A 64605-nucleotide genomic window follows, 5' to 3' on the forward strand; every position below is an offset into this window, starting at 1 on the left:
ATGAGGGCCAATTAAATTGGCAGCTCTACGAGGCTGGCATATCCAAGGTCAAGGATCTTTTTATGAAGTAAAGGACGGATTTCTGCCCACCCAGGCTATTGTCGACGCTGTGCGAGAGGTCGACGACGAGCTGCCTGTCAGTAAGATCCGTCAGGATTACGAGCAGCTCAAACTCGGTCTCCCGGACAGTTGGCTGGAGAAGCTCCATCTACAAGACGGGGCAGCAGGCCCGGCCTGGCCAGAGCTGAGGGTGAAGTGGGGGGACCATGGGGTGGACCTCCTGGGGTGCACCACCAGCATGTTCTACAGGCTGATGATGGCGAAACGCTTCAGAGTGCCGGTCTCAGAGGTGTTCTGGGGTAAGATCTTCCCCCAGCTCGAGCCAGGGCGTACTTGACGGATCTGCTGGATGGCCTGTTTCGCTCTGTTCGAGGAGCTGTTCTTGACGGGGTGCCCTGGAAAGAGCTGTTCCTCTTTGGGTACCGCGGGTCTGAGAGGGGGGTTAACGCCATTTTAGTGAACCTCCTCCTCAGCCTAACGAGGACAGCTGTCTGGGAGAGGAGGAACCTCATGATGTACAATGGCCCGAAGCCAGACCTTGTCAGGCTGTACATTGCCAGGGTGAAGGACTGCTTCTCTCTCAGCCTGGCCTACTGCAGGGCTGAAAGGCGGATGGCCGACTTTCGCAGGATCTTCTTAAAAAATAACATCTTTGTGGACCTGCGGGAGGAAGGCCTGTACTTCTGGCTCTGAGATGTAGGTGTCTTTGAACAAAAGACACACACGGCTCCACCCTTTTCCACCCCTGAATAGCATTGGCGAGTTGAATAGCATTCAATTCACATCGAATAGCATTGGCCCCTGAATAGCCCCTGAATAGCATTGGCGAAGCTCAGCACTGGGCCACTGGGCACAATTTCCCACCGTTTCCATAGTGTAGTGGTTATCACGTTAGCCTCACATGTGAAATGTCCCCAGTTCAAAACAGAGCAGCTTTTTTTGTTGCCACGCACACTGTTTGGGGATTCGCCTAGCGCTGTGATCGAACAGACCCACTCACCTCTTAGTGTGGCGGGATCTGCACAGTGCATGTCGCAGCGCTTTCTGCTTTCACTTCAATGTGCTTCCTGATGTTGAGTCGTGTGCTGTGCAGAGGCTCTGAAAGTGAGAGCAATGAAAAAGTGCACAGCGCTGTGAAAGAAAACACAGAGAAGTGAAAGGCAGTCCTTTCTCTAAGACCGGGGTAAAGTTAGCTTGAAGTTCAAAAACGATTTTGGCACACCTGTAGTGCTTTTGCGAAATCTCTTAGAGTTACAAAAACACTTGCTTTGTGTATAAAATGCATTGTGAATGCTTTCTCAGCCTTCTCTTTGCCATTTTTATGACTTTTTTTTACCACGCTCAAATATTGTTTTGTCCATATCTTCACAATGGAAGCACAGAACGTCTTCAAACCAAATGCATTTTAAAGACCACAACTTGTGGAAATTTCCACATTCTCTGCATCAAACTTTCAGTGAGCTAATTTCGTTTTTCATCGATGCGTAATTACGCACTAACTGGAACCCGGGGGACCGCTGTGTGCACATGTTCACAATGCGAGAAATACTGTTCAATACGGCTTCATGCGAAAAACCCGTATATGACCATAGGAAGCAGAACAGCCCTGTCTCCAATTACCCAGACTGTAAGATGACAAGATGAGTTGATGGAAAGAGCACAAAAGTTCAGCTCATACAATAGGCAACGAAGGTCCCAGCGTCATCATCGCACTTGAAAGGACTGCCTTGCAGACCAAGGGCAGTGGGCGGTGCCCGGTAAGAGGGGCAGAGGCGGTAAGACATGATGCCGAGAAGCATGAAGCGAGGGGGATTAGCTCAAATGGTAGAGCGCTTGCTTAGCATGCGAGAGGTAGCGGGATCGATTCCCGCATCCTCCAGGTCTGAGTTTGGATCTCCAGAAGCCCGGTGCTTCTGCGACTTCTGACAGGTGCTCCTCCGTTGCGGAGAGAATGTCCTTTAGTTGTCAAGCGTTGAAGGGCCACACCTCCTTCCCAACCTCAGTCTGCACTGAGTGCGTCTCCAGCATTTTCTCGTCCAATTTGTCAGCTTAGCAAGTGAAAAGTATATCCGAGTGAAAACAGTGCTGATAATACTCTCACGAATTGTTAGAAGACGTGCTTTTGATCATCGATTGCTTAAGAATCACATTCGTTCGACTTGAGCCATCAAGCTCGTAGTTTTCCTTCAAATCTTGAAAGCTCTCAGTGAGAACATCATAGGCTGCAGGACGCCCCGTAACTTGATTACTTCAACAGAAAGAAGAGCAGACAGCTCCACAAATATGCGAGGCGCAGAGAGCGCAAGGCGAGCCGCACACGTTTCGGTGGCTGAGAGAGGGCAGTTTTTGCTTCTGCATTTCCCAAGTAAGGACGCATGACAACAAGCGATCGCGGTGCTCATCTACGACATAGTGGTGATGAGTTTTCAGTACGTGTTCTTTTGAACAAGCAATGAGGTTGCCGCCTTGGACAGCTGACTGCACGCTCTCATTGTGCCACGTGATGAGAATTCACCAGGCTCGTTCAGTCATTAGTCACATTCCATCGTTTGCCATAAGCAGACGCTGCGAAGTGATGTGGATATCAGTTCCCAGTCTTGTGGAAGAGGAGGAAAAGAGCACACGAGGTCTCGTCCGGGAGTTGAACCCGGGACCTCTTGCACCCTAAGCGAGAATCATACCACTAGACCAACGAGCCACAGCAGCACTTTCCATTTCAATCGGTCAGTGAGCTTGAGGATGGGGGAGAGGCGTCATTCGCTCGTCCAGTCAGACCTTCATCAATAAGTCAAGAAAGCCGCAATTACACGACTGCCTTGCAGACAAAGGGCAGTGGGAGGTTGCTGTTTTGAGACGGAGGCATTGGGTTGGTGGGCCGGGATCTATTCTTCTTAAGGAATTCTTCATCGTGAAAGATCGGTCCACGGGTCATCCAAAGAACTCAGGGAATCATGTGCTACTGAAGGGAGTGAAGTGCTGAAACACATGACATGCCCCCTTGATCTCACATGCACAATTCTGCTGCAATATACACAGCTACCGTCCACACCAGGCAGTGGGGCTTCAGCAGAATCTGCTACGCCACATGCAATTACATATCCAGCTGCACACATATACATGGCCCTTCTGTCCTTTTCAGGATCTCAAAAAAAAGCATAGCGTGGTTTTCCTGCCACATGATTGACCTCATCTCCCTCAGAATGTGCCCCGCCACATTCATTGCTGAAGCAGGACGGAGGCTAACGGACATGTCAGAACAGTGAGGTTCAACGATCTCTCCAAAATATTGTGGTTGTAGTGGAAGAGATATGTTTTAAATTGTACCTTGGTATTTCAAACTCTCTCTAGAATGTTATCCATTTCTATTTTATTTTGACAGGAACTGTTAAAAGGCTAATGACACTATATGAAAAGAGAAGAAAGAAAACACAACGTTTCAGCCGTGGAGCCTTCTTCAGGTGTGAGGGCTCCACGGCTGAAATGTTGTGTTTTCTTTCTTTTCTTTTAAGCATGGAATAGACCTATTACTTGTTCCTTTGCAGCCTACACATGGTGATGCAGCTCCCCACCTGAACTGCTAATGATACTAGATGCCTGGTAGTTTGTGGTACTTGGTTATTGTCTTATGTTTGCTCAAACTGCATATGTGTTGTAGCAGCGAGGCTTATTAATAAGAAAGAATTAAGTGTTCTGAGCCTTCCCAAATGAGGCCCCATCTCTGTTCATCTCTGTGGTGCAGCCACAGAGAAACTATTCATGCAGGCTGATTTAAGGTTTCCTTTGATAAGGGACAGCTGCCAAAGGGGGATGCACTTAGCTAAGCCTGGCTATCATGATCAATGGTCATCCATTGGCGCCTATCTGTCTAGGGAGTGCCAGATGGACATCTGGACTGCATTCCTAGGTGTCAGGAGTAAATGACTCATATCTCACCTTGATCAACCAATCAGGGACTGGTAGGGCCGAGTAACCCACGTGGGACTCTGATGCCCATGGAACATTCACCAATCAACGAGCTGAAGTTCCTCCAGGTAAAAACAAGAAACACAGACTTACTGTAGTAAGATTCAGGAGAATTCTGTGGACTTTTCTAAAGGGAATTCAAAGGAGAATTCCAGGGCAGGACGGCCCAGGAGCAGAAGGCTCCTAAGGGCAGGACATTCTCGCAGAGCGCCTCCTGACCATCCTGAGACTCAGCCCAGACAACCACGGAACGGCCAGTGTGTCCAAGTGCCAGAACTTTCCTTTGTTCTAAGAGTCTAGAGCGGAGGTTGCCAGAGAGTAACCAGAGGATCCACCCAAGGTTAGCACCAGTAGCAGGCCTCGTGAACAGGTTGGAACTGTGGACAGCTGAATCACTATTCAGAACTAGCGCTTCATCAGGAACGAACTGGTCTTCTTCCTGACTTGCTGGGACCCACAGTCATCCTCTTTCCTGTGCGCAAACTTTGCTAGTTAAAGCCAACACTAACTAGCCGGTCTGTGAGCATCAGCAGCGCACCGTCGCAAGCCGCACAGCACAGCCTGGCACCGAGCCAGAGAGCGCGGATTGGACAGCAACAGCCTGCAACTGTTTCTTTGAGTCCGCAGGATATCTGAATCCCCAGAGATTGGATGAGTATTCAACTTCACTGCATTACTGCTCGAGAATTCAATTGTTATCCCAACCAGTTGATATCAATTTAATTCCTAAGAGTTATGTACTTGTTTTGAGTATCTAATGTAGAAGTTAAAACCAAGTTCATTTACGAAACGGTCTAAATGAATGATATATTGAACGTATGTCCTTTTGATATGTGTAACACTTTGTAACTGATTGAATATATACCTTTTGTATTCTGATAACCCTCTCGATAAGATCTGTTAGGTTTATATGCATTTTCTATGTATTAATAAATGTATCCTCGTGTATTAGTACCTGTGTGTGTGCGTTGTTTGAGTTATGTCGCATGGTTGGATTCTAAAGCCATCAAAAGAATCAATTTTGTGATTTACTGCTACAATTAATAATTGTCCCAGTAAATGCCCAAACCCTACAGAACTGGTGCCTTCAGAGAGCACACTACAGTGTGATTGCATATTTTTGTGTATTTTCATATGTCAATATTTAATTCACTCACATTCCTGTATGCTTGGAAGGAAGGCAGATTGGATTTGGCACAGGACGCCTGCTCATATATGTTGATCTTTGTTGGGCTGGAAAAACAATGATAAAAAGTGTATGAAAAAAGCTCTCCCCAAAATTTCCCTTCTCTTGGCCATGGTTACACTGCCCTTTCTTTCCGTCTTTTGTCCTTCTACAAAGATTCCAGGGCTCTTTATCCACCATAATATCAGAAGCCAAAAATAACCATCTAATGTGTAAACAGCATTTGTAATGTTGGTAGCTGGAAGAGGTTAAGTATGTTTGCAAGACCTAGTTGATTACACCACAGACTTACCTTGTTTTTTTTTTCTCTTTTAAAGGCTGTGCTGGACTGTACCACTATCATAGAAGATTTTTTTCAAGACACATCGCAGTTCCATAGTAGAATTTATCAATAGTAGAATTCCATAGGACATTATTTATCAACATCTAACATTACCCAGTGTGAGACTCTGCCAGTAAACCTCAGAGCATTGAGTTCTCCACTGGTGAAGATGACTTTCTGAAGTCATGAAATCCACTGCTGGGATGCCTGAGAGACAGTGATTGAATCCTGTCTGGAATTAGGCTCTCTGTTAGTGTTGATCTGTGGGAATTATGTGGTAAAAAGGGAAAACTCCTTTACTTTAGTCACTTTGAAAGTTCAAATGTACAGATCTTCAGAAACCCCAGTCTGAAGGATGAAGCAGGTTCTGCTCAAGGAGTTGCCTACATTTTGCTCCATTCAATCCAAGCAGATAGTCCAACATTTGCCTTCTCTTGGCCATGATTACACTGCCCTTTCTTTCATCTTTGTACTTCTACAAAGATTTCAGGACTCTTAATCCACCATAATATCAGAAGCCAAAATTAACCTTCTAACATGTACAAATCATTTGCAATGAAAGGAGGTGGAAGGGTTTAAGAATGTTTGTAAGACCTGGTTGATTACCACACATAGACATACTTTGTTGTCAGTTTTTTTTTCTCTTTGAAAGGCTATAGGAGGGGTGTGATGGACTGTACCACTATCATAGAAGATGTTTTTCTTCTAAGGACACTTCTGTAGCGGCAAGGCGTATTTAAAATACAGGAATTAAGTTTGCTGCTCCCTTGCCAGTCCCTCTCTCCCTCATCTCAGTGCAGCTGGATACAGAGAGGCCATTCCATCTGGTTCACATTTAAGGTGTTTTTCTAGCTGATAGAGTTTCCTGATAAGGAACAGCTCCCAAGGCTGAGATTCACCAGCCACCCTAATAAGTGGTCATCTCTGGCGCCTTACTGTCTGGGAGATTCCATGGGAGAGGTTCATCCCAAGGTTTACAACCCTAAGGTCAGAGGTCACTGTTACTCATCCTCCACCTCAATCAGCCAATCAGGAACTGGTAGGGCAGGGTAACCCCCACGTGGGTCTCGAATGCCCGCGGAACTTTAAGCCACTGAACTACCGTAGTTCCTCCAGATAAAAAAGGCAGCACGATGCCCAGAAGGTGCCCCTCCAGGACATTCTCAGACTCAGCTCGGACAATCACGTGACGGCCAGTGTGTCCGAGTGCCAGGACTTAACTTTGTTTTAAGAGTCGAGAACGGAGGTTGCCCATGCATAACCAAAGGATCCGCCCGAGGTTAGCCCAGCAGCAAGCCCCGTGAACCGCGGGTACTCCACCTTCAAAGCTCGCCTGATCAACGAGTGAACTACGGTTGGAACTGTCGACAGCTGAATCTCAGGATTCAGGACTAGCGCTACATCGGGAACGAACTAGTCTTCTTCCCATCTAAAGAGTGTGACTGGCTTGGACCCGTAGTCACTTTCCATGTGCACAAGCTCTGCTAGTTTCAGCCAACACTAACTAGCCGGTCTTCAAAGAGCATTAATAATTAATAATTGTCACAGTAAATACACAAAACCCCTACACACGCATGGAAACCAATATTTACCTGCTAATCCAGAATGCAGCAGAGAACAGTTGGAGAGAAGGTTAGTATCTGTCGATACTGCATCACAGAAGTCAGTCTCTTCCCCCTCATTATGCAGGCTGACTTGTTCACGATGAACTGTCCTCCAGTGACAGTCAGCTGCAATCACTGACTCAGACATGGTGTTGATACACTGACGGCACTTTGGCTGATTTGGTTAACATGCTTTCCTCTTAAACAGGAGATGCTTAAATCCCAGCAGTGCTTTTCTTCCTGTCTTGTCTTACAAAATGTATCACTATGGATGATTACGTACAGCTTGATTTTGTTTAACGCAAGTTTTCATTTTCTTTCTGGAACAACTTGCTTTTCATGAAATTCATAAAGCTTGTGAAAGATGAAATACAAATCTTGCCTTGTATATCGCAGGCTGGTAAGAAAAAAGCATTATTTTCTTTTTTTTAAGCTTGCAAATGGAGAAAAGGGACACACGTGAGTCTCTGTTAATTAAAAGGTTAGTGGTTTGAGCCCACCCAGAAATGCACTTCTCATTATTGCAATGTAAACCTCATCTCTACTTATTCGGATTTCTTAGCAAAACCTTAACCCACTTGATATTTGCAAGAAATATGAATGTTTTTGTTAAACAATTAAGTATGTAAGTCAATATCACTGGGAATGGCCAATAATGACCAACATTCAAGGACATCATATTCAGCCAAGGACTTTGATCTTCGAACGCCTAGCAGAAGAATTCATTTATGCTCTCGATGCATCCTTAGTTAGAATATTTAAAATTACGACACAGATTTGTTGGAGAACTTGACAAGCAAAAAAGACAGTTGGACAGCATGATTATGCTAGGACTGTACATTTGTATTTTAATACTTTTGTATATTTATCTTAATTGTAATATACATGTAACCATAAATGCTGTTCTATGTAAATACATTTTGTTGTATTTTATCATATTTTAGCTGAGGGCACAAGGGGGTCTATTATACCTTCCGAAACTTCCAAGACAACTATAACAGAGGCTCATATTTTAATATAATTTGCTTTAAAAGAAAACCACAATTTGTACGATATCATCCCTCAATATCGACGTTCAAATGAAGGATTTAAAGAAGCAACAGCGATAGGAGAGTACATTGATTTTGGACCAATGTTTGAATCTGAACAATCCTTCCTCCTGGAAAGAAGAAAAAACAGGTATGTTTTGAGTCTCATGATGATGCTCTTCTGGATTAAAAAAAAAAAACAGTGCAAATTTGTTTCGGATGTATTTTGGATAAAATTATAACTGTCATCGAAGAGAAATTTGATCAGTTGAATGCAGTCGAAACTTTTGACATTTTATATTATGACAGGACGTACATTTAGGACTCAGTACCGATAACGCTGCTGATATTGATGGAGTAGAAATTAAGTGTATTGGCAATTTTATCTGAGGCAAGAAGTACTAGAACACCTCCTATAAAAATGTTAGGATTCAGAGCAAGAAATATTTTTCCACCTCACCCAATGGTATTGCATTAACGAGGCTGAAGCTGGCTTCTTATTCGCCAGCTTCTTCTTCTGCCTTAAATGCTGCTGCTGTGATGTTATGCCGCCTTTCGCCTGTAGATGGCTCTTTACAGTAATTTTTAAAAGTACTAATCAGGATGGATTACTGTATTTATCCTCAGTAAATGGGAATATGTAAGTAGTGACTATCCAAATATAATTTTTGTGTGAAACACATTTCAGAAAATTGTAAATCAATTTTCAAAACTCACAATAACACAAACACAATAAGTAAATAAGACAAAGGCAAAACATAAGTTCACAGGCACTTTCTGCATTTTTACCACGACCTTGCCTTCTGATCAAAAAAAGTCTTAAAATCTTGCATTTTACAAGAACTTTTTAATATAAATGGGACATTTAGAACATGGCATATCAGAATATATGGTTAACCGAGGATGAGCAACGGGTGATGGCACTTTCTGCTTCTTGCTATAAACCTACCCCCTGGTTATAAAAACATCTAAAAATTATGACACTGAGGTGTGAGAGACAATGGAACAGACTATCAAAATCCTGAGCTATAGGAAATTTTACAGTACCATTTTTTCAAATATGACCCTGTGAACATGGCATGTCCCTCCTTCCTCATTACCAAAACATCTCAATGTTCCAACACTATGTACATTGGTAATTACAACACTTCACTGTTGCATTTCTGAGTTGTGACATTGTGAACATGGCATGTTAAAGTATATAGAAAATCTAGATCAGAACAGGCTAAATGCAATTCATAGTGATTTATCATTTTCTGACTTTCTAAATGAAAAAAAAAAATTTTCGGTGATTATGACACTTCGGTATGACATAAAATATGCTTCAATGACAGAATAAATAATCATGGAAAAAATACCCACAGTGGACATTCATAGTTGTGATTATAGGAATGTTAAATATCAGGTGAGTAGCTGCGTCAGCATGCGTAGGCTGCAAAGGAACAAGTAAAGGGTTATTCCATGCTGAAAAGAGAAGAAAGGAAACACGATGTGTTGGCCGTGGAGCCTTCTTCAGGTGTTAGAAAGACAGGGCAGTATGCAAAGATAATTTTCTTTTTATCTTTGCTGACTGCAGTTTATCTTTGATGACAACATCAAAGACATTAAGGAATTCTTACGGCTAACAGCTCCACATCAACTTCCTTTTATAACTAACCTCATCAGTTCTCTCAACTGCACTCTTCCAGTTTCTCACTTCAGAGAAGGATAAAAAATTCAATCATCCTCTACAGAGAAAAACCATCAACACCCCTACCACCTCCACCAATCCTAACTTTGTTGTTACTATACCCTCTGACCTTTCCCTTTCACCCCTTTGCATCCTCAGCTAACATATTTTAATATTACAACACAATTACAATAGATTGTACAGTATTTGCAGTTTAAAATTAAGGTAAATATGTCCAAATATCAAAATCCAACTGCACAGTGCTAACAAAACAATGCTTGTCAAGTTCTCAAACAAATCTGCATTGTATTTTTAAAATATTTCAGCAGAAGATGTGATGGGAGTATAAATGACGATTCGACGATCATTTTTCTTGGGTGAATATGGTTTTCTGGGGAGTTGCGATGTTGGGCATTATTGGACATTTTTGACAAGTGTTGAACAGTCACATTTCCTACAAATATTAAAATGGCTATGGTTTAGCTGAGAAATCCAATCGACCTATGCGAAAACAATGTTTACATCGCAGAAGAAACCCATCCCTGGGTGGACTTGAACCACCAACTTCTCAGTTAATAGCCAAACGCGCTAACCGATTGCACCACAGAGACTGACTGGTGGAGTCTTTTCTCGAATCAAAAAAAAAAATCTCTTACCGTTTATTTTGCCAGCCGGTAATATTTCTTCTGCACTGATAACCAAGAATTGAATTTCATGTTTCGCAAGCTGTGTGAATTTCATCAAAAACAAGTTTTTGAAAGGAAATGAACACATGCATTTAACAAAATCAAGCCCTTTGTGAGTGCCCCAAATGGTACGTTCTGTACTACAAGATAGGAAGAAATACACAGCTGGGATTTGAACCACAGTTCTGTTGTTCAATAAAGAGGCACTTTAACCAACTAGGCTACAGTGACAGGACAACCATCACCTTTTACAGCCACTTGGACACACCGCTCTGAGACATCTGCGTTCAGAAAGCGCTGAACCTGCTCTCAGAGCAAATTGCCTCTTTTACATACAGTAGCAGCCCCGACACTGAGAAACGAAGAGAACTGGCTTTTATCTGGCATTTTTCATGTCCAATGCGTTTGACATCTAACAAGGGCGACAAAGTTCTTCTGCAACATTATTTCTTCTTCTTTTTTATTTCTGTACGCTTTGATAAAAAACTAGAAATCGTGCAAGGGAAAAATGTCTTTTTTTCATAGAGAAAACGTGGACCGGGAAGTGTTGTGTTGAGAAGAAGTGATTTAACATGATACGTGACCTAATTTATCGGAGCAAATGCTCACCCAGCAAGGTCTGGAGAAGTTGGAGAGTCTGGTGGATGTGATAATTATACGGTGTTGTGGAAGAAAACAGTCTTTCTTTGAATTCTCAATCAATCGGAATTTCAGTGCGAAACATAAACCCTTTGTGTGATTTAAAGAGATAATATTTTAAAACTCATAAAAAATCAGAAAACATGTTTCTCACTTTGAAATTTTAGACGGGGCGGTATATTACTAGTAGCGACACTGAGCACACTATGGGGGAATTCCGGTTATGTGAAATACCAGCAGTTTAATAAATAACGCATCTGATTTTGGATCATAAGATTGTAGGTCCGACTTCTACCTGGCTCGTGTAAATTTTATTCAAGCTCCACAGTAATAGATGTCTATTATGTAATGAACCGCACCTGAAAGCAAACATTGGGTCTGTTTCCTTTGTTTTCCAGCATGAAATAGCAAATCGTTACAAAAAGTACCTGCTAATGTCCAATAGCGTTTTTTTTTTCAAATTACATTTTCAGGCTTCAGACACTTTTTAATAAAACAAAAGTGTCCGGAAACTCCCTAACTTTCAGGTTTGCTTGAACCTGTATTAAAAGAAGTTATTTGAAACTTCCGGGATCCCATTCTCTGATGTAGCTGTCTCTAAAGACGGATGTGATGTTTCGCAGATGTGAACTGTGCTTTCTCTCTTGTGTTCAAGGGTATTCGCTGTGTGAGATCCTAACTGTATGTCCAGTAGGGCTCTATTTTGTTTAGATTATCTATGTGGTGTACAGATAGAACTCAACTGCATGGTGTGAATTCTGTGTTCAGGACGAGCAGAACCTGAAAAACTAAAAGTAGACCTCAATGTGATTTGAACACGCAGCCTTCTGATCTTTAATCAGACCACGCTACCTTTGCACCACGAGGTCACGACTATCAGCTAATTTGAATTCCCGAAAGGAGACAAATCAGCTTCACAAAAAATTCTGTGAAGAGCGCCGCTCTTCTGAAGAGAGTCTCTTCATCCCAGACCACATTTTATTCTTCATGCGCAGCTGATGTGCAGGTGTTGTTCTCAATAACAGATCCAGGAACACTGACTGTTTTTCTATTTTTTTTAATTAAGTACCCCATGGTGCAACGGTAGCACGTCTGACTCTAAATCTCCAAGTTCATTTTCAAAGTATATCAGAGTCAACTGATACTGATGAGGTTTTGCTGCTACTGAACCCGCAGTCTTCACCTTAAAGTTCAATTCCCCAAGCCTTCTGACCTTATATGTCCATCCCTTCTCGTCAAAACTCATATTTTCACAGAGTACCCTACAGAAATCGCAGTATAGAATGAAAAACTCCAGTAGATCTCGGCCACTGTTGGTGATTTTCCTTTAAAAATTTATCTCCTGAAATTTTACGGAGTGTATCACTTTCACTGAGACCGAGGAGTGTTAAGCTGTACATGAGTCTTTGTGGCTCGGTTGTTAACAAAAAGGGTGGTGGTTTGAGCCCTTCCAGGGACGCTATGAGCCTTTTAATGTACACACCCGTCTCACTTTATCTCCACAGCCGGTCTCCACCGCAATCAAATACAGAGCCCGCAGGGGTCAGTAAGCTCGCATATATAGCTCACTGTGTATATAATGAAGAAGCAGAGGTTAGTTTCTTATCTGCGCGTTACAGGGCCTTATGCAACTCGTACCAACAGCTGGGGTTTGATCCCTGCACGGGCTATTAGTTGAAAGGTCATTGTAAATGACATGTAAGAGATTTATAGATAGATACTTTATTGATCCCGTGAGGGAAATTAATCAAGCTTATCCAGCTGGCTTTTATGTTTCACACTAAATTGCGATCTTGAAACCAAAATAGTTAAAAATATGGAACACAACCATTGTTCCCCAAGAAGGAAAGCTGTTTAACACTGATGACACACCTTTTTATTTAACCCAGATTGTGAAGACAACTCTGCCCTATCAAAGGAAAATGTTGCACAAAAGTTGGAAAGCACACTCTGAATCCATCTGTACTGTATATTTGATTTCCGCGAACTGTTCAAGGCTGCTTGGTGCTTCGCAAGCAAGTCATTTCAGGGAAGAAACTCAGTTTAGAGAACTACTGGTGCATTTTCACTCATTGAATTTGATCTTTGTACTCTCTTTTCATTCTCAGCTATAATATTTCAAAATTACAGTTCGGATTTGTTGGAAAACTTCACAGGCATTATTAAGTTAGGACTGTACAATTGTATTTTAATATCTTGGTATATTTACCTTCATTTTAATATGGATGTAACCATAAATGTTGTACTTTTGTCGTACTTTTTAAAACATTTTAACTGAGGACGCACGACGACTATTATACCTTGTGATACATGCAAGACATCTGTAAACGAAGATGTAATTACAGTCAAATTGGCAATTAAAAGAAAACCACAATTTGTATAATATTATTTCTCTATGTCGATGATCAGTTGAAGGATTTGAAGAAACTATATATTATTCCTCGATATCGATGATCAGTTGAAGGATTTGAAGAAACAGCAGCAATAGCAGGTGATTTTGGTTTTGAACCCATTTTTACACCTCAATAATTCATTTGTCCTCGAAAAAAGAAAAGACAGGCATGTTTTGAGTCTCATAATGATCATCTTCTCGATCCAAAGAAACGTATAAATTCGATTCCTTCCGTAGTATTTTGGATTTTCTTACGAAGATCTCACGAAGTATTGCCAGGATCTATATTTAGCATTCGGTAGCGATAACACTGCTGATATTGATTGAGTAGAAATCTATGATGTATTGACAACTTTATCTGAAGCGAGAAGTCCTAGAATGCTGCCTATGAAGTGTTAGGATTCATACCAAGATATACTTTTTGTTTTCAACCCAAAATGCTGCTATTGCATTACACATTATATGAACATTACCAGTTTTGGTAGCTTCTCTGCATGATTTTTCAAAACTGAAACTAATTACAAAATTACTTAAGATCAACCATTACAAACAATTATAAATCAGGGCTAATATTAATATCAACTGATGTTACTACAGAAAAAAAGATTTAACTGAAATATGAATAAGACTATGCAAGCCTAAAAAGTAGAACAATTCAATTTATATAACTTTTTTTTTGAGAAATGGGCTCACACACCGGAAGACACTAACGTTTCTCTTCGTTAGAGTATGTGAATAACGGTTTAACCCAAAATGTTTGGAGTCCAGAGGGAGGACTTGCTCGCTGAATGATCGCTGAAATCCCTGGTGAGATTCAACAGGTGTTTTCTTCAACAGCCACTAAAAGTCTGATGACCTTCTCTGGATTTCCTGAATATGACGTAAAATTAGTTCAAATCATTTGGTAGTTAACAGAACGAAATGCTTTGGAGGTACATTTAAAACAGCAGAGCAAGACTGTAGCACTTCGTGTGTGACTGAATTTAATTGTGTAAACCTGGCTCTCTATGAACACGAGCAAAGAGTTCTTACTCAACAGAAGATTGCAATGTGAGCACAATAATTTAAGACATCTAGAGATGCCAGAGATTGAAAGGACTTCATACATGAAAAGCATGCACTCTACCACTGAGCTACATCCCCTATTGCACAGATGGTGGAACTGACTTAAAGATGTGCATATGTTCACTGACCACAATCCACCCTTCATGAATAATTGAAATGAATAATTTATTTTTATATCCAGTCACATGGGCGACGGTGGTTGATTCTTCAACGGGGGAGTGCGTTTTTCTACCTCCTTACTCGACTGTATTTCAATTATGTTTTCTTTGAAACCTTTTTGCATCTTTTAAGTGCTTGTGATTAAATTACGCATAGAAAAACAGCAGTACAGCTGATGTTCATGGACCGATGCACACAACTCCAGTGATAAAGCCCTTTTGTAAATATTGTAGAAGAACGTTAAAGGGCGAAACAATGCTCCAACCACGTGAATGGTAACAAGAAGGATCGTGTTCTTATTTAATATGTGCTTTTGAATTGCCTTGTCAATACACACAGGCTTTAGAGATGGACAAATAATTTACAGTGGTGTTTGTAAACAAAGATGGAACATGTTATTTCTATACCAGGAAGAAAGGAGCAGACTCTTAAACTTTAAGAGACAGAAACAACACCTCATCACAGCTAACACTAATTAAAACGACATCACAACAGAAGAGTGAAGCCTTGAGTGAATCAAATTAGTTTTTGTTGGTCATCTGTGTCTTCATAACTTTGTAGGTGAGAGAGAGGATTGCGAAAATGTGCAGGTGCTTCTCAGAAGTGCGTTGGTGGTATAGGTTCCTTCAAATAACTGAGCCAGTGCATCCCCAAATCTTTTCAAGATGATCTGTGATCTGGTAACACATATCGTGAAACTAACATTCGAGGTAGGAAGTGTGCTCTTAAACAACAAAACACTCAAAAAGGAAGAAGCAGATCTCTGTACACAAGACGGTAGTGCGATATTAGAATTTCAGAGTTCTTGACGGATTCAGGCTCCTTCTCAGAGGTCCTTGCTCGCCAAATAACTTTGCATCCGAGGAAGAGCACCACGGAAAAAACCCAACTCAACAAGAGAGCGCGTTGGTTGCTCTTGCTCTTAATGCAAGAAGCTGTTTTTTTTTCCTCGCAATAATAATTATTAACCAGAAACAGCAGCACAGGTAGGTCGCATTTGTGATTATGTCACTTCTCTGCTTCAGCAAGGTCAATAAAAGACTCTGAAAGTAGTAAAGCAAAACTGAACTCAAAATCATATTAGGAATTCTGAGCGATATCTCCATACAGGTAATCCAACAGAACGTTGAAATATTTGAATATCATCTCTCTGTATATTGCGCTGCTTTTAACCCAGAGTAAAACTATTGGATTGAAGGAATGCTAACCGCTGGGTTAAAATGTATAGTTGTTATTTGGAGAAATCTGTAAACTCGTGATCTTATATGTTTTAAAAGACAGCACAGGAAAAAACAGTGCTGATTATTTTCCGGAGACGGAGCACTGATGACCTATCTGAGCTAATCGATAAAACCCACCCAGTGGATACTCTAGCAGAACGTCAAAGAACATTCACCTTTGTATCCAAAGAAACCACAGGAACAACATCAGGAAGCACAATCAATTCCCCTTTTAAATCTTTCCTGTAAGGTATGCTATGTGAATTCATGAAGTTAATCCTCTGATCTCTTTTGATCACGAACAAAGTACTTCTGATGGAGCGCTATGTTCAAAGATTTAATAAGCTTTACCCCTGCCAATGATTCGGCGTGAAGAATTAAAAGTTTCACAGACAAAAGCAGCTCACCACCACAGCCAATATTAAATGTACTTGCCGGTACACTATCATGTGCACTGCCTCAAAAGTGATCTCGGCAGATATTGTTCCCTACATAAAGCTGAATGTGCCAAAGAGAATTTCTGTTGAGAAAACAAAATATTTTTTCTGCCTTGATGTTAAGCCTGTCTTTTAGAAAGTCTATCTCTAAACATCTCCCGCAGCCTAACAAAAAGCGCTTTTACTGATCGTATTGCAGGTCTTAAAACATTAACATTTGGCAGCGGTGGGATTCGAACCCACGCCCCCAGAGAGACTGGAGCCTAAATCCAGCGCCTTAGACCGCTCGGCCACGCTACCTTCCACCAGCTCCATCTTCCTCACATTGCTGACTTGGAAAATGCCGGAGGCTTCAGCTCTTGTCGTCGGATCTAATGATATCATGACATGTGGAAGTGACTGCACCTTCATCTGCCGAGATGCTTTCAATAGCACAAACGCTACTTTCACCGGCACAAACATAGCAATAACGAAGGAGGTGAGTTTCATCCTTTGTGCTGTTTGTAGGGGTGCAACTCTACGGTGATCTACTGACTTGAAGAGCAAAAATCAAAATCCTCTGCTACTACTATTGCTTTTTTCATAGTTTCTTCAAATCCTTCATTTGAACGTAGATTTTGAAGGATATTGATGATAATACCACATAAATTGTGGTTTTCTTGTGATTGCCAATTTTATTCAAATACCAGCCTTTTTTACAGTTCCTTGCTTGTTTCACAAGGTATAATAGCCCCCCTCGCATCCTCAGCTAACATATTTTAAAATTGCAATAGATTATACAGCATGCATGTTTACATTTATATTAAAATTTAAGTAAATATACAAGAATACATACAGTGCTAACCCAATAATTCTTGTCAGGTTCTCCAACAAATCTGCGTTGTTATTTTAACATGTTTCAGCTGAGGGTGCAACAGGAGGATAAATGAATTTTCCCGCCAGCCATTCAAAGACCAAATTCCATGAGTGAACATTATTTTCTCAGAAGTTGCCAGCATTGGACTTTGCCGGTGGTATTGAATTATGTCCACAACTGTTGTAGTAGTTCCTTCTTGAAGTTCGACACGTGCAAAGCACTCGTAATATCATAGGTGTTAAAGTTCGCTGAGTCTATTCGAGTCATGGTGTGTATCCCTGCCTATCATTGGGAGACGGGTAGCTTTTTTACACTCAGATTCCAATCTTCAATGCTTTGTGTGAGAGCTTACATAACTTTCATTTTCTCACATTTTCTGAACACTGTTCCAAAGGGGCACCCTGTCAATTCCGAATACTTTTCAAAAATCTGCCTGCACGTTTGATTATTGTCATTTCATTTCAAAAAAGTTCAATATTGATCATAACTAAAGAAAATAATGATCACGAACAAAAAAGGGATAAAGATGCCAGTCGATCTTAAATCACAGCTGGGTGACTTGGGCTTCTGTTCTGATATGGTTGTACGAGAAACAGGAGGAATTGCCAATCTCCTATAGAACATGAGTTGAATCAGGAGTGAGACATTTCGTATACTCGTGCATATGTCAACGCCTGACCTACATCGTAAAACTAACATTAAGTTGTCAGAAACATTCATTTATATACAAACAAGAGACAGACCAAGTAATAATTCTACATTAGTTCAGGTGGGTAAACCTGAACTAACAAACCTATTAATAATTCTACATTAACGTGTCCTACACTGATCAGATTAATTGAAATGGTCTGATTCATAGCCTGTGCAGTTCGTGCTAATTATACGAATAAGTACTCGGAAGAAGCCGCAGCTCAGGTATTAAAGAGATTTGAAATCGGATCGGTGGATTTAGAGTCCAGAGTACGAACCGACAGCTGACACAGGTCTTTTATAGAACCGTTTTGATTTTCTCTACTTTGTCCCCGTGACATCATTGTCCTGCTTGCAGCCAAGCCCGACACACGGTACCATCTGGTTTCTGTCGCTGGGCACTCACCCTGCGGTCTGTGTGGGTCCTAATGCCCCAGTATAATGATGGGGATACTAAACTGTAAACAGGCGCCGTCCTTCGGCTGAGATGTAAAACTGAGGTCCTGACTCTCTGTGGTCATCCAGGTGGATGCTGCACATTGGTGGTGGTGGAGGGGGAGTTCCCCTTACCTGTAAAGCGCATTGAGTGTAGTGTCCAGAAAAGTGCTGTATAAGTGTAAACAATAATTATTATTATTATTATAATTATTATGTAAAATGCAATAAAAATTATATCAAATGTCAAATATCAAAATTAGATTCAAAATCGATTAATGTAAAAACTGATAAAGCTAATGCTTTTTTCAGGGCTATATCTGCTTTTTTTTAAAGAGAAGTCTGTCGCGATTGTGAAAGTTAGAGAAGATGTACCAGCGGGTGCCTTCATATCTCCAGCTTCAGTCCTGCCTGTAGCTTTGAAAAGGTTAAAAGCCCCCGAGTGGTCTCTCTTTAGTCGAAGGAATTGCTGGAGCAGTAGGACGCAGAGCACCATCCAGCAGCTATAGACAGTGCTCGGCAAAGAGCTGATTCTGTTTTCAGCACAGGGAATGAGAATGAGCTCAGTCTGGTTCCCAGCAGAATCCATCCTGGTTTGGTTGCTGTGCGTCTGAGGGTCTTTGAATCACAACGTGAAAAAAAAAGAAACAATTGCTCCCATTGTGTGACTTCCACGAGAGGAAGGGAAGATATCACTTTAGAAAATCAGAACTGAATATTTGGATCTGGTGCCTCAATTTTTATCAAATTATTAAATAAATAAATAATTAATAATAAATAAATTAATAATTATTAAAATATCAGATTGTGTTTCTGCAACATTTAGTGCACAGTACGCCATTTTTATCTAAAAATAAAACAACAGTCACAACGAGAGCTTTACATGCAGTCTGGGGTATATTCCCTTTTTATATTTTTGCCACTTTATATCGAAACTGTTATTCTCCCAAAAGTGCAGTAGTAGCTTGTACTTGATAAAAATGTACAATTCACCGCTGGCATAAACAGATGTGTGCCGTGTCTGTCTTTGTAAGCATTTGTTTAAAAAATAAGTTCACAATACGATAAGAACACAGAAAGCACAAACTTAATAATATGATACTTAAACGATATAAAATCAATACCAAATCATAAAGCCAATTAAGTACCTAACATTTGAAAACAGAGAACACCTTTATATCTACAAAAAATGTGACATTTGTATCTACTTTTGAATTACAAAGCAGACAGAGTAGTCCTTGAATTCAAAGATCAGATCTTGGCCAAAACAAGACAATCAGACGTGAGCTGAATTCGGAACAATAGCCTCTGCTTCGTCGTTTATTGAGCTTTTGATCAACGTCTGAGTGAAAAAGTTTCGCTGTTTTAACTCTTTGATTAAAGTACACAAAAAGCACCTTTCTTCAAGCCATCGACCTAAGGATCCACAGCTGTTTCCACTACAATCCTCCCCTCTACCAACTGAGCTATCGAAGGGATGTTAGGAGTTGCTCTCTGGCACATACTGCCGAATGTAGTGAACTGTTCCGGGTGATTTAAATCCCAGTTCGACATCACCTTTCCAACTCATTTCCTTAGTCTTGTTTACCTTGAATATAAGCCATGAACCAGGATTCTACTATATAAACTTCCTGGGATATTACAACATGTTTGATGGGGCATCAATCATTCCAGGCGGAACTTGACTCCTTTTTTTCCTCGAGGGATCATATTAAACATTTCATTAGTATCGAGAGGAGGATCACCAGTAGACACAAAACAGACAGTTTCTTTCTGTCTTTATTAGAAAGTAGCATTTGTGCTACATTAATAATATTTTCGTGGAAATAAAGAAGTTGTAAATTTTAAAATTTATATTTGAATCGAAATGTGGTTTTGAGTTAAATATTAGCGTGTTCATGTAATTAGTTTGTGTTTGTCATTACTATATATAAATTGCCATGTTACTAGAATTTGTAGTTTACTAGTTGTGTTTTTTATGATGATTAGCCGTTTGTTGATTACAATACTGTATATAATGTATTATTCACAGGTCAGACACACTCGGACAGAAGCTCCATACTTTTTTTTATCCGACAATCCAGAACCAGAGGACATTCAGACAATCAGTGCTGCTACATGAATAATATCAGACAGAACAGCCTGGACTCAGGTCACATCTCCCCATTTTCTCCTTCCTCACAGCCACTTAGTGACAGAGAAGAGCTCCTGGTTCTCCTCTCTGTGAACTGGGCTCAGAGGTCACTGATCTGGGTGCTGTGGACTCTGTTCCAGGTCAGAAGCAAGAAGCTTCTATTAACCCTTTCCAGGACCTCCAGCCCTTCAGTATTACTTTCTTTACTGTATGTCAGCCTCCAAACATGTTTTATAAATGTTTTATAACACAAGTGAGTGTGGAATTATCTATTTATGTAATAAACACAAGTAGTGACACTCTGGTCAGTATATTGATTATTAGTAGCCGATGGGCCGATGGCCGTGTCTACAATAGTGACCAGTTGACCAGTCTGTACCTCTGTGCAGTGGGACTCAGATCACACAGAAGAAGACCTGTCTGTGTGTGATTCCACACCAGCCCTGGGAATCAGCAGCTCTCATATGTCTCTCACAAGTGTCTCACAGTCTTATAAATTTACAATTAGATGAATTATTGTAACAGTTATACAGTTAATTTAAATAATCAGACTACCTATGGAACTGAGAGCAGGCTGGGAATAAAACCAGGATACACATTTTAACCTCCAGGATCAGGTTCCTGATCCGCCTGGCTTCTATACTCTGAAGATTCGCTTAAAACATTTAAAAGCACTTATTACAGGGACTTGTGCTCGTTCTCTACTGCTCCACACGGGTACGCTTTGTAACATTAATCTGCGAAGTAAACTATTTTTTTTCGTGTTTAATGAATTTCATTCCTTGATTTGTCGCTCTCCTTTTACAACTGTTATGATTCGCTTCTCTTCACAGCCCGGAGTGTTCTTTTTTTGGGGGGGGGTGTTATATCTGTAAGAAAAGACCCCCGGGCTCCAGACATAAGCCTCCTCCAGCGGAGACGCGCTCTGCTCTGTCACCGCGGGAGGCACGCTGGGCGCACAGAGGAGAGTTATTGATCATTTATCTATCGAAAACCAATTAATTCAACTGAAGAACTGTAGAATAAACAATTAACTTAACCGATATGTGAGTAGTGATTCTTTTTCTGTTTTTGACCCTGTTTTAAATATCTAGAAAACAGTCAATAAAACTGTATCGATCAATTACCATAGTGCGTTTAGTGTAAAAAATGTTAAAACCGAAATTAAACAATGATTATTCATATTATTATTTAGGTAACTATCCTAGAGCTAAAAAAAATATATTCCAAGTTGATAAATGTATGTAACAGTTTTTCCCGTGTTTATAAATCATAAGTATGGTAACCACAGCGACAGGCGCCACGTCACTGTGCGCGTCTAGGTGTCTCGCGTTCGTCACAAAGAGCGATGTGACGTCATGGGTATGTAGCGGCGAGGCTTATTAATAAGGCAGAATTAAGTGTTTCTGAGCTTTCCCAAATTAGGCCTAATTTCTCTGTTCATCTCTGTGGTGCAGCCACAGAGAAACTATTCATGCAGGCTGATTTAAGGTTCCTTTGATAAGGACAGCTCCCAAAGGGGGATGCACTTAGCTAAGCCTGGCTATCATGATCAATGGTCATCCATTGGCGCCTATCTGTCTAGGGAGTGCCAGATGGACATCTGGACTGCATTCCTAAGTGTCAGGAGTAAGTGACTCATATCTCACCTTGATCAACCAATCAGGGACTGGTAGGGCCGAGTAACCCACGTGGGACTCTGATGCCCATGGAACTTTCAGCCAATCAACGAGCTGAAGTTCCTCCAGGTAAAAACAGGCAACACAGAGAGCCTGAGAGATTCAGTAAGATTCAGAAGGGATTCAGGAGAATTCTGTGGAATATCCTAAAGGGAATTCAAAGGAGAATTCCAGGGCAGGACGGCCCAGGAGCAGAAGGCTCCCAAGGGCAGGACATTCTCGCACCGCGCCTCCTGACCATCCTGGGACTCAGCCCGGACAACCACGGAACGGCCAGTGTGTCCGAGTGCCAGAACTTTCCTTTGTTCTAAGAGTCTAGAGCGGAGGTTGCCAGAGAATAACCAGAGGATCCACCCGAGGTTAGCACCAGCAGCAGGCCTCGTAAACAGGTCGGAACTGTGGACAGCTGAATCACTATTCAGAACTAGCTCTTCATCAGGAACGAACCGGTCCTCTTCCTGACTTGCTGGGACCCACAGTCATCTTTTCTCCTGTGCACAAACTTTGCTAGTTAAAGCCAACAGTGAGCATCAGCAGCGCACCGTCGCAAGCCGCACAGCACAGCCTGGCACGGAGCCAGAGAGCGCGGATTGGACAGCAACAGCCTGCAACTGTTTCTTTGTGCCCGCAGGAGATCTGAATCCCCAGAGATTGGATGAGTATTTAACTTCAATGCATTACAGCTCGATAATTCAATTGTTATCCCAACCAGTTGATATCAATTTAATTCCTAAGAGTTATGTACTTGTTTTGAGTATCTAATGTAGAAGTTGTAACCAAGTTCATTTACGAAACAAATGACTGTACAGCATTCTTAATGAATGATATACTGAACGTATGTCCTCTTGATATGTGTAACACTTTGTAACTGACTGAATATATACCTTTTGTATTCTGATAACCCTCTCGATAAGATCTGTTAGGTTTACATGCATATTCTATGTATTAATAAATGTATCCTCGTGTATTAGTACCTGTGTGTGTGCGTTGTTTGAGTTATGTCGCATGGTTGGACTCTAAAGCCATCAAAAGAATCAACTTTGTGATTTACTGCTACAATTAATAATTGTCTCAGTAAATGCCCAAACCCTACAGAACTGGTGCCTTCAGGGAGCCACTACATTTACATTTTGGGTATGGCAACGTTACATATTTGGCGTCCCTGAGTGGCTATGATTACATATTTGGCGTCCCTGAACGGCTATGAATGATTACAGGTAGCAACAAATACTAATACTAGTGTATTCATACAACTTCATTCAGTACAACTGGTAGTTTTAATGCTAGTGTTCATGTGAGTATTAATGATGATAGCGCTACTGATAGTTTAGTTTTAATGTTCATATTCATGTTAATATCAATTATAATTATAGTGTTACTGTTAGAGTATTAACAGTAGTAGTAGTGTTAGTTTTAATAATAGCATTACTGTTATTATAAGTAGTTTGTGACAGTGTTAGTGATAATGATAGTGTATGTCTTAGTGATAGTGTTACTGTTGTAATATGAGTGGTATTTGTGTTAATGTTAGTTATCGTGTATCTGTAGATACTGGACAGATAGCCCTCCTGCACATCAAACAGTCCGAGTGTTAGTGTCAGTTAGTGTTTACTGACCGTTGACAATGTACAACTATTTTTTAGGTTGCAAGTTAAGTAAGCGAAAGTGTTCAAAAATCCTTTTGCCCAGTTCTGTATAATGTAATTATATATAATAGAATACCTTAAAACACTGACCATTTCCTTACTAACTGCATGCGTTTAATTTGTACATCAGCACGTAGCAGGGGACACATTGCCACAATGTATTATCAATGTTAAATTACAACCGTAATATCGACAACATTAATAAATGCATATATTATTGAAATTGAAAACATATCTAACACTGCATCTTTTCCAGTTATATACCAAAATGCATTGCTGATATTCGTTGGTCGCCATTTTGGTTAAATACCATCACGTTTTTCAACAAAGGAGAAATCTGCAAAAATCTCAGCAATCCTCTTTTCACAAGTAAGTATAAATAATAATAATACTATTTTAATGCATCAGGTCTTACTTAATATAAATTTAATGAAAAATAGTATGTTAATAAGCAATAAATGGCACATTAGTGTAAAAGTGAAGATCACACAAAATCAACTACAACTGTGGGAATTTAAAATTTTTAAGATTATAAATTACATGTAGCACGTTAGCAACACTACAGTAATGCTAATATAACAATAGTGTAAGAAAATCCTGACCAAATTCCTTTCAAATATTGATACAAGATGTGAATGATTTCAGCGTTTCAGAAGTGGGTATTGAGTCTCCTATAGAGATCAGAGATGAATTGAGGCATGTGGGAAGGTGTACAAAACCATCGGACTCCCAGTTCCACATCAAGAGGCTGAGCACAGTGGAAGAGTTCTGTACACGCAAGCGAGTCCTTGCTGCTTGTATGATATTATATTCTCTCTGTGGTGTAGAAAATATTCACTACTAGTATTCTTGGTTACAAATAGGTCATAATATGACAGCCTACATCTGATTAATATGATCCATCTCTGGCATACTTTCTTTTTTTAGTTTATAATGTATAATCTTGCTTATCTTTTAATGCCAAAATAAAGTGTTTTAAAAAAGCTCCATGTGGTCACTTTGTAATCTAAGGTTGAGCAAATACTGCAGAAAAGTGCAGTTAATATGTGAAAATGTGTTCATTCCATTGAATGGTCATGTGTAATGTGTATCTCTGATTAGTTGATTAATGAAGACCCAGTAGTAAAAATAGCTTCTAATATTATTTCTAATATAATATTATTTCCAAATAAACCAGCTTTGGAGAGTAGGTGGAAGTGATGTCAGAGTGTGTTTGCAGTGTTGTCAAGGTATAGCTTATTGATTTTTAAGATATTTTTACATTAAATGTTTACTTTGATCAAGTTTAAGTATCCACAAAATTTAGCTTATAGATACCTATGTGTTAACCACTTAATTTGCAAGGTGTAAAACTACAAACTTTTCTTTTAAAATATAAGGATTACAGTAGTACATTTGATCCTAAATATTTGAGTAAATAAATATTGAGTGGAAACTTACTTGAAAAATGTCTAAGCTCAGTGATAATTGGTTTTCAGACTTATGACAAATTAACTAATGATGGAATTCAACTTCGCTGGCACAAGCCGGAAAGATCAATGACAAAAGAGGTGCCTGGGAGACACAAATCTTTCTAGAGCAATTTAAGGTACTCTTATTCTATCTTGTACTTTCAAACTTTGGGTACTCTTTACTTAGGACAGACTTAATTGCTCAATTACTATGATGCGAGCTAAACTTAATACATTGATTAAGCTTTGAGCTTAGTAAACCTTAATGGTTCTTTTTTGAGATTATATTCAAGAAGAGATTAATCATCATTTATCTGAGCACTAATATTCTAAAATTTTCTCCTAGCTGTGGTGCTGAAGTCCCATCCAACAGTAACAGAAAAAGAAATAAAGGAGCACACAATGCATATGCAAGGCAGGGGGCCTAGAAGTCTGGACACTGAAGATGATAAAATGCTGGTTCTAACTGTTAGGACAATTACACAGGGCTTTTCAAATGGTGAACAGCAAAAATCATCTTAACTTCACATTGTAATATTTTTTTCTTTGAGATATAGAACTTGTAAATTTTGAAACTTATATTTGATTCGAAGTGTGTTTTTGAGTTAAATATTAGCGTGTTCATGTAATTAGTTTGTGTTTGTCTTTATATATATATATTGCCTTGTAATGTTGCCATAGCCAAAATGTAATGTAGTGGCTCTCTGAAGGCACCAGTTCTGTAGGGTTTGGGCATTAACTGAGACAATTATTAATTGTAGCAGTAAATCAAAAAGTTGATTCTTTTGATGGCTTTAGAATCCAACCATGCGACATAACTCAAACAACACACACACACAGGTACTAATACACGAGGATACATTTATTAATACATAGAATATGCATGTAAACCTAACAGATCTTATCGAGAGGGTTATCAGAATACAAAAGGTATATATTCAGTCAGTTACAAAGTGTTACACATATCAAGAGGACATACGTTCAGTATATCATTCATTAAGAATGCTGTACAGTCATTTGTTTCGTAAATGAACTTGGTTACAACTTCTACATTAGATACTCAAAACAAGTACATAACTCTTAGGAATTAAATTGATATCAACTGGTTGGGATAACAATTGAATTCTCGAGCAGTAATGCAGTGAAGTTGAATACTCATCCAATCTCTGGGGATTCAGATCTCCCTCGGGCACAAAGAAACAGTTGCAGGCTGTTTCTGTCCAATCCGCGCTCTCTGGCTGTGTGCCAGGCTGCGCTGTGCGGCTTGCGAAGGTGCGCTGCAGATGCTCACTGACCGGCTAGTTAGTGTTGGCTTTAACTAGCAAAGTTTGCACACAGGAGAAAAGATGACTGTGGGTCCCAGCAAGTCAGGAAGAGGACCGGTTCGTTCCTGATGAAGAGCTAGTTCTGAATAGTGATTCAGCTGTCCACAGTTCCGACCTGTTCACGAGGCCTGCTGCTGGTGCTAACCTCGGGTGGATCCTCTGGTTACTCTCTGGCAACCTCCGCTCTAGACTCTTAGAACAAAGGAAAGTTCTGGCACTCGGACACATTGGCCGTTCCGTGGTTGTCCGGGCTGAGTCTCAGGATGGTCAGGAGGCGCGCTGCGAGAATGTCCTGCCCTTGGGAGCCTTCTGCTCCTGGGCCGTCCTGCCCTGGAATTCTCCTTTGAATTCCCTTTAGAACAGTCCACAGAATTCTCCTGAATCTTACTGAATCTCCCAGGCTCTCTGTGTTGCCTGTTTTTACCTGGAGGAACTTCAGCTCATTCATTGGCTGAAAGTTCCATGGGCATCAGAGTCCCACGTGGGTTACTCGGCCCTACCAGTCCCTGATTGGTTGATCAAGGTGAGATATGAGTCACTTACTCATGACACTTAGGAATGCAGTCCAGATGTCCATCTGGCACTCCCTAGACAGATAGGCGCCAATGGATGACCATTGATCATGATAGCCAGGCTTAGCTAAGTGCATCCCCCTTTGGAAGCTGTCCTTATCAAAGGAACCTTAAATCAGCCTGCATGAATAGTTTCTCTGTGGCTGCACCACAGAGATGAACAGAGAGATGAGGCCTAATTTGGGAAAGCTCAGAAACACTTAATTCTGCCTTATTAATAAGCCTCGCCGCTACACCATGTCACTAGTATTTGTAGCTGAAGTTTACAAGTTGTGTTTTTTTATGATGATTAGCCATATGTTGATTACAATATTGTATATAATGTATAATTTGAACTACATATTTCTCAGGTGTGAATGATTGTAAATTTTCAGAATACATTTCTAAACCAAATCACTGGCTTGATTTACTAGTTTCTACACCTGTAAAACCTATCTTTGATGCATAATAGATCTTTAACCATATATCTATAATAGTCCTCTACAGTTATCCGTATAATAGAACTCCAACCATTTAAGTATAATGAACATATAATCATAGACGTATAATTGACGTATAACAATAGACGTATATTAGAATTTCATTCTAGACCAATTACAGACCACATTTATACATCTAAGGTATATGTTTAAAAGACATATATTATACATCTTTTGCCCACTGGGAAAATGGGAGAATTCTGCCGGCGCCGTAGCTGAATTGGTTTAAGTACCTGTCTCGTTAACTGGAGATCCTGGCTCCACATCCCAGCTGTACCTTTCTTCCTGTCTTTTTGTGCCGAAACTACCATTTTGGACAGCCGCATAGGGCTTGATTTAGTTTAATGCATGAATGCATTTCCATTCTGCAACAACTTGTTTTTCAAGAAATTCATACAGCTTGTGAAAAATGAAATTTAATTCTTGGCTATCAGAGCCGTAGGAATATTGCCGACTGGCAAGAAAATGCAAGCAATGTTTATTTTTTTACCGGAAAGGTGCGAATGGAGCAACCTTTCATCAGTCTCTGTGGCGCAATCGGTGAGCGCGTTCGGCTGTTAACTGAAAGGTTGGTGATTCAAGCCCACCCAGGGACGAGCTTCTTATTATTGTCAATGTAAACACTGTCTCCGCTAAAGCCGAAACCTTAACTTTCTTTATATTTGCCGAAAATGCAAGTCTTTTGCCCGTGTCCAACAACAACACTTGAGACCGGGGAAGTCCAATAGTGATCAACACCGCAACTCCCCAGACAACCATATTCACCCATGGAAAAGTATCTTTGAAGGGCTGGCGGGAGATATCATTTATACTCCTGTTGCGTCTTCTGCTAAAATAGCTTAGAAATACAACACGGATTTGTTTGAGAATTTGACAAGCATTGTTACGTTAGCACTGTGAAGTTGGATGTTGATATTTTGATATATTTACCTTCATTTTAACATAAATATAAACATAAATGCTGTACAATCTATGCTGTACAGTCAAGCACAGGTATATTTTGAGTCTCGTGCTGATCGTCCTGTGGATCCAAAAGAAATTTTTAAAGCTGATAAATTTCCAATTGTAATTTGCATCTAGCTACAACGTCCCTGGAAAAGAGATTTTATTAGTTGCGTGCAATCGGTATCTTTTACTTTACGTATGGTAGTGGAAATAGTTTTAAAAACGTTTTCTAAAGAAGATTGTATTGCCAGGACCTGCCTTTAGCGCTCAGTAGCGATTACGCTGTTGATATAGATGGAGAAGAAATGTAAGATGAGTTGATGATCTAAGCTAAAATAGCCCTAACACGCCTCCTGTAACAGTGTTTGTATTCATAGCAAGTAATATTCTTTTTCAAACCCGAACGTTCCTTTTGCATTAAGTGTTATGTAACCATTAGCGGTTTCGGGAGCTTCTGAAGAGTGCACTTTTCCAAACTGAAGCCTATTAGAACATTATTCAACATGCACCATGGCCCAGAATCGTGCATCGGGACAAAGATTAACATCCATTGAAAGTACTCCCAAATAAAAGATTTGACCGAAAAATTAAAAGAGTAGGCAAGTATTAAAACAAAACCATAACTTCTTGACTTACAATCTCTTTCCTGGGTCAGGCCATGTCAAATAACATGAGCAGTAGAATCATGCCGAGGTTGTGAGTTCAAGCCTCACCTTGGAGCAGCCTGGTTTTCTGTCTTGACAGGTAAACAGTGTTTTGTGTTATTTGCTAAATGGAGAGAGGATTCTGTGTTAATTGTGCTCCTCCTGGAAGAGGTCAAGATGAGAAGTTCACGAGGCTGGTGGTAAATATCCTGTCCAGGAATATCAGGGCTGTAGGGGGTCAGATCTATAGATATAGTAAACACATTAGTGGAGACTGTGTGTCTGCTCTCGGTGAGAGAGCCGAGCGGAAAGAATAATCTGTGATCTGGGAAGAAGAGACCCTCGTTGGAAGAGCGGCGCTCCTCACAGGAGAGAATGAAAACAATCTTTTTCAAGGACGCTGATTGTTCTCTTTGGGGGAATTAAAAGCATGCAAGGCGAGTGACCTCGTGGCGCAACGGTAGCGTGTCTGACTCCAGATCAGAAGGTTGTGTGTTCAAATCACGTTGAGGTCAGCTGATGAGTTTGCAGGTGCTGCTGGTGCTGAACCCAGAGATTACACCATGCAGTTGGGTTTTATCTGTACACCACAGAGGTAATCTGAATGAAATAACAGTGCAGTACAGAACACCCAGTCAGGAGCTTATTCAGTGAATCATCTTGAACACAACAAGAGAAAAGACACACTGCCCATACGTGAAACATCACGTCCGGCTTTAGAGACAGTAACATCAGAGAATGGAAGTTTCAGACCTCCTTCTTGTTACAGGTTCAAGCAAACCTGAAAGTTAGGGAGTGTTTGGTCACTTTTGTATGAAAAAGTGTCTGAAGCCTGTAATTATAATTTGCCCTTTTTTAATTGTGGTTGAAATCCACTCCCATGTACCAAGACCTTACAGTATATTCATGTTTACTTAAATGACTATTGGACTATTGGACATTAGTTGGTGTTTTTTTTTTGTAACGATTTGCTATTTCATGCAGGAAAGAAAGGAACCCAGACCCAACGTTTGCTTTCAGGTGCGGTTCATTTACATAACAGACTATTTCAAAGGAGCCTGTTTAAATCACACAACCCCGGTAGAAGTCGAATCGACAATCTTATAAACCGAAATCAGACGCGTTATCCATTAAACCACTAGCCCGTCACGTAAATGAATTGCACCATGGTGAGTTCAGTGCCGCTACTAGTAATACCCCACCCCCATCTTAAAATTCTAAGTGAGAAACGTGTTTTCTACATTTTTTTTTGTTTTAAAAAATCACTTTTAAGCAGACAAAGCCTTTATGTGTCGCTCTGAACTTCTAATTCATTTAGAATTCCAAGACAAAAGCGTTTCGTTCCACAACGGCGTGAAATGATCACGTCTTTCACTCTACTTCTCTCTAGTAGTAAAGCAGATCTTGCTAGGTGAGCATTTGCTCCGGTAAATTAGGTCACTTTTCATGTTAACTCACTTCTTCTAAACACAACATTTCCCGTTGCATGTTTTTTCCATGAAAAAAGACATTTTCCCTTACATGCTTTCTCGTTTTGTTTCATCAAAGAGTACAGAAAGAAGAAAGAAAGGAAAAGTGTCGTAAATGAACTCTGTCGCCCTTGGGAGATGTCAAGCGCATTGGACATGAAAAGTGCCGGATAAAACCCATTTCTGTACGTTTCTCTTAGTGTCGGGGCTCCTATTGAATGTAAAGGAGGCAACGTGCTCAGCCAGCTAACTCAGCGCTTACTGAACGCGGGTGTCTCAGAGCGGTGTGTCCAAGTGGCAGTAAAAGAGGAGAATTCTGCCGGCGCCGTGGCTTAGTTGGTTAAAGCGCCTGTCTAGTAAACAGGAGATCCTGGGTTCAAATCCTAGCGGCGCCTTTCTTCCTGTCTTCTCGCACCGTTTATTGTTATAGAGAACATGCTTCTGCATTACCTCAGTCAATATCACCGGGAATGTGAATATAAATGTAAACATCAATATTTCTGCTGTCTCCTGAGAAACACAAGTATAGAGTCAAAACACAATAAATAATGCTAAAAAATTATTCAGTTAACACCCAGATGTGACAAAAAACATTTAAGACTTACATCCCCTTTAAATATGTATTTCCTTAATATCAGTTCTCTTCCCTCCCCAGGACACCTGCAAATTCACTAGAGCATATTAAAAGCTGTGTGTAAGTCTTACATGTGTTCTGTCACATCTGGGTGTTAAATTAATAGATGTGTTGTGTTATTTAATATGATTTGACTCCACGCTTGTGTTTCTCGGGAGACAGCAGAAATATTGGGGATTTGCGGCTACAGAAAATAATGTGAACTTTACAGGCAAAAATAAGGTTACGTTAAAGAAACAAAAACGTATTGTCACCTTTTTCAACGTGATTTTTTAAGACATTTGTTCGGAATAGTATATCTTCTCGTGTCTGTGGCTGTTATCCTACAATAACGGTGGTGAAATAGCAGGAATGTGCGGAAAGAATCGGAGATTGAACAGAAGACTCATCCAGTCGATAGTAAGGTTGTGTAGGACCGCACACCCTACGATGTCAGTGTTGAGTAGTGAGGTTTAAAAGCTTCTTCACGAACCAGGAAGGAGTACAAACCTAACGTCTTCTGATCCGTAATCAGACACGTTATCCATTGCGCCATTGGCGTTTGTATTGCATTCAGAGCCGCTACTATTCATGTGTCTTGTATGTGTGTCTAGTTACTACGTCTTTCATTATGTCTGGTTTAAAATAATGTATCTTTAAAACAGACAAAGGGTTTATGAGTCTCCCTGAAATTCACACACGAAGAATAAAAAATATCGCGTTTAAAAAGAATACAGAGATGCCGGAGATAGATAACGGAGCGTCTTAAGTGCGCGCTATCACTGAACTAAACTCCCGATCGGTAAGTTTGTCGGCGGCTTTTTAATTGTGTTAGGAAGAGCAAACAGTCCACAGTGTACATTTTAAAGGTCTAAGCAAAACAATCAGACGTGAGGATTAGGATTAGGATCCAGAACAGGAACCTCTACTTCTTTGTATACTGAGCTTTCGGGTGAACGTCAAAGTGAAAGACAAATTCGCAATTTTCACTTTTTGATTAAGGAACAAGAAAACACCATCCTTCGAGCTGGATTCAAACCAGGGACATAAGAAATGCCCACTGTTTTTGTCTATAGTCTTAAGATCTAGCAATTGAGCTATCGAGAGGTCAGAAAGTAAACGCTTTGTCACACGTGTAGCCCAGTGTAGTGTAGTGTTCCTCTTTATTTAAATCCCAGTTCGACATCAAAATACTCACTCCCATAGTCTCGTTCAGAAGAAGAAATGGACCAGGCTTCCACTGTATAAACGTCCAGAGTTCTTATAAAACGTTTAAGGGACATCAGTGCAGGCTGAAATTGACCCTTTTTCTAGTGGGATCAGGATCATATAAAACCTTTCTTTTGGATTGAGAAGAGGATCATGGAGACACTCAAAATATCCCTGTCTTTGCTTCTTTCAAGGATGAATGGAGTATTGAGCTCCAAGCATCGGTTTAAATCAAAACTCTCTGCTACTGCAGTTGCTTGTTTGAGAGTTTCTTCAAATTTTTCAACTGAACGTTGATATCAAGGGATATTGACGGTAATATCATAGGGACTTTGGTTTTCTTTTGATTGAAAATTGTATTAAAATACAAGCCTCTTTCACAGTTGTATAATACTTTCCCTTGCATCCTCAGATAAAATTTCTAAATACCACAAAGTTACAACATATGGAATAGCATTTATTTTAAAATGTATTTTAAAATTAGCATTTATTTAGAGCTATATTTAGAGCTTAGTAAAGATAGCATTGCTAATATTGATGGAGTAGAAATGTAAGATGAATTGATAGCTTTTTCTGAACTAAAAAAGTCCTACAACGCCTCCTGTAACAGGTAAGGACTCATAGCAAGACATTGCTATTGCATTGCGCATTTTGCAGATACGACCAGTTTCTGCTTCTGGTGAGTGCATCTTTTCCAAACTGAAATTAACAAGAACATTTTCAAGATGCGCCATGTCCCTAAATCGTTCATCAGGACTACTATTAATATCAGGTGAAAGCAGTACAAAGCATAAATGTAACCTAGATATTAAGAGACTATATCTGTCAGCTACTGCTGTAAGCCATGTTCAGCCAACGCTAGAAATATTACTGCTCTACTACAGTAGCTAAAGAAAGCAAGTCCGACTTAGAAACGGATCACAAGTCGAAAACATAAACCGACAAGGATGGGATTCGAACCCACGCGTGCAAAGCACAATGGATTAGCAGTCCATCGCCTTAACCACTCGGCCACCTCGTCATGAAAGCCACCTCCCCTTGGGCATGATTTTGCTAGGCGACCAGGCTCAGCACATCGACCTCAGATGTCTCAGAGCGGTGTGTCCAAGCGGCTGTATAAGAATAGGTAATAGGTTTATTCCATGCTGAAAAAAAGAAGAAAGAGAACACAACGTTTCGCCCGTGGAGCCTTCTTCAGGTGTGAGAGAGACATGGCAGTAGGCAAAGGTAAAGTAGCGAGAGAACAAGGGTTTGAGGGTGGGTACCCACCTGTATAAGAAAAGTGTTCTGCCGGCGCTGTGGTAAAGATGGTTAAAACACCTGTTTCATAAAGAGGAGATCTTGGATCCGAATTCCAGCAGTACCTTTTTTTTCCTGTCTTGTTTTACAGAACATGTAATTTGGGACACTCAAAGAGGTCTTGATTTGGTTTAATGCGTTTATTCATTTCCTTTGCAGAACAACTTGTTTTTTTTTAAATCATATAGCTTGCGAAAGATGAAATGCGAGCGAATTTTTTTGTTCACCAAAAGTATGTAAATGAAAAAAAAGCAAGGTGCAAGCATTTCTGTGGTGCAATCGGTTAGCGTTTTCGGCTATTAACCCCCAGGTGGGTTTTTTGATCCCACCCAGGGACGCACTTCTTCCTATAGTAAACATCATCACCGCAAAAATTTAATTGTTCCGCAAAACCTGAACTATTTTGATATTTGCAATAGTAAACAATTGAGTACCAGAGTCAACATTACCGGGAATGTCCAATAATTACCGACATTGGCAACTTGCAAGCAGTTAGTATTCACCCATGGAATTATATGTTCCAGTGAGTGGCGGGAGAATTCACTTATGCTCCCGTTGCATCTTCAGCTAAAGTAATTTAAAAAACAATGCAAAATTGTTCGAGAACTTGACAAGCAAAAACAACAGATCGCCGGAGTTCTATTTTAATATTTTCGTATATTTACCTTAATTTGAATATAAATGTTAACATAAACGCTGTTCAATATAATGTAATGTTGTTGTACTTTTAAAATATTTTAGCTGAGGGTGAGAGGGGGGATATTACGCCTTGCCAAACATCTAAAATAACTGTAAAAGGGGATGGCATTTTAATAAAACTGGCAATCAAAAGAAAGTTACAATTTGTATGGTATTATGCTCAATATCCCTTGATATTGAAGGTCAGATGAGGAATTTGAAGAAACTATCAAAGAAACAACGGCAATAGCAGAGGGTGTTGATTTTGAACCAGTGTTTGCACCTCAATAATCCATCAGTCTTCGCTTGACAGGCTTCCTCAAGATATTCGGTGTTCTATACAAAAAATCGACAATTAAGCGCAAATGTGACAAGAGGCAAAGACTGCGGCAGAGGAGGAATAAACTCCACACGATGACTGTATGTATACGTCTAATATTCGGCCCCTGCAGGGGCATCATATTCGCTGAACTGCCTGCCAGCGTGTGTACGGGCTTATACTGTAATTCAAGAGTATCAATGGTCAGACGCTTACAACGGGTGTTTGTGTTTGTATTATTTAGAGAATTGAAAAAACATTTTCAAAACTACAGCTCGAATGAAATTAAAAAAAAAGTTTATTTGTCTCTTTGCTGTAACAACTGTGCCAAAACTATTCAGATACATCAGAATGTAACTAGATTTTATTGGATTTTAGGAAATGTATTTTTGCGCATTTCTCTATACGATTAGAATACCTTCCTGTTTTCACCGTGTTTATTGTTTCTGCCTATGATATCTCGGAAAGAAAGACCCAGTATCTGTTCACCGAAATATTTCAGGAGTTTGCTGTGGTTTGAGAGGAGTGTATGAAGGTAATGAAGGAGTGAGGACACGCGCATTCCGCACGGGGAGCGCAGAGCAATGAGCCGCGACTGCAGCTCTCCGAGTCTTTTCTTATACAACCTCTGAGTCCGGACACACAGCGTCTCCAGCCAGTGTTGAAGGTTTACATTTCAGAAAACGGCTGTCTCGAGCAGAAACTGATCTTCCTGCTTTAGTTAAGGTTTGGTTATTGTGGGGGTTTAGCGCTTGTATCTCTCTTCTCTTACTAAACACTACTACTGTAAAGTATATAAATAGAAGCTAAAATGCAGCTAAAATACTTCAGTAAGGCCGAGCAGATAGGAAAGTTTAATAAAAATGTTCTATGATCTATGTTCTAGTTGCCCATATTTTTTAAACTCTCGGTTCGAGCTCTGATTTAATCCTCTCGGCTCCTGCCGCTGTCACCGGGAGAGTGGCTGCATTCCGTAGGGCTACAGGCTGATTTCACAATGCCACATTTAATGAAGTACAGGGGAAACCGCAAGGAAAACGATATTGTAACGCAACGGGGGCGTTACAATATGTTTTAATACATCTTCTTCTGGATTTATATTTCGATCTTTCACCTTTGAATGCATACCTTGACCGTAAATCTTTACTCGATTACAGGCACCCCAAACAGTTCTTAAGGGAGAAATCGAAGCCTATTTGACTTTCTGCTAATCACATTGAAGTGTTCACGAAGCATTTCCCTGCCCGTCATGTGCCCGCAAGCCGGTTTCTCCGTTTTCTTCTTTCTGTCGTTGTCAGGGAGCACAAGAAGACAGGAAAAATGCAAGAGAGGGAAAAGCTGTCAGGAGTGGGATTTGAACCCACGCCTCTATTCAGAGACCAGAACACCCAAGCAATGGAAAGACAGGAATCCTTGAGTCTGGCGCCTTAGACCACTCGGCCATCCTGACGAGATACGCAAGTTGGTGTGTTAAAAGCACCAGTAGTTCACAAAACTGAGAAATGCTTTGCTGGAGAAGCGCCACGTTGCCTAATGTTGCCTAAACGGATCGCGGAAATCAAATATTCGGATCGATTTAGAGTGTGCTTTACAGCCTTTGTGTAATATTTTAAATTGTTTTAAAAAAGTGTGTACTGTGTACTACGTTTAGGACTAGTTAGTGTGGTAGAACATGGAGATCATCTCCAGCTCTGAGCTCAACTGCAACAACAAGTCGTGCTGAACAAAGTCAGAGTTCAGCTGAACCTTTGCTCAGTGTGGTGCTCAGGACTCAGGAGTATTGTTGTGGTTCTAATTAGCACGAACTGCAGGAGCTCTGAATCAGAACATTTCAATTTATCTGTTCAGTAAGTTAAAATGCAGGACACGTTAAAGTCGGATTATTACTGTGTCTCTGTCCCGTTTGTATATAACCGAATGTTTAAAAGATACCAGTAAGGACACACAACTACTAATGCGGTACTTATTGGAAATAGTCCCAAAACAAGTACGTCCGGCAGCTGGTAGACCCATGTAATAATTTTGCAGTGACACTTTGAAGATTTACACTCTATTTAAATATTAATTTACTAAATTTCAGTTCTCTTTTCTCACACTCCCTGGCATAACTGAACTCTCACTCTCGCATACTAAAGGCTTTACATGCATTAGCTGTGATACAGATTCTAATAAAGACAGAATGAAACTGTTTGTTTTGTGTCTCATGGTGATCCTCTTCTCGATCCAAATTAAATGTTTAATATGATCCCTCGAGAAAGAAAAAGGAGTCAATTTCCGCCTGGAATGATTGATGCTCCATCAAACATTTTGTAATATCTCCGGAAGTTTATACAGTAGAATCCTGGTTTGTGGCTTAAATTCAAGGTAAACAAGACTAAGGAAACGAGTTGGAAACGATGTCGATCTGGGATTTAAATCATCTGGAACATTTCACTACATTGGGCAGTATGTGCCAGAGAGCACCTCCTGACATCTGTTGATAGCTCAGTTGGTAGAATGGAGGACTGTAGTTGAAACAAGAGGGAATCCTTAGGTCACCAGCTTGAAGGAAGGTGCCTTTTGTGTATTTTGTTAAAATAGCTGATCTTTTTTCACTCAGACTTTGATCAAAAGCTCAATAAACGACGAAGCAGAGGCTCTTGTTCCGAATTCAGCTCATGTCTGATTGTCTTGTTTTGGCCAAGATCTGATCTTTGAATTCAGGGACTACTCTGTCTGCTTTGTACAGTAATTCAAAAGTAGATACAAATGTCACATTTTTATTTTAGATATAAAGGTGTTCTCTGTTTTCAAAGGATGGGTACTTAATTGGCTTTATGATTTGGATTTGATTTTGTATCGTTGTATTATTAAGTTTGTGCTTTTTGTGTTTTTAACATATTGTGAACTTATTTTTTAAACAAATGCTTACAAAGGCAGACATGGCACACATCTGTTTATACCAGCGGTGAATTGTATATTTTTATTAAGTAGAAGCTACTGCGCACTTCTGGGAGTATAACAGGTTCGATATAAAGTGGCAAAAATATAAAAGGGGAAAATACCCCAGACTGGGTGTAAAGGCCTCGTTGTGACTGTTGTTTTATTGTTGAATACGGCATACTGTGCACGAAATGTTGCAGAAACACAATCTGATAGTTAAATAATTATTATTTTAATAATTTGATAAGTATGAGGCCCCGGATCCAAATATTCAGTTCTGATTTTTTTTAAGTGATATCTTCCCTTCCTCTGGTGGAAGTAACACGATGTGAGCAATTGTTTTTTGTTCTTTTGTTTTCACGTTGCGATCCAAAAAGCCTCAGATGCACAGTCTGACAGCAACCAAACCAGAATGGATTCTGCTGGGAGCCGGACTGAGCTCATTCTTGCTCCCTGTGCTGAAAACAGAATTAGCGCTTACCCGAGCACCATCTACAGCTGCTGGATGGTACTCTACGTCCTGCTGCTCCAGCAATTATTTTGACGAAAGACAGATCACTTGTACGCTTTTAACCTTCTCGCAGCTACAGGCGAGACTGAAGCTGGCGATATAAAGGCACGCGCTGGTACACCTTCTCTAACTTTCACAATTGCGATAAACATTTGTTTAAGACCTTTGAAAAACTAGATATAGATATAGATATAGATAAAACTAGATAAAAAACATGAGCTTTATCGGTTTTTACATTAATCGACTTTGAAACAAATTTGATCATTTTACATTGCATTTTACGTTGAAATGTAGCATGCATACCTAATCCACCAACGGACAGAGCAATATTTTACGTTGCCTTCCAGGGCTTCCAACGTGTGATGGATTTGTATGGGTGTCTGTATGATACCACTACAGCACTGGCGCAGGTGCAAAATCCACTTTCACACGACTTTTTCAGTGTCTTCTCTCTCAAATGGACCGAAGCACAGGAGCCAATATTAGAGAAAACGACAGGTGTTTAAACAGAGGATGTCCCAATATCTGGGACAACGCATTGTGATTTTGTATAAACGCAAATGGTTTCTCATTTAAAAGCCAACAATATTCTTTTTCTCCCTGGCGCTAATAAGCTACCACACATGGGAGCTGTTGTGTGAAAGAAAATTCCAATGTCCATAGGAAGGCAGAATAAAATCCAGAACTGTGTTGGTGATATTGATAAACAGGGCTCATGTTCACAACAAAACTTTACTGTATAAAAAGTTAAAATTTGTAAATATATATTTTTTAATTATGCAAAGTGTCTGTTAAACCATTCATGAAGGATTTTTAGACAAAAAAACACACCATTATATGAGAAAATATATTTACTATATCTGCATTTAACTCACTTTTTAACAATTTCAATTTCAAGGCCGATATAAATTGTTGCCCTGCTTTTTTGTCATAAATACACAAGCTTGTTATGTCTTGTGTCAGAAATAAACTGCATGAAATTTGCTAAAGCAACAAAAAGTAAGCGCCACAAAGAAGACAGACATTTGCGTTTATAGTGCAATGTTATCTCGAGCCTTTAAAATTACTTTAAATGCAATTTGTTTTTCTCTGTGGCTCTAAGGCTTTGTCATTTACTGTAGTTATTCAGGAGAACATTATGTTAATCATATAGATGAAACATTTAATATATTCAGGTGGGTAGCTACGTCAGCATGCGTATCTGCAAAGGAACAAGTAATATTGTAGGTTTATTCCATGCTGAAAAGAGAAGAGAGAAAACAAACCTGAAGAAGGTTTCACAGCTGAAACGTTGTGTTTTCTCTCTTCTCTTTTCAGCATGGAATAAACCTATTACTTGTTCCTTTAATATATTGTTCGGTTTGACTCAAAATGCTTTACTACTACAAGAGAGAATTATAGTATGAAGGATGAGACAAATTTATGATTTCTTGGAAGAAAATGTTTTTTCTTTGCATTGAAATGATTCGAAACTTTAGCGCGACACACAAACCCTTTGTCATTTTTAAAGATATAATATTTTTAAACAGACAGTATAGTAATTTTTTTTTTTACTAAGCAATTTTGGCCGGGGGCGATGCATTACTAGTAGTGGCGCTGAGGTCACTATGGTGCAGTTGAGCACCGTAAGATTAGGGCCAGTGACGTAATGTATAACGCATCTGACTGTCTGAAGATCAGCTCCTGCTCTGAGCTCAATAGCAATGCAAAACTGTGCGAAACAAAGCTGGCGAGCAGCTGATCTTGTGCTCAGTAGTCAGTACGGTGCTGAGGGTTCAGTTCTGGCGTTGTTCTAATTAGCACGAACTGCAATGGCTCTGAATCTGACCATTTCTATGGAAGCCCGTTTCCGCCAGGGAGTAAAAATAAAAACGCGCTATGGTATCTCAGAATTCCGACTTAGTAACTGAGAATTCCGACTTTATATCTCGTAATTACGACTACCTCACATTTGGGACTTCGAAATAACCCATATTTCATTGTCTGTCCTTTTGTTATTGTAACGGATTCGGGTTCCAGGGCTTGTGCCCTCGCCGCTCCCACCCTAGTTCGTGCCTCACTGCATTGGCTCGAACCCAGGCCTTGCCAGCTGAGCTAAAGAAGAGTTTCTTTTTTAAGTAAAAAATGACATACAATGGAAATATTTAAAAAGTATAAGTTTCAGCTTTTATAATTGTGAATTCTTCTGGATGTGAAGTGTCTATTTCTGTATCTTATTTCATATTCTTTCTTCGTTTTTGTATTTCTGGTGTTTAAATAAAAAAAGAATTTAAAAGCCCACCATCCACTATTCCATCCGTGTACTATGGAAGCCTCACTACCGGAAATGGGATTCCATAAAAATTAGTGTAATTAATTTGATTTTTATCAGGGCACTGTACAAGACAAGTCTTCAGGCTTATAGATCCTATGATCTTGTACGATTCATCAATATAGTGTAACGGAACGGCCAACATACAATTTGTAGTTCAGGTGGGTAGCTGCGTCAGCATGCGTAGGCTGCAAAGGAACAAGTAATAGGTTTATTCCATGCTGAAAAAAAGAAGAAAGAAAATATGTTTTGGCCGAAACGTACCAGTAAACTTTACATTAACAATACCAGCCAACGATACATTATCATTTCACACCGGTTCTACAGGAATCTACAGCAGAGCCCTGAGTTGACGCCCAGAGTCCCACTGAGCCCATAGAATTCCACATCACCCATCACTCCTGCACACAGTCCGCTGAGAGCGCCTGTCCATAAACTACTGGATTGAGAATGGGATCAAATAATTCCCCATTTTCTTAATTCTACATCAAAGGACTGTTAAAGGTCTATTTGAAGGCATCGATTTGTATTCTTAAACCAGATGAACGCCTGGAATAAGTTAATATTACTTTAAAAAATAAACAGTCGTGCTACAGTACTCCAGTTGAAGGCACGCTTCTAGCTTTGCGGTACTCTGGTGCGGTACTCTCACAAATTTATGTTTGAATTTCTGTGGATGAACTACTATAGGTGTACCCTCGCTCACTTTCTTTAGCAACAGTCGTTGCTCCTCATCTGAGTGATGTATTTGCCTTGTTTACAGTTCACTTCCCTGCAAGGAATATTCACCTCAGAGCTCTCTTTCACAGACTGCAGGCGCTGTTTGTTAACAGGTATTATAGTGATGACATCTTTCTGTATGATCAGGACAGGAGCTGCAAGTCCACTGTGTTGTGGCTGCAGTACAATTTTAGCTTATTATTATAATACTTTTTAACAGCGACAGATTCTTAAGATCACGAGGTGTTACGATATTATTTCAGTATTAAGCTGTTACTACATTCGGAACTGTCCCATAGGATTCAGAGTTCCATTAGTTTGGCACTAAACTGCTTAGTCTATTGCAGGAATTGTACTTAGTCCTGTCCTGTAGTGTCCTCTAGAGAGCAGCAGCTGTTTCCTTGGGCTCATTGCAATTGGGAACATTGTGATAACTGAGCAGGGGACTAAAGTCAGCAGACGAGCGAGTTGCAAATCGGTATTAATCTGGCGTACAGAGCTGCATGCTAATCTCTGGATCATCTCCAGTTAATGCGATGCTGTTCTTACCTTGCAATTGACCCAATCTGACTACTGGCACCAACAACCCTGTTATTACAAATAAACTTCTTGTGTACCTACCGTGATACATAAGTTTGCTGGAGAGGTTTGGCAGCCTATATTCAGTCAAAGGTGTGTGTGCAGATCACTGTGATATACAGGCATCAACAAACTGACATACAATATTAAATGTTTAACTGATAAAACCCAAATGAACCAAACCTGAATAAATTAGTGGTGGAAAGGAGTCTTTTTATATAGCAAAAGGTCTCTGAGCCTTTGGTAATAACGATGGGTATATAACCCATTGTCCTCAATATTAGAAATGAATCCTTGAGCACTGCTGTTGTACCAACAGTCCTCAAAAGTGCTGCCATTACCCCCGTCCCATAAAAGCCTAACATTACCCTTTCTTGCATAAACTGTAGAACGTGCCTTCACATTTCAGTTGCAGTTTAATCTATTATCACCCTACTCTCCACTTCATAACCTTCACTCTAATTCTGGTCTCCTAACTGTCCCCCAAGCCCGTCTACACTGTATGGGTGACAGGGCCTTCTCCTGTTATGCCCCCAGGCTCTGGAACTCTCTGCCCAAGGATAGCAGAGTCAGCTTCCCTAAACTCCTTCAAATTCAGACTCAACACCTTCTTCTGTAGAAGAGCCTTTACTGAACTGGTTCCATTCTTTAGCCCTCTGCTTCTACTTTCCTTAGTACCACCATCCATGGTCTCCTCTGTCTATTGGAATTGTTTTGTCCTGTGTATTCTTATTGTAATTCTGTCAAGTGCTTTGAGAAGCCACCTTCAGAACCATTATATAAAATAGTTTATCCTAAATCCTTGAAGCTTTAATAGGGCACTGCAGTAGGGCTAAGAATTGACAGTGTTAGTGGGCCAGCAGGATTTGTGCAAATTATAGGTAGGCACAAAGGAAGACTAGGATTCACTTGAAATTCATGACATGGGACACTGAAACAGGGGAGAGGCTTTGTGTAGTAAGCGTTCAGTCTCAATCTACACAGTCTGTGCTGCTGGTAGAGGTGGTTGTGAACACCCGCCTTCCCAGTCAAGTACTGGGATCTCCGGTCTCTATCCTAATACTTCCCCATGACTGTCCAATACCACTACTGTGAAACCAACACCCATAAGACAAGACCTCCAAGATTCTAACTGCACAATTATTCACTGATGTTTGTGCACCAGTATTGTTCCTCTGCTAAGGTTGGGAAGGCCTACTTTACACCAAGCCCCTGTTGACAATTCCTTCCTTGTGTTTCTTTTAGTCAGTTTGTGCAGCCTAGAATAGGAAACCAGATCTCACTCTTACTGGGCACTACAGTAGCAACTCACACTCCATAAGCACTACCCATCTCGGAAACAGGAGGATTTCCAGTATATTGAACACCTCCGTCTCTCTCACAGTAAAAAAAGTCACACTGCCCTGCCCAAGGAATAGTGCGGCCATCTTCCCCCACTACAACGCTTTATTACTCCAGCCATTTTCAGTCCTCATTGGCAGCAATACGGGAAGCATTCTTGAAAGGGGAACCCCCACAAATACTTCCATTGATTAATGGGTCTCACTTCCCTTGAATTCCTCCACCCCATTCAAACCTATAAACCATAAAGAAACAAGGGCAGGCAGAAGGGTCTTTCACAGTTTTATTGAAATGTTGCCATTACAAGGCAAGTGGAGGCAGGAGAGTCACAAGGGCCAGGCTGGAGCCTTCATTCAGGCACCTGGGGAGAAAGAAGGAGAACAATCCAGCTGAACTGCAGGACACCACCCCTACAGGAGCTCCTCCTGCCAGACCCTACCTGTCCACTGGCCAACATCTCCAAAGTCCTCTGTTCCCTCCACATCCTCACTGGTGCTCTCAGCATCTTCACTGGAGCTCTGAGGGTCTCCCTCCTCATCCTCAGTCCAGTCAGCTCCCACATCCAGAGGAGCTTCTACTGGTGCCACAGCCACCCGACTGCTGGTCACCAGGCTCCTGGTACCTGTGGACAAGCAGCACCCAGGAGTGAGGGATCTGCTATACCCAGAGTCCCACAGTGATGCTACTCATCTAAACAGTCTTTGTCCAGCATGGGATCATTCCTCAGTTGTCCAAGCATGGTTGTCTCTTGAGCAGAGATGCATCCACAAGGGATAGAGAACCAGACCCACCTTCATTCCGACTGCCAGCACACCTGGACTCACAGCAGGCACAGACCTCATGGTCACCATACAGCTCCTCCCACCTGGAGGAGAGGAGGACAGGTGAGGCCTAAACCTGGCATGTCCCAGAGCACCCTCAGCAGGCTCCTTGCAGAAGTACCTCTTAGCCTCCCTGTTGTAGGTGCAGGACTTGGTCCCTGGTGTTGCTTTAGCAGGAGCCACAGCCATGACACAGTGCATGTACAGCTCAGTCACTTCATGCTGCAAGAGGGAAGGTCACAGCATTAAGGGATCAAGGCCAATAGAGGGACAGAGAAAGACCTTCTGCCATCAGTGAAGGCAAGCTGGCAGCTCTAGGCACTACAGCTGCCACAGTCTGGTTCACATCTAGATCATGGATGTGAAAGCAGACCATGGATCAGTAGAGCAAGAAGGCTGAGCAGCCTTTGAGAGCAGTACCTTCCTGGACAGCTTCTTCTGGAAGAGGAAGGCATCAATTGTGAAGCGGAGCACATCCTTCTGCTTGGAGGGGACAAACCTGGACAGGCAGCCATCTGCCTTGCTGTCCACCATGCACCTGGGGACAAGGACAAGGATGAACCCCTGCAGGCTCTCGGGGCTCCTGCCCACCTCTCCTCCCAGAAGGGGCCGTACCCCAAGTTGTCGATCACAGGGAAACGGGGCTGGGAGTGCTGGTCTGGTTTCTCCGTTACGTAACACGAGTGGATGTACAGCCTCTGCTCTGCTGTGGCAAAGTAGGCAGTGGCCTGGAAGTACATGGGCTGACCCAGGAAGTACTCATCCTTAGGAGAGAGCCGGACCCAGCGGGCTGGAAAGAAAGAGAGAGAGAGAGAGAGAGGCAGCATTACACCTGCACACAGCACCCCCTGCAGGCAGGAGGAGCCACTCACTCAAGGAGCTTACAGTTGGTGGTGAGCAGCACAAAGCTGTGTTTGTTCTTCAGGTCCTTGAAGAAGGTCCTTCTCCTGGCCCACGTGGGGACATAGCCAACCTTGTAGGAGTAGTGGAACCTGCAGGACAGAGGGGATGAGGGGCATCTGGACACTTTCCTAGCGGCTTCTCAGCAGCAGAGCCCTGCCTACCTGTTGTAGGAGCACTTGACAGGCACAGAGAAGGGAATGAAGCGATGCACAGGTGCACTGGAGGAGGGCGGGGCATAGCGGAGAGTGTTGGAGTACACCAGGCGGCCCTGGACAACCTGCAGGGTCACAGAGGAAGGGATATTCCCAGGAAAGGCAACCCCGACACTGGCCCTACAGCTCACATCGATACACTGCCTGTAGATGAAGACCTGCTTACCGATCGCTCGGTGCCGCACTCGTGAAGCCCGTAGATGAAGTAGAAGTAACTGCGTGTGGTTCGGCTGACGCTGCAGTTGCCCAAGGTCACCTCCGATGGCCGACAGCTGAAGCCGAACAGGAGCCGACTGACCCTCACGTACATCCTGCTGGAGTCACACCACACAGCCACTCCTCGGGTGCCCCCGATAGCCGGGCGAGCCGGCTGCCGCCCTCGCTGGGGAGGAAACAGGACGCTCTTGATGTAGGCGGGTAAGGGGCGGCTGCCGGCTTCGGGCTTCATCTTCTCCTTGTCGAAGTAGGGCGAGTACGCGTCTCTAGACACGGGAAGGCGGCGAAAGTCGGGAGCCAAGGACTGCGAGTCGTTCTCGCTTGCAGACAGGTCTTCGGAGGGCGCATCTGCCAGGTTCAAGTCCTCCAACTGGGCTGCGTCTTCAGGAGCCGGGAGGTCGGCCTGGAGCGCCAATTCCCGAGAGTCCCAGCCAGCCGGCCCGGCGGAAACCAGTGCGGGGAGCCCGGCCCATGTGCACAGGCACAGCATAAAGAGAAACGAGCGCATCGCCAAATTAACGTCCCGCTCAATTGCTACAGGAGTAAAATAAGTAAACCACAAAACTGTGTTGAAGCAAGAAAGCATAAAGTGTGAACGCGGTGACTAGGTTTTTATACTGGCAGGACCTGTTACCGCACACCTGGTCACACAATCAACACAATCAATTACATACAGAGATCCGGATTGTTCTCAGCGTCTAATTAGAACCTGATTTCAGTCTGAGGCGGGACTCCGTGAAGCCGCCTGAACATTTTCCCGTGTGTATCTGACCTCAGCGGAGGAGTTCCACGCAATTTCGACAGAATTAAATCACCCACACGTGTAAAATTTGCTCAGATTAATTTATTGTTCAATTAGTTTCTAATTTCCGTGGAAAGTGTGTTAAACTCGCTGTCAGACAGAGTACGGAACATGCGACACGTCCGTCCACACTTTCTTTTATCGAGGGGGCTGTTCTATCAACACGTACCGCAATGAAAATAATTTTACTATTTTTCACGTGTAATTCCATGTCATATTAAAATGTGTAATACAAGCATCTCTTTGCTTCCCAGTAAAGAAATACTGATCAGCTTTTGACATGATCTGATAATTTGTCTGATTTTCCAGAGATTGCTTTTGCTTCGCAGCACCGAGAACCTATGGAAGCCCGTTTCCGCCAGGGAGTAAAAAAAACGCACTATGGTATCTCAGAATTGTGACTTAGAATCATAGAATTGCGGCCTAAAAACTCAGAATTTTGACTTTATCTCTCACATTTGCGACTTCGAAAAGCCCATATTTCATTGTCTGACCTTTTGTTATTGTAACGAATTCGGGTTCTAGGGCTTGTGCCCTCGCCGCTCCCACCCTACTTCGTGCCTCACTCTATTGGCTCAAACCCAGGTCTTGCTAGCTAGAACCCGAATCCGTTACAATAACAAAAGGACAGACAATGAAATATGGGCTATTTCGAAGTTGCAAATGTGAAATATAAAGTCGGAGTTGTGAGTTACTAAGTCGCAATTCTGAGTTACTTAATCGGAATTCTGCGATACCATAGCGCGTTGTTTTGTAACTCCCTGGCGGAAACGGGCTTTCATACATTTCAATTAGTCTGATCAGTGCAGGACAAGTTAATGTAGAATCATTACTATGTCTGTCTCTTGTTTGTATATAAATGAATGTCTTTGACAACTTAATGTTAGTTTTTAATTTAGTTTTACGATGTAGGTCATGTGTTAACATATGCACGAGCATACGAAATGTCTCACTCCTGATTCAGCTCATGCTCCATAGGAGAGAAGAGATTCCTCCTGCTTCTCGAACAATCATATCAGAACAGAAGCCCGTGTCGCCCAGCTCTGATTCAAGAGCGACTCGCATCTTCAGCCCTTTTTTTATTCGTGATCCTAATTTTCTTTAGTTATGATCAATATTGAACTTTTTCTAAATAAAACGACAATAATCAAACATGCAGGCAGACTTTTAAAAAGTATTAGGAGCTGACAGGGTGCCCCTTTGGAATAGTTGTCAGAAAATGTGAGAAAAGGAAAGGTACGTAAGCTCTCACACACAGCATTAGAGATTGGCATCTGATGGAAAAAAAAAAACTACCTGTCTCCCCAGCATTTAACGGTGCTGTTGTTTTGATTTTACATATTGTTAGCATTTTAATGAATTGTTAAAAGATTGATACACAAATCGCTAAATAAGAAAACGTAAAAACCCTAGCTGTAAGCAATTGGCCATTCATATTCCTGAATTTTAAATCCCTGTGTTTTTCTGTATCCGAATGCCTGGTGCAGCTAATTTGAAAGCAGAGTCTACCATTTACAGAAGCGTATTGTTGCACCAAGGAAAAAAAATCCTGAGTTTACAGGAGTAAAGAGGAAACAAATGCAAACACCGTTTAGAAAAAACACACACGTCTCAGGCCTTAACCATGACAAGGATAGGATTTGAACCTAGACGAGCAGAGCACAATGAATTAGCAATCCAAAAAGTGACTCCTGTTTAATTTTCTTTTCGCTTGCTCGATTTGTAGTACGCTCCTAAATCCTTACACCCGATAGACAAAACGGCTTCATGTGCCACAGCATTCTGCTGCAGGTACGGTTTGCACCGTGTATTAGGCGAACCCGAATTAAATATTTCAAATATGTGAAGAATTTCATGAAACCTGAAAAAAGATCACAGCCAATGTCAGCAATTCAGAGCCTGTAGGCAGCTTCAACAGAACAAAACGATCTGAAGCCGCAATAATTTCATAGAGTGTATTGTGACACTCTAACCACGTTGTTGCTATTACTGCTACTTCTGCTGCCGTTGCTTTAAACTCTACTCAGCGGGCAAGTAAAGTTGTACAAAGAATAGACTACTTTGAGCCGTCCAAATTCCATTATGTGAATTTAAGCTTTTTTTTTATTAATAACAGCATTAGTAATACAATGCGTGGTCAGAAACCTTACTTATTAGCTTATGAAGCAACAGTGTTTCGACAATTTGCGGTCTTCAAAAAGTAAACGCTGAAGTTTTTATACTTCCTTGTGAGCAGATCACCTTTGATTTAGAAAAGGAAAACTTACTCCCCTGTTGCTTTAATTGCAATATCTGAATCGAGACCCAAGCGCTAAGAAAGCTGAAAAACTCAGAAGTCATAAACCCGATTTTAATTTAGACACACATTTTCTAATGCAGCCTTCATTACAAGACAGTCTATTTCTCGAAAGCGTGTTATGTAAAAAAGAGAAAAACGAAAATATATGGCTGACAATATTTAAAAGCTTAAGATTTTACTTTTGAGAAACTGTCATTTTATGTATCTAGACGCTTTTCAACCACTGCTTTTTGAACTTTGCTGTGCTTCCTGAATCATTTTCAGCGTTATAAACTGGGTGTGGAAGTAGCGCTCACTTTGTAGAGCAGTTGATAGACTGGAGCTGTTCAGACTACTCTTGTTATTTCTCAAATGCTTCCATCATTTTTCTTTCAGGCTAGGACGCGAGTGTGTACATGTGTTTGGTTTTCGTTTCACTGATTCCCATTGAAGATTTGTGAATTAACAAGGAAAGAATCAGTTGCCTCGGAAAGCAGAAGGTTTGGTTCTCAACGATCTTGAAGACACGCCCATGTAGAGCAGCGTGTGATGATTCGTACTATAAAAGACCAAGTGCTCAAAGTGACGTCTGTGTTTGCCGTTGAAACTTTTCATCTCGGGCGCACTTTTAGAAAACAAAGATAGAGCAGTTGTGTTGAATCACACTACGACAGCTGTCAGCAGAGTGGCGCAGCAGAAGCGTGCTGGGCCCATAACCCAGAGGTCGATGTATCAGAACCATCCATTGCTATACACACCGTCAGTCTAATGAAGTGAATTTAAACTGATCTTTTTCTCTCGTGTATGTGCAAGCTTCACACTTACTGTATTCGTTAATCTTTACCAATAGCAGATGCCCAAATGTATCTTTGGTTGTTCTGCGATCCTTCATAGTTTCCTCAATTCCTTCAAATGAACATCCACATCAAAGCAATTATATATATATATTACAATTAAGGTACATATTAAAAATATCAACGCACATTTCTATAATGCTCATTTAATAATGATTGTCAAGGATTGTCAAGTTCTCCAACAAATCTGTGTTCTAATTTTAAAATATTTTTGCTAAGGATACAACGGGTGTATAAATGAATTCTCCCAACAGCCAGTTAAAGAAAAATTCCACACGTGAGGATGGTTTTCTTGGACATTGACTTAGGTACTGAATTGTTTACTTGTTTTAGTTGCACACGAGTAAAACACGAAGATTTCCTGCAACATTCAAGAGGGTTTGCGAAGAAACCCCTTCAATTTTTAGCGGAGATTATGTTTACATCATCACAATCTGAAGCACGTCCCTGAGTGCGTTTGACCCACCAGCCCTTTGTTTAACAGCTGCAGAGGGACACATTCCCGTTGCTTTTCACAAATCACTGGCATTTTTTTGCAGCATTTCTTCTGTCCTGAGAAGCAAGATTTGTATTTTATCTTTCAGAATTTGTATGAATTTCTTGAAGTTCAAAAACAACTTGTTCCTGAAAAGAAATGAACACTTGCTTCAAAGTAAATCAAGACGTATGTGTCTCTTGCTGTGTGTGCTCTTATCTGTCCATCTCTCTCTCCTCTTCTCTCTGGCAGTCTGTGTAGAGTATCTGAAGGGGATGTAACACCACTTGGAAAAGAAGAAAAATTATCAGGAAAAATTCTCAGGAAAATTCTCAGGCAGAATAAAAAATCATTATTCTTTTCTCAGTCAGATTCATTGCTCAGACTCACACTCAGACAGGATCTCAACTCCGTACTGCTCTCTATCCTCACAATCCAGAACCAGAAGATATTTAGACAATCAGTGCTGCTACATGAACAATATCAGACAGAACAGCCTGGACTCATGTCACATTTCCCCCTTTTATCCTTCCTCCCAGCCCTCTTAGAGACATAGAAGAGCCCCTGGTTCTCCTCTCTGTGAACTGGGCTCAGGGGTCACTGATCTGGCAGTTGTGGGCTCTGTTCCAGGTCGAAAGCAAGAAGGTTCTATTAACGCTTTCCAGGACTTCCAGCCCTTCAGTATTACTTTCTTTACTGTATGTCAGCCTCCCAAAATGTTTATAAATGTTTTATAACACACATGAGTGTGGAATTATCTTATTATTTATATATAGTATTTATGTAATAAACACCAGTAGTGACAATATGATCAGTATATTGATTATTTGTAGCCGATTGTCCGATGGTCGTGTCTACAATAGTGACCATTTGACCAGTCTGTAGCTCTGGGCAGTGGGATTCAGATCACACAGAAGACCTGTCTGTGTGTGATTCCACACCAGCCCTGGGATTCAGCTACTCTCACAAATGTCTCACAGACTGTCTTATAAATTTACAATTAGATGAAGTCATGTAACAGTTTTACAGATAATTTAAATAATCAGACAGCAGTTTTGGCAGTGGATACATCTCCACATGGGGGAAAGGGACAGTAAAATAGTAAGGAAAATACAAAAGAAGAAACTGAAATATATGCGCTCACTGTAAAGTACGAAGAGGTGGTCAGACAAGCAAAACAGCTTTGCGGATAATGTGAAGTGACATTGTTTTGTGTCAATCAGCTCATGGATTCAGCTTCATGTGCCTTAAGCTGTGCATGCCTTCATGAAGACTCTCTTTAAGATGATTGCACCTTTCATTGTCAAATCGCCTTCTTTGGATACAAAAGTTGCACCAATACTAAGAGAAAGGATGAGGAATGGCTTTTATCAAGCGATTGCAGTGTTTGTTTGACTGAGGATCCTTGTGTGCTGAACTGGCCTCTGGAGAAGTGTAGTGCAGTAAAACAGAAGGTTTGTGTCACTCAAGATTGTTACAGAACAGAACAATACAATAACAATACTTTTGTGAGAGTAAATATTACTGGTGCATCACAGTTCTTATAATGGTGAAAACAGGAGCACCTTCTCTACATTTTTGACTGAAGTATTTAAACGGAAAGAAATACTATCACTATGCAATTCATAAATGCAATTGAGCTCCTATAAAAGTTCTAGTCTGATGAAACAATGTATAGAATTAGGTGACAATATCGGAATTCATTCAAATGCACAAGATTAATTTTCAGCAACAAAAAAAGTGCTCGGAAATATTTTACAAGAATGAAACCTTACATTCACCTAAATAAGCATTCACCCTCTACATTAGCAGAGAACAGTAGGACAGAAGGTTAGTGTCACTGGACACTGCATCAGAGAGGCCGATCTCTTCTCCCTCATTATGCAGGCTTACCCACTCATGATGAACTGTCCTCCAGCGATACTCAGCTGCCATCATCAAATCAGACATGACGTTCATGTACATATTATACCTTAATATGGCACTGCGTTACAATAATTTGATCAAAACAACTGGTGAATAAATAATAATCAAATATTTTTTCCTTTCTTTTAGTAGCTAAAGACCAAAAAAGAAGCATTTATTCTTTTCCTCTCCTACCAGCCCTTACAAGTCACCCAGTTTTTAGTTTAGAGCTGGATTAAAGCTCCAGTCTCTTTGAGGGTTGAGTTGGAATCCCACAGCTGCCAAATATCTCCAACTATCTCAGTGTTAAGAAGCAAAAAAACTCACATTTGCTGCAGAAGGAACAGGAGAATTCGTGCCATTCAGCCTTATAGCGTGATGTCATTTTCTCATTCTCGTTTTTAGATGCTTGTGATCGAATCTATGATCCTTATGAGTGTGGTCACCCTCCATAAAGGTAGCACAGATACAACGTGCCACGTTTTCAGAGAATCACATTAATTACAGGTCAGAAGAAGGTGACAAAGTGTCCGCTAGGCAGTCCAGCGATTTCAATGGTGTTCTCTGTTGTTTAGGTCCAGAATGACACCCGTTACAACCAGGAAACACACAGTGTCAGGCATCAAAAAGACTTCCCAAAACCCTGATCCTCTCCTTGATCCGGTGATGGCATCCAGACATTTCCTGCAACACAGCCAGGATACGGTCTTCAACAACACGAGTGAAAAGCTAATTCCCAACCTTTGCAATCCTTTGCAAAGAAGGACCACATGTGCTCAGTGTTAAATGCACTGTTCATTATTAATAATAATAATAATCTTTACATTATATAGCGCTTTTAAAGGTGGCTTTTCAAAGCACTTTACAGAATGACAACAATAAAGTTAAAAAAATACACAAGATAAGCAGGATGAGAATACACAGTTAGAGGAGACAATAGATGGTGGTATTAAATACAGTAGGAACAGAGGGGTAAAGAATAGTGCATTAAAAGCTCTTCTAAAGAAGAGGGTTTTGAGTCTGGATTTGAAGGAGTTTAGAGAAGGTGACTGATATCCTTGGGGATAAAGATCCAGAGCTTTGGGGCAAAACAGGAGAAGGCCCTGTCACCCATAGAGTGTAGTCCAGATGGACTGGGGGACAGATAGGAAAACACAATTAGAAGAGCGAAGGTTGTGAGGTGGGGAGTAGGGCGATAACCCAGACAGGTACTGAGGTGCTAAGCCATGGAGAGCCTTATAGGTGAGCTTGAGGATTTTGAAGTTGACAGGAAGCCAGTGCAAGGACTCCAGGACAGGAGTGATGTGATCACAGTCCAGTGCTAATTTCTTTCTTGTGGCTGCTGGTTCATTTTCAACTGTGGACTCTTAAGAAGTCCTGTATTTGACTTGATCAACACCAATCCCTAGAGGATTTAGAAAGGTTCAATAAAAATGATACATGACTCTGGTAGGACTCGAACCCACAACCTTTGAATGACTTCATTCTATCAAGGCCTAGAAGTCCAACGCGCTCTCCATTGCACCACAGAGCCAGCTATATGAAAAAGTGTTTGCCCCCTTCCTGATTTCTTATTTTTTTGCATGTTTGTCACACTGAAAGTTTTAGATCATCAAACAAATTGAAATATTAGACAAAGATAACACAAGTAAACACAAAATGCAGTTTTTAAATGAAGGTTTTTATTATTAAGGGAAAAATTAAACCTACATGGGCCTGTCTGAAAAAGTGATTGAGATTTATCAGTCTGGAAAAGTTTATAAAGCCATTTCTAAAGACCAAAATTATCCCAAGAGCACAGCGAAGACTCATCCAAGAGGTCACAAAAAACCCCACAACAACATCCAAAGAACTGCAGGCTTCACTTGCCTCAGTTAAGGTCAGTGTTCATGACTCCACCATAAGAAAGAGACTGGGCAAAAATGGCCTGCATGGCAGAATTCCAAGACGAAAACCACTGATGAGCCAGAAAACATCTTGATGACCCCCAAGACTTTTGGGAAAATACTCTGTGGACTGACGAGACAAAAGTTGAACTTTTTGGAAGGTGTGTGTCCCATCTGGCATAAAAGTAACACAGCATTTCAGAAAAGGAACATCATACCAACAGTAAAATATGGTGGTGGTAGTGTGATGGTCTGGGGCTGTTTTGCTGCTTCAGGACCTGGAAGACTTGCTGTGGTAAATGGAACCATGAATTCTGCCGTCTACCAAAAAATCCTGAAGGAGAATGTCCGGCCATCTGTTCGTGACCTCAAGCTGAAGCGCACTTGGGTTCTGCAACAGGACAATGATCCAAAGGGGGCAAGCTTCTATGCCCACTTTGATGCTCTGAACAAGGGCAATGCTGAGAAGACCCCAAGTGTGCAGGGCGAGTTTGATCTGAAACTCTCAGAGCAGGACGTGCAGAAGACTCTGAGCAGGGTGAAAATCCGTAAGGCTGCAGGGCCTGATGGGATACCACCTCACGTCCTGAGGACATGTGCAGCCCAGCTGACCACAGTGTTTACGGACATCTTTAACTCCTCCCTGTCACAGTCCATGGTCCCCACCTGCTTTAAAAAAAACACTATTGTTCCAACCCCCAAAAAGACAAAAGTGACATGCCTGAATGATTACTGCCCAGTAGCATTAACATCTGTGGTGATGAAATGCCTGGAGAAGCTGGTGTTGTCACACATCAACTCCTCCATCACAGAATCCCTGGACCCCTTGCAGTTCGCCTACCAGAACAACAGAGCAGTGGATGATGCTGTCTCCCTGGCTCTGCATACAACCTTGGAACACCTGGACACTAAGAACTCGTATGTGAGAATGCTGTTTGTGGACTACGGTTCAGCATTCAATTCCATCATACCCAGTCAACTGGTGACAAAGCTCAGGGGATTAGGTCTGTGCAACTCTGTCTGCAACTGGCTGCTGGACTTTCTTATTGAGAGACCACAGGTGGTGCGGATAGGCAATAAAACATCAACACCACTCACCCTGAGCACTGGAACCCCACAAGGCTGCTGTCTGAGTCCAAGGTTGTACTCCCTATTTACTCACGACTGCACAGCAAGACACAGCAACAACCACATCATTAAGTTTGCCGATGACACCACTATAATAGGACTGATCAGTGATGATGACGAGTCCACTTACAGGGATGAAGTTGTACAGCTGCTTAGGTGGTGTCATAGCAATAACCTGGACTTGAACATAAAGAAAACGAAAGAGCTAAAAGTGGACTTTCGGAGACACAGGCCATACACTCACAGCCCACTCAGTATTGATGGAACGGAAGTGGAAACAGTCACCAGCTTTAGGTTTTTGGGAATTCACATCTCTAAAGATCTAACCTGGACTGTGAACACTGACTCTATCATGAAGAAGGCTCAGCAGCGCCTTTATTTCTTGAGGTGCCTCAAGTGATGGGGGATGCCAATACATGTGTTGGTGAACTTCTACTGCTGCACCATCGAGAGCATCCTCACCAACGGGATCACTGTGTGGTATGGTAACACCTCTTCGCGAGAAAGAAAGGCACTACAGAGAATGGTCAATATGGCCCAGAAGATCATCGGCTGCAGTCTCAACGAGATTAAACAGCTCTATGAGGACCGCTGCCGTGGTAGAATTCTGGCCATCACAGAGGACAGTCACCACCCCGGGCATGAGCTCTTCACCCCACTGCCCTCAGGCAAGAGATATAAGAGCATACGGACACTTAACACTAGATTCTTCAATAGCTTCTATCCACAAGCAGTGAGACTGGCGAACAAATTTAGCCATCCCCCTCGGACCACACCTACACCATCACCATCTACCTCTTTATGATTTCTTATCTATTGCACATCTCCAGTCATTGTTTACACGTCTGTATTGTTTACATTCAAACTGTCTACATGTTTACTTGCACATTGTCTATTGTTTGTTTGTACATTGTCTTGATGCACTGTTTGCACTTTGTCTTGTTTTTTACACTTGTTTTACAATCGAGAGACTTTCTGTAAGTAAGAATTCCATTGTACCAGTACCGGTTACATATGGCAATAAAGTTCAAGTTCAAGTTCAAAACACACCAGCAAGTCCACCTCTGAATGGCTTAAGAAAAACAAAATGAAGACTTTGGAGTGGCCTAGTCAAAGTCCTGACCTGAATCCGATTGAGATGTTGTGGCATGACCTTAAAAAAGCGGTTAAGGCTCGAAAACCCTCCATAGTGGCTGAATTACAACAATTCTGCAAAGATGAGTGGGCCAAATTTCCTCCACAGCATTGTAAAAGACTCATTGCCAGTTATCGCAAACGCTTGATTGCAGTTGTTGCTTCTAAGGGTGGCCCAACCAGTTATTAGGTTTAACTAAATGTTATCCACAACTTCAAACACCTGTGAGAAACGGGCAACTGCAGTGTTTCGCCTGCTGGCTCCACAGATAATCCTTTTTTGAAGTTTAAGGAGAGGATTTCTTTGTCAATTCAATTAAACGTTTCAGAAATGCTGAACTATTGATGTGTTTCACACGCAGCACGGGCTCTCCTTTGCTTACAAATATTTTTTTTACACCAATTTACTCAACTACGATTTTGCTGAGCATTTTGTTTGCTTGCTTCCTATTGTATACTGCTCTGATTTCTGTATTGTTCAATTTCCCTGTTGATTTTAATTTCTTGTTTTCTAAGACAATCAGACCAGCTGTTCTGACCTTACCCTGCACTGGAGCCACTCTTTTCTTTCCAAAGGCGTGGAGAGAGATACTACTGCAGGTAACACCCCATGAGAAACATCATGAGTTTCTGGAAAAGCTCTCTACCTGCCCGCTCCCCACACCGACGTGTGTGAGCAGGGATTTAAAGGGACATTCTGAAGTGTAGAAACATTTTATCGTTACATACTTTTTCTGTGCAGTTAGTTCTCCTTCAACTCCGCCCGACAACAGAGGTCGTTTTTAATACAGGAGTAAAGGCACACTGCACATCTGCAAAACATCACGTTAAGGTTTAGGGAGAGCGACATCAGTGATTGGAAGGTACAGATGCAGCCATTCAAAGTGCGCAGTACAGACACATACCGGAGGTAATTGGCTACGGCGTCGCGCATTGTGACGCGCGATGACGCAAAATACCGCGGTACGTGATTGGTTGACCGACAGGGGCACTCGTAGTCCGTTGGTCGGTCGTAGAAAGATTTACAGTAAATGTCTTTACTGTGCACATTTTAGCATTGAATATTCATATGGAATTTTACCACTGAAGGGAAATCTTAGTACCTGAGCATAAAAAGAATAGGAGCATACTGTAACGCGTGTGAAGGCCATAAACGATATTAATTTTGGAACATAAACATACAGTATATGGCTGGTCTCTGTACTTTAAATAAAAAATACACACCAGTATTCCATTTCTCCCTTAACATTTTAAGCTTCGAAGTCTTTAACTAATGTGATACTGGAGTCAACAAGCATACTTTTAGAATTTGATTAAAAGGGAATATAATATGGAATTGCGTATCTAAAGAAATTAATAACGATATAATTATATTCATGTACCGCAACACAAGAATAGTACATGCTGTACATTGTCTGTTGATAATGTTTCTGTAGTGCTTTTTCAGCACTCTGCATGTGACCTTGCTGGTGGCACTGTGGGTTAGGCTCCTGACTCCTACCTCACATGCTGTGTGTTTGAATCCTGCTGGAGTCATGACTTTTTTTTCAACAAACATTTCTTTGAAAAAATAAAACATTTCCCTGGGTCAGAGATTAAATAAAACCTCACTCGCACCAAACAAATTTATATTTCTAAATATCACAACATGATCGAATTTAAGTCATTTTAATAACGATGAATAGTCACCTATGTGTTACAATATAAACATTTATATTGATTTAAATCGCGTTTTGATTTAAATCACAAACGCAGGTTTAAATATATGTGTTTTTTGATTCACAATCAGACAAATGCAACATAAATTGATATCTTTGTCTTCTAAGTATCTTAATAAACTTTCAGCATAGCATTCTCCCCGTTTAGATTTATTTTTCTTGGGATCCTGGGATCAAACATGGAAAGATTAGATTGTAATCGTTTTTTTTTTTTAAATACATTTTAGAAAAGTGTAATCTATACTAAAAAGTTGTACACCACCTGCTATAAAGATACATATTGTAATACTTTCGGGTTCGGATAGGACAGACACGAGAACTCAGACTTGCGGAGTTAAAGCAAGTTAAAGCCTTGATTTTATATATCACCTTTAAAAGTGGCATCTCAAAGCAAAGTAAATACCCAACACTGATTGTACCAATCTGTCATGCTAATAAAGCACCTTGAATTGAGAGAGAGAGAGAAGGGGAGGGCGAGCAAGCGAGAGAGCATAGCCAGGACAGACAGGCAAATAAGATACACTCCACAGACATTCACAACAGCGACATATCATAAAACATTTGCACATATAGTTAAATTATTATTTGTTTTTCAGGAAGTTAAAAAAAAAACACTTGAATTACTTATCCAGTCTCTCGAAATAAAATTATTTTTCAAGCAATGCAACTAACGTCGGGCAATGTGTCTTTTTTAATCCAACATTGACAGCCACATCTTAAATCTTGTCAGTCAGCTCTTTTTTCTCTATTTGAATTGTGGCAATTCAAACAACCTGGGATAACAAGTGGTCTCAAAGTCACAGAGCTCACAGAGCTTTCACAACAGATGACAATTCCCTTAGTCCTTCCTTAGTCTTCCTGAAATTGTCAGATTATGAGTGAACAAAAACATTTTATTAAAAATTTAATAAAAATTATTTTTTAATCGCGTATCTAAGGAAATAGCAGTATAACCTTGTTCATGCAGTGGCATGTTACATTATTAATTTGGGTGTCTCCTCTTGCCAGAAAGCTCTAAATTGCATTTTGAGTTCGGTTTTTGACTTTTTTTAAATTGCAACCCATAAATAAAGCTGATACTGTTTAGACTTTTAATTATTTTAAACTTTATTACAGCAGCACAATGCAACGTAAATTGCAAAAATGCACTTGGAATCTGTCCAAGCCCTGCTTTGTCAGGCATTTTCTTTTACTGTAATGGACATAAAAACTCCCTTGCTTTTAACAGAGCGTTTCATAATATCTAACTACGAAAATTATTTAAACTGCTACACTTATCATTCAACCAGAGCTTGAAATATCACAAGGATCCTCAAGAGCACAGCAAAGACTGTATTAAAAGTATACTAGTGACAAATTAGTATACTTTAGATCTTTTTTTCTGATACGGGGAAAATCTGATCATGTTTCTCTATAACAATAAAAAAAACATTATTTTACATATCACCTTTATGTGATATCACCTTAAGGACAGCACATACAAGTGTAAATTGCACAATGGACCGCGCATATAAATTTAAAATAGTCTTCTTTAGGTGTGAGGGCAGGAGTGGATCGCAGAAGGCATAATCAGCAAATTAGGAAAACAAAGAACAGGACAGGTGAGACGTGTATCCAGAGAGCGGGTGATCAGAAAAAGGAACAGCTGTTATGCCCAGGTTTTACGCTCTCTCTGCTGAATGAATAAAAGCATTTTATTAAAAATTATTAAAGCGTTTGTCTGGGTATTTACTTTGTAATCTGTGGTTTCCATCTACTGTATTGCTTTGAGATGCCACTTTTAAAGGTGATATGTAAAATAAAGTTTTTTATTATTGTTATAGAGAAACATGATCAGATTTTCCCTGGTTCAGAATAAAGACGATTAAAATCTGTAATCTTTCCACTTGTATGTCATCGGAAAATACAAGAAGTTTCTGCTTTGTGTAAGGATTGTATCAAAAAGTAATCTAACTGGTGAGAAAGCTGTGCTGCTCAAAGCGCTTTACAGGATAAAAACAATAACAACAATAGTGTTAGGCTGGGCAAACGATTTTTTTATAGAAATACAAAATGAGATATAATGATGTGTTCCGGCTAAGACATTAACAAGTACAACCCCCCTCTCTGCGGGAGTGCTGGCTGTGACGAATTAAACCGGTTTCACAGGTATTTTCAAAGTAGAAGGGGGCAAGATTTCCAGCGAAAGACACCTCCCCCCTCCAAAAGTACATTACTTACTAGTTAAGAAAGCTAGGCTCCTCAATGAAATCGCTTTAACATGCTAATGCGTTGGTGTAACAGTCCGGGCGTGGCAAGCTTCTAATGTCAACCCGACTACGGCAAAAGGAACCCTTCTTTCATTGGAAGACAATGAACATATTCTAGCCCTAACTGAATTAATAGCAAACATGGTTTACATAAAATACATTTTTCCAAGAAAGTTTAGTCTTTGTCACTAATGAAACCACTAAATAAAGACATAAATATATTTTCATTCCTTCCAGAGGAGCACATGAAAACGAGTTTCCATCTGCGCCATTCTCACTCCTTCTCTGCTATTGTCACAGCTCCTCCTTGTGCACGACCAACACAAGGAGGCGCTGGCACACTCTGGCGAAGACCTGGGATTCGAAGTTACGCCCCTGGTCACTGTGTAATTCCTCCGGCACCCCTAGCCTGGCAAACATCCCCTCCAGCAGTGCATCGGCCACGGTGGGGGCACTCTGGTCCGGGAGGGCATAGGCCTCCGGCCACTTTGTAAAATAGTCCACCACCACCAGGACATAGCAGTTTCCAGCCTCAGTGCGCGGAAACTGGCCCAAAACGTCAACCCCCACCTGCTCCATAGGAGTCCCCACCTGGTGTTGTTGGAGGGGGGCTCCTTCTGGGCCACGGGCACCGCACACGTTCAGCAATACCGCTCCATGTCCCAGTGGCAAAGACCCCAATAAGAAGTTTTTTTTACAGCCGAAATGCCCCACGCCCGGCTGGCCGTGCACCACTCGTGCAGGACCTCCATCTATCACACCATCTGCCCCTCTGGCTCCTTAAAGTGGAGCAGCCAGGTGAGGGACACATGGTCGGTCCTCAACTGGAATTGGGTCCTGAACAGGCACGGCCTGAAGTGGCGGACCGCCACCATCACCGCCAGCAGCTCACGACGGGTCACGCAGTAGTTCCGTTCAGCCTTATTCAAAACCCGACTGTAGTAGGCAACTACCTGCTCCCCATCTGGCCCCTCCTGCGCCAACACCGCGTCCAACTCCGAGACACTCGCGTCGGTATCCAGGATATACGGTAACCACGGATCGGGGTAGGCCAGCACGGGGACCCCCACCAGAGCTTCACGTAACCGGCTGAAAGCCATCTCGCAGCCCGAGTTCAAGTCGAAACGGCGGCCCTTATCGGTGAGGCGGTGCAGCGGGGGAGCGATGCTGGCAAAGTCCCGGACAAACCTCCGGTAATACGAAGCCAACCCCAGAAAGCTGCGCAGCTCCACGACGGTGCGGGGGGTCGGCCAACCCCTCATTTAGGCGACCTTACCTGGGTCTGTAGCCACCCCTCACAGTCCAACAACATGTCCCAGGAAGGTCACCTCCTGCCTCAGGAGCTCACACTTGCGGGGATTGAGCCTCAGGCCAGCACGGCGTGGTCTGGTCGAAACCCTGGGCATGAACCAGCAGATCGTCCAGATACAGCACACACTGGTTCCACGGGACCGATGCCAGCACCCTCTCCATCAGCCTCTTGAAAGTAAACTGCCAGAGGCTTCGAGCGAGTGGTACCTGCCAGTAGCCACAGCGGAGGTCAAGGGAGCTGAACCAGGTCGACCCGGTGATGTAGTCCTTGGCATCGTCTATCCTCGTCAGGGGGTAGGAATCCTTCCAGGTGACCTCGTTCAGCTTGCGGTAGTTTACGCAGAACCTCCACGAGCCTTCTTTTTTTTGGACCAGTACAGCTGGCGCCGAGGGCTCGCAGAGGGCTTAATCACTCCCACTGCGGCCATCTTCCGGATCTTTTCCTCGGCGGCGGTCCGCTTGGCGTGAGCCATGCGTCCAGTTGGGATGCGGATGGCAGAGGGTCTCCAGTCTCGATGTCGTGTTGGTAGAGGTCCTCAACGCCGCGCCTCGCTTCCACGCAACCGCCGCCGCCGACTCAGGGGCAGGATCCGGCACGCTCGCTCCCCGGCTCACAGGCCCGGTCTGCCACCGCCGCCACTGACTCTTTTTCCCCCGGCTCTGGCAAGCCCGTGTCCCTCAGCCTTCGCCGGGTCTGCCCTCCACCTGGTGAAGTTGCTCCCCCTGCCACACCAACTCCTGCCGGCCCAAGTCCAAACTGGCCCCCACTCGCTGCAGTAGGTCCAGCCCCAGAATGCAGTCCTCCTGGATGGGTGCGAGGTAGCAGGGGTGGCGCACCATCGCTGCACCTAGACGAAAGGCAAGCACCTGTTTTCCCCGCACTACGGCGAGCTGTCCCATCACAGTCCTTAGCCGCAGGCTGGAGGCCTCTCATCCTGGGGGGTTGGTGCCCTCGGTGTCGGGGAGGATGCCCGGCCGGAGTAGGGTTACCGATGAACCCGTGTCGAGCAGGGCCAGGCAGGGTTGGTCCTCGATTCGTTTCAGCACTGGAGGTACAGGCTATAGCCGACTCGCCCCACAGTGGTGTGAGGGGTGCCGGTCTTCACAGCGCTCTCCGGAGAGGGGGTTGAGGTGTTCAAGGGCGGCCGTCCCCGCGCTGAGCCGACCCGTTCCCGTTTCCCGACACTGATCGCGGAGTGCGAGGTTTGGGTGCCCAGCAGAACCGGGCTCAGTGTCGTCTCTTCCTGCTGCGGTCGCAAAACAGCGTGCGGGGCTGTTCCGCGGGGGTTGCTGCACGGGCTGGCTTCTCTTCCCCCTTGCTGGACTCCTCCGTCGGTGTGGGAATCGCTAGTCAGCTCCGGCAGGGAGGGTATCTTCTCTTTGGGGCATCCACTGGGCGGGAGTAGCAGGCAGTCGCCCCAATTCTACCGGCAGGACCACTACTGGATAGCCCTGGTAAGGGCTGTGGCCACCTGTCGCACCCAGGAGTTGCTCAGGCTCCCTATGTGCGCTGCCGATGGGTTCTGTCTCTTTTAGAGTCAGACAGCACTTGACAGAATCGGCTAATGTCTGCCAAGATTTGTCCATCCTGCCCGCTTCTGACACCAATGTAGCGTTTACAGGTTTTTCTCAGAACAAAGGACCAGTGGAGACGCGATTAACAAACCAAGCAACAGCTTTATTCTTTAACAACCACAAAACCAAACACAGCATATACATGCACATGAGGAGACTGACAGAACACGTACACATCTTTAGGGTGGTAATTACTTAACAACACGCTATATACTTATAAGACTACACAGGGCACTAGAACTACTAGGACATTATTTACACAGGTAGGGTCAGCCGCTGGTCACCGTGCTGACCCTCAGACTCTCCCCGGCTACAACTCCCAGCATGCCCAGCGGTACTATGCACGCCTAGGGGCGCTTCCTCCTCACCACCAGGCGAGGGCGTTACAATATATATATATTTTTTCTCTGGTTCTCAGCAGTATCATTGGGCTGAACTCCAGTTAAATGCTTGTCTTAGAAAGATCAAAAGTGAGCGATGGAAGATGGGTGGAGATTAATGGAAGTTATAAAGGCAATGGGTTGGCTCTGCTTAAGCTTCATTCAGACCTTATTAGGGCAAACTCTATGGGTCAATTGCATCGAACTGAAAGTAGCATACTAACAGGAGTTCAACCCGTGCTTAGAACGCAGATGCCGTCTAAACTTGTGCTCCACCTTAAGTCCAATTGCAACAAACTTTCCTGCTGTGCTTAGTCCGCAGTGCCGAACTAAACCTGTTCTCAATTGCAATGAACACAAAGTAATAACTGCAGCACTCCAGAGTAACTAAAGTAGCGGACTAATTTAAACTGTCTTCATTTGGCTTAGCACCGTACTCGGTGTAACGCAGGATTGCATTAGAAGGCTCCCAAATATAGTGGAAATAATCCGTTGCTTGGAAATGTATTGGAATATTAATTAAAATTGCTTTACACTCATACCATATTTATTAATAATGAAGTTTATTAATGTGTGTATTTACAGAAGTGTCATTTACTATTTATGTTTAATGTCAATCATTACTAGTAGCTGTGAGCTTTAAGATATGCTAGGAAGTGAAGAGAACAGAACAGAGCAAATGGTTATATAAATAGAGTGGGAGCTTTTAATATGTTCTATAAAATTTGGGAGTCAACTGAATAGATTTGCTAAGTATTTTATTGTGATGGGTCTCTGTATTTGTGGTTATCAGTGGAAAGCAGGGATAATAAGGAAATGGGTGGCACCCAAGCACATGTTAAAGAAAAAAACTTGGCTTCTTAAAAGTGATTATGATAGCCACAGGACAGAAGAGACAGTGCACTGTGGTCCAATAATGACTGTGTTGAAACAGCCAGAGTGTGCTGCATGCCATGGAGATGGAAAAGGTAGCTCATCCCAGTCAATCGCAAGGTTGTGTAGGACTGCACATGACCTGATGATGATGGTGCTGGCTCTTGATGGACTGGTATACAAACCAAATGACAGCCAAGCAAAGCGTTAGTTGTTTTACAATTCCGAAAGATTGTTCAAAGTGGCTTCTTGCATTTTTATGACTCCTGTTATAGTGCTTCTCTTGTTATGTTGTAGGATTGTGCACAGGTGTCAGAAGATATAGTCATAAAGAATAACCACAGGCAAAACAACATGCCAGCTTGCTCTTCCCTACTTTGAAAGGAAGATATTGGAACTGATTAAAGAACTTAACTTGAAATGTAAGCTCCTACTGACACAGGAGAGAGAGTTCTGAAAAGTAAGCACAAGGCACACTGTGGATAAATAAATGTATTAATTTAAAAAAAGAAATACTGAGAAGGTCAGAGGAACAATAATTGTTGTATTTATTTGCTCAGGTAGTTTTATAAGTTTAACTTTCAGTAAAGTTCTGTTAAAAATAAAACTGGTCATTAGTTGGCGTCTT

The 64605-nt window shown here is 41.6% G+C and overlaps 2 protein-coding genes and 9 non-coding genes across 11 annotated transcripts; 4 read left to right on the forward strand and 7 right to left on the reverse strand.

Annotated features, from left to right (window-relative positions):
- The first annotated feature begins 1866 nt into the window (after positions 1 to 1866).
- Positions 1867 to 1939, forward strand: trnaa-agc (transfer RNA alanine (anticodon AGC)). Its single transcript has one exon. It is a non-coding gene; the product is annotated as a tRNA-Ala (tRNA).
- Positions 1940 to 2685: 746 nt separating this feature from the next.
- Positions 2686 to 2758, reverse strand: trnap-agg (transfer RNA proline (anticodon AGG)). Its single transcript has one exon. It is a non-coding gene; the product is annotated as a tRNA-Pro (tRNA).
- A 13890-nt stretch (positions 2759 to 16648) lies between these two features.
- trnal-uag (transfer RNA leucine (anticodon UAG)) lies at positions 16649 to 16730 on the reverse strand. The gene has a single exon. It is a non-coding gene; the product is annotated as a tRNA-Leu (tRNA).
- Positions 16731 to 28219: 11489 nt separating this feature from the next.
- Positions 28220 to 28293, forward strand: trnan-guu (transfer RNA asparagine (anticodon GUU)). The gene has a single exon. It is a non-coding gene; the product is annotated as a tRNA-Asn (tRNA).
- Positions 28294 to 29729: 1436 nt separating this feature from the next.
- Positions 29730 to 29801, forward strand: trnaw-cca (transfer RNA tryptophan (anticodon CCA)). The gene has a single exon. It is a non-coding gene; the product is annotated as a tRNA-Trp (tRNA).
- Positions 29802 to 31076: 1275 nt separating this feature from the next.
- trnat-agu (transfer RNA threonine (anticodon AGU)) lies at positions 31077 to 31150 on the forward strand. The gene has a single exon. It is a non-coding gene; the product is annotated as a tRNA-Thr (tRNA).
- Positions 31151 to 33516: 2366 nt separating this feature from the next.
- On the reverse strand, positions 33517 to 33598 carry trnas-gcu (transfer RNA serine (anticodon GCU)). The gene has a single exon. It is a non-coding gene; the product is annotated as a tRNA-Ser (tRNA).
- Positions 33599 to 36212: 2614 nt separating this feature from the next.
- On the reverse strand, positions 36213 to 36323 carry trnal-caa (transfer RNA leucine (anticodon CAA)). The gene is made up of 2 exons: positions 36286 to 36323; positions 36213 to 36258 (listed from the first exon to the last, which is right to left on the reverse strand). It is a non-coding gene; the product is annotated as a tRNA-Leu (tRNA).
- A 7203-nt stretch (positions 36324 to 43526) lies between these two features.
- On the reverse strand, positions 43527 to 44612 carry LOC138243361 (zona pellucida sperm-binding protein 3-like). Its single transcript, XM_069198931.1, has 5 exons — positions 44499 to 44612; positions 44200 to 44300; positions 44049 to 44122; positions 43697 to 43879; positions 43527 to 43618 (listed from the first exon to the last, which is right to left on the reverse strand). Exons 1-5 carry the CDS (start codon positions 44610 to 44612, stop codon positions 43611 to 43613), a joined length of 480 nt encoding a protein of 159 aa, XP_069055032.1. The 3' UTR covers positions 43527 to 43610.
- A 494-nt stretch (positions 44613 to 45106) lies between these two features.
- On the reverse strand, positions 45107 to 46083 carry LOC138243051 (uncharacterized). Its single transcript, XM_069198544.1, has 2 exons — positions 45360 to 46083; positions 45107 to 45258 (listed from the first exon to the last, which is right to left on the reverse strand). Exons 1-2 carry the CDS (start codon positions 45993 to 45995, stop codon positions 45139 to 45141), a joined length of 756 nt encoding a protein of 251 aa, XP_069054645.1. The 5' UTR covers positions 45996 to 46083; the 3' UTR covers positions 45107 to 45138.
- A 7081-nt stretch (positions 46084 to 53164) lies between these two features.
- Positions 53165 to 53257, reverse strand: trnar-ucu (transfer RNA arginine (anticodon UCU)). Its single transcript has 2 exons — positions 53221 to 53257; positions 53165 to 53200 (listed from the first exon to the last, which is right to left on the reverse strand). It is a non-coding gene; the product is annotated as a tRNA-Arg (tRNA).
- Between the last annotated feature and the right edge of the window lie 11348 nt (positions 53258 to 64605).

Source organism: Lepisosteus oculatus, chromosome 14 (genome assembly GCF_040954835.1).
Source record: "Lepisosteus oculatus isolate fLepOcu1 chromosome 14, fLepOcu1.hap2, whole genome shotgun sequence".
Lineage (NCBI taxonomy): Eukaryota > Metazoa > Chordata > Actinopteri > Semionotiformes > Lepisosteidae > Lepisosteus > Lepisosteus oculatus.

Bases quoted from the DNA above. Each gene is read 5' to 3' on its own strand.
- LOC138243361 (XM_069198931.1), bottom strand. From the start codon at position 44,612: ATGGTGGACAGCAAGGCAGATGGCTGCCTGTCCAGGTTTGTCCCCTCC. The intron at 44,301-44,498 runs GTACTGCTCTCA...TCCCTCTTGCAG, and splicing joins AGAAGAAGCTGTCCAGGAAG to CATGAAGTGACTGAGCTGTA. The intron at 43,880-44,048 runs GTGGGTCTGGTT...GCTTGTCCACAG, and splicing joins TGCTGGCAGTCGGAATGAAG to GTACCAGGAGCCTGGTGACC.
- LOC138243051 (XM_069198544.1), bottom strand. From the start codon at position 45,995: ATGCTTTCTTGCTTCAACACAGTTTTGTGGTTTACTTATTTTACTCCT. The intron at 45,259-45,359 runs GTAAGCAGGTCT...GTGACCCTGCAG, and splicing joins AGTGCGGCACCGAGCGATCG to GTTGTCCAGGGCCGCCTGGT.